This window comes from Littorina saxatilis, linkage group LG9, assembly GCF_037325665.1.
Source record: "Littorina saxatilis isolate snail1 linkage group LG9, US_GU_Lsax_2.0, whole genome shotgun sequence".
NCBI classification, from domain to species: Eukaryota; Metazoa; Mollusca; class Gastropoda; order Littorinimorpha; family Littorinidae; genus Littorina; species Littorina saxatilis.
The window spans coordinates 46,717,479-46,779,257 of record NC_090253.1 but is presented as its reverse complement, the minus strand read 5'-3'; the positions used below and the strand labels follow the sequence as shown (position 1 = coordinate 46,779,257).

Sequence of the window (61,779 nt, the reverse complement as noted above, 5' to 3'; positions counted from 1 at the left end):
GACTTAAGAACGAGCGGATACGATACAAAATTAGCAAATTGAATTAAATCAAAATCAACAAATTGAAAATAGAAACATGTAAGAAGCAAGTCCAATCTACAAAGAATGTTACGTTTCTCTGTGTTGATCTCTTGGGTACAGAGATGTAACAGCTAGAGTACAGCTAGAGTACAGCTAGAGTACAGTTAGAGTACAGCTAGAGTACAGCTAGAGTACAGCTAGAGTACAGCTAGAGTACAGCTAGGAGCACTCCTATATATCACAATTAAAATGTATCAAACCACAATCAGCGAGTCCACTCTGCAGTGCACGTTTCATGTCACTTTGTTGATCCCTTAAGTACAAGAGCACTACGGCCGCCACACCAGTGAACTATATCAATATCAGGAAGTTGAAATAATTCAAAATAAGCAAGTCCCGTCCACAAACAATGTTGTATACTATATTTGTGTGGGTCCTTTGATAGTCACAGTGATGTAATAGAGTACATGAATTTCTCCCGTCACACCAGCAAAATAAATCAAGATCAGCAAGTTCACTCTGCATAACACGTTACATATCACTATGTTCATACCTTGACCACAATGAATTAACAGCGTGTAGGAGCTCTCCAAGTGAAATTGATCAAAATCAGCATGTCGAATTACATTCAAATCAGCATGTTTGAATTAAGCAAAATCAACCATAGACACTGAAATTGAGCACGGTGACGTAGCAGAGTGCAGGAGCACTCCGATGACGTGACTGTTATCACAATCAGCGAGTCCAGACTACAGGGCACGTTACATACAACTGTGTTGATTCCATGGGCACCTTTCTGTAACAGAGTTCTGTAGCCGTCCCGTCACACCTGTAAAATTGATAAAAAATATATTAGAAAAGCCCATAATGCTGTCGTTAATGTGATGTACACGTCTAATGCATAGACGGTAATCATTGGCACATCTGTGCACACGTATACACTGTTGGCCCCAGACATTTTGTCAATGCCTTGGAGTATTACTTTCTGGTCGCCCGTACTGGCGCATAACAAACACACACAGATAGAGAAAGAGAGAGAGAGAGAGAGAGAGAGAGAGAGAGAGAGAGAGAGAGAGACAGAGAGACAGACAGACAGACAGACAGACAGACAGAGACAGACAGACAGACAGACAGACAGACAGACAGACAGACAGACAGACAGACAGACAGACAGACAGACAGACAGACAGAGAGACTGAGAGACAGACATCGAAACAGACAGACAGAGAGGGGGCAGAAACAGAGAGAATGAGAGAGGGGGGGGGGGGGGGGAGAGGGAGGGAAAGAAAGAAAAAAATATATAAGAAAAACCAAGAGAGAGAGAAAGGGAGGGAGCGAGAGAGAGTGAGAACGAGAGAGACAGACAGATACAAAGACAGAGGGGGAAGGCAGACAGACGGGCTGACATATAGGGAGACAGGCAGACAAGCAGAAAAACAGACGAGCAGGGGGATAGAGAAATAGTGCCACGCTTACCTGTGTATCACTTGTCAAGGGGCTCCATACAGATGATGGTACCACCCCTGCAGGCCAGCCACAGGCGAGCGGAGACATCCACAGTGATGGCGGTGGGTTGGATCAGCCAGGGACAGCCCGGGGCCAGGTAGCGCACAAACCTCAGACACCCACCGCTCACATCCACCACGTGAATGGCGTCGTTCTCTTCATCTGTCACCAGCAGCACGTGCTGACCGCCCAGCCTGTAGAAACACACGTCGGACGGCTGGCAGCAAGGGAGATGTGCAGGAGGGCGGTAGGTGCTGATGGCGTCCGCTCCCGGTCGTCGGTACAGTTTCACTTTACGCCACACGTCGGGGAGCTGGGGCTCTTCCACCACCACGAAGAACTGCTCCGTGTCGTCTACGTCGAATGCACGATGGGCTCCCAAGTTGATGCTGAAGTCGGTTTTAGATTCTACTTTCAACGGGTCTGTAGATATTACGGTGAAAATGTCGATAACTGCCTCTCCAGATAAATCGTTGCTCAGTCTGAAGTGTGCTGTTGTCAGTGATTTGCAGAATGTGTCATTGCAGCCTGCCCGAGGCTTACTGCACATAGACTTTCCTTTGGCAGATCTGTTGAATGTAAATTTACCGAGTCGTACATTACTTTGCTTGTATTTCCCGTCCTCACTGTAAAGCCTCCCGGGAGCGTCTGCCTTAATAATAATAATAACGATTACTTATATAGCGCGTAAACCTCGTGGTGACGAGCCCAGAGCGCTTTACACTTACACAATCATAATACAAACAAGGAAAGAGAACTAAATCCGAATAAATTCAAACATGGTCACACACACCCACACACGCATGCACACACACACGCACACACACACACACACACACACACGCGCGCGCACACACTCACACACAATCTTTCTTTCGTCATTGTCAATGTTCAGGTAACCCGCAATGTCATTCCATGTACGCATACGTTATTCTAGTACAACACACACAGGCACATACACATCCTCATGAACGCCACACTTTAGTATATAATACACGTGGCAGCGCCGATGACTCACCGATCATGGGATCTCCTTCAGAGGTCTAACTTAAACATGTGTGTTTTGAGGGCTGTTCTAAAGGCAGATGGTGACTGGGAATCCCTAATGCTCCGGGGGATTTTCTCCCAGACAAGAGGTCCCTGGTACTTGAAGGATCTCTCAAATCCATAGTTAGTTGATTTTCTGTTTCTTTTTGGTTTACTAAGTACATTGGTATCTGTTGCAGAGCGAAGAGAGGAGAGGTTTGAATATTTTGATAACATCTCAGAGAGATAAGCAGGTCCTGTACCATGAAAGAAAGAGAAACAAATGCATGCAATTTTGTATTGAATACGACTTCTTACAGGCAGCCAGTGAAGGGATCTCAAAACAGGTGTGATGTGGTGTCTTTTAGGGGTCTTTGTGATTAATCTAGCGGAGTTGTTCTGTACTTTCTGCAGTTTTTCAATGAGATAGTCAAATGAACCAGAAAGAAGGGCATTTCCGTAATCTAGCCTTGAAAGAACGAGAGAGCAAATGAGGGTTTTTGTAGCATCGGAAGAAAGGCAGTGGCGGATGGAGCTAATTTTTCTCAGTTCATAGTAGGCATTTCTACAGACAGTGGAGACTTGTTGTTTGAAGCAGAGAGTTTCGTCGAAGATGACACCGAGGTTTCGTACTTGAGAAGCCAACTGAATATCAGTTCCAGCTATAGAGATTTGGGCAGGAAGGGATGGTTCTTTTTTAAGAGAAGGGGGTACAACTAGCATGATCTCGGTCTTGTCGTCATTAAGTTTCAATTTATTTTCGGTCATCCACAATTTCAAGTCAGAGATGCAGTTCTTAGTTGTCTCGATTGTGTTGGGGAGGTCAGTAATAGGGCCAGATTTTTGTAACTGAGTGTCATCAGCAAAGCTTTCATAGGAAACAGAGTGGCGAGAGATGACATTAGATATTGGTTTCGTGTACATGATGAATAGCACCGGGCCAAGTACAGATCCTTGGGGGACACCGAAAGTCAACGGGGATGGAGCAGATTGGAAGCCGTCAATGGAGACTATCTGAGAGCGGTCTGTGAGGTAGGACTTAAACCAAGCTAAGGCAGTGTGGCAAATACCAAAAGAATTGTGAAGTCTTCAACTGGCGCCGTTCATAGGACACCCTCACACCAGGCGGGTCACTGTCAACATGTCCAAGACAAAAGACCTCAATGTCAGACTCCTGCCCACACGGGAACCGCTTCAACATCCTCACCTCAGACGCTTCAACCTCCATCTCCATCTTGGTCACCGTGCCCATAAAGCCACGTGCCTTCTGCAGTATGACGTCACTTGTGACCTTGAAGCGGAGGACGGGACGACAGATGGTTCTGAGCTTCTGTGACGTCAGCTTTTTGACAGCCTGCTCACTACCGCGTCCTGTCCTCATCTCTTGGACAACAGAGATGACATCTCTCGCTTTTCCGCTGGTACAGGCACGTTCTACTTGTCGCTGAATGTCCAAGAGTTCCTCCAGGTCGCATTCTTGCAGTTTCAGTTTCCAGCCAATGTCGCTGTCAATGTGTGTGCTGACAGATTGAAGCGAGTCCAGGGCCTCGTCTCTGAACTTGTCGGCAGCGGCCACCATGACGGCGTGTCGGTCACGTATGTTTTTCTCCACTGCCGTCTTCTTGACCAGCACGGCCTGCTGCTCTGCTCTCGTTGTCTCCACTCTTGTTATGATATCGCTAACGGCTTTCTGCAGGCGAGACTTGTCAGTGAGTAGTTCTTTGTGTTTCTGCTGGATGGCTGTGTGAAGGTCTTCTGTCTGGTGCTGCTCGTGTTTGGTCATCTTACAGTTGATACAGATGGCCTCTTGGCACCTGACACAGTAAAACTCCAGCTCTCTCTGTGTGTGGATTTTACACATCTCCTTGCTGTTCTCTGACTGTTTCTTGAGGTAAAAGTTGGCCTGCAGGGCGGCCACTCCCCCTTTGGGCAAAGAGGTGGACTCGCGGCACGAGGGGCAGGGGAAGGTACCCCCCGTGTGACGGTTAGCGACGTCAGTGATACACTGGGCACAGAACGTGTGATGACACGGCAGGAACTTAGGGTCACGGTAGATTTCCAAACACACAGCACACGTTACAGACTCCGCGTCGTTGCCACCAGTAGCCATTGTGTAGTTACAATTTAAATTGATGCGAGTAAGGCTCTCGTTGTTGTTCACGCCGAACGATGTTGCGTATTTTGGCTTTAGCACAGAACACCTGCAATCTGAAAAAGAAAATACAAAGGAAACGTTAAAATAACGTTTGCATTTCTATTGACATTTGGCACGGCTTGTTAATGTTCATATGGGGATAAGACGAGAGAAGCTTGTCATGCTTGTATCGAGCGCTTTAGATTTTACCAAATTTTGGTCGATTTTACAACTGTCTGGGTAAATGCGATCCACTGTATCCTTGCTGGCTATACCTTTGGGGTCAGCTGCAGTTATGTTGACGCAAACTGAAAAGCATTCACCTAGCTGCTTTTGCGGATTTTCATTCAACAAATGTTTTGGTAAGTAACAAGACTTTTTCTATCATTTACCAATGTACTGTTCATGGTTAAATCCGAGAGAGAGAGAGAGAGAGAGAGAGAGAGAGAGAGAGAGAGAGAGAGAGAGAGAGAGAGAGAGAGAGAGAGAGAGAGAATGACAATGACAAGGACAATTATGTTACGAAGGTAACAGAATAAGGATAGGCGTATTTTGTTGCATCTGGCCGTCTCCATAAAAAGGGACTAATTAATCTACTGGTATAACTACTACTAAAAACTCATTGTTCATTACATGAATACATAATTAATGAAAAAATATAAGTTTCTGTACAAGAAGCGCATTATATAGAAACATTGTAGCTCAGTAGTCTCAGTTAAGACTGGGTGCAAAGCAGGAATTTGCAAATCAAACGTAAAGTCAGCATACAATGGATTTTGCGCAAGAGCATCATAATCTCGTCAAAAATAAACGAAAAATCAGAAAATGAGTAACTGTGTCCAAACGGAACAAACTAAACAGGATTATTTTCATATTACAGTGTAATTTCATTAAATGGGATGTATTTTTCTGTTTGTAAAAAAATCCGTGCTGGTAGCTTCCCGCAGGACATTCGAAAGAGCGTTCCAGAGGCGGCTACCTGAATAAACTAGAGAGAGAGAGAGAGAGAGAGAGAGAGAGAGAGAGAGAGACAGACAGAGAGAGACAGAGAGAGAGAGAGACAGAGAAAGAGACAGACAGAGAAAGAGACAGAGACAGAGACAGAGACATATTTCATCCTTTCCATCGAAAAAATAAAAAAGATTGACAGCTTGAAAGTCATCATATTTTTAATAGAAAGGGATCATTCGTTTTGTATTCATAAATGCGTTCCCATTTACACACAAGAGGGGGGGGGGGGTGGGGGCATTTTCCGCCGCTCAGATTGAAGCAAAGAACTACATCCACTAACCTGCGAAGGTGTGAGGTGTAACAAAATGTTTTCATTAAATAGAATTTAAAAATCAACACGAACCTTGCATCCTCTCACAAAGACCTTCCGCTTGACAATATGTATGCACGAAGCTATAGTTAACTTCCCCGCATTAAATATGGGATTTGAACCAAAACAAATGAACAAAACAGAAAGCCTGCAGTTTAGTTTTAGTTTTTTCTTGTCGAAAAAGCTTAGTTAAATCACGATTTTGCTGCTGAAACTGATATTATTTTGATCGAGTGTAACTCACCTAATACTCTACTGGGTGACCTTTGACCCAATGCGACATCTCGCAGTTGCTTTCAGATTAACCACCACGTGTATTTGCAGTGCTTCAACGGCTCATTTTGGATAGTGAATAGATACCGAAACTTGTACACAAACCAACGAAATTGTATTTGGTTGACTTGAAATTAGCTGAACACGTGTCTGTACAATTACGAAAGGTCCATTAACAACCAGAGTTTTCTCCCTTGATTTTGTTTCTGTTTTTCTCAAATATACTCTGTATTTGAGCTCTATTTTGTAAATTCTTCATGACCAATAATTTGACATTATTGTCTTTGTTGAGCGAGTGCACATATATTGTTTGAATGGCTTTCGTCAATGATATTTGGAAAATAATAAAGGTATCTCCAAACAAGAAGTATTAAACAGGCGACGAATTGCGTTTTTGGATAAATTCACATTATTTTTGCAGCCAATTTTGAATAAAGTGGTTTATCAAATGGTTCTAAGAAACGGTACATATCAATTAGAATAAAATGGAAACGAGAGGTAACCATGAAATACGCTCCGCGATAACCAGAAAATACGCAGGGTGCACACCTACTTAAAGAGACAATGAAGCAGGTCACGGGATAAAAACATATCTTATACTTAATTGATATAGCAATGTACATGTCTGCTCTGTTTTAGTGTTTTAGATCGTGTGTGTTTTTTCGAAACGCATTTGTGTGTGTGTTGCAAATTCGGTCGTACTTTTCTTTGTAACTTTATATATGACTATAGAATGTCTCCGTTCCGCCCTTTTGCTTCGTCATCATGTGACTAGAAGGGGTGGGTTAAATTACTTCTCATACAGAAAATGGCGTGTGAAAACACCTTCACAAGACCTTAACTTGCTTGGCTTTATGTCATCGTGAAATTTACAGACAAACAGGTAAACCCGCCGTAAGACAGAATCACATACACACGCAGGCGAAAAAGAGAGAAAGAGAGAGAGAGAGAGAGAGAGAGAGAGAGAGAGAGAGAGAGAGAGAGAGACAGAGACAGAGAGAGAGAGAGAGAGAGAGAGAGAGAGAGAGAGAGAGAGAGAGAGAGAGAGAGAGAGAGAGAGAGAGAGAGAGAGAGAGAGAGAGAGAGAGAGAGAGACAGAGACAGAGAGAGAGAGAGAGTTAGAGAGAGAGAGAGAGACAGAGAGAGACAGAGAGAGAGACAGAGAGACAGAGAGAGAGAGAGAGAGACAGAGACAGAGAGAGAGAGAGAGAGAGACAGAGAGAGAGAGAGAGAGAGAGAGAGAGAGAGAGAGAGAGAGAGAGAGAGATAGAGAGAAAGAGAGAGAGAGAGAGAGAGAGAGAGAGAGAGAGAGAGAGAGAGAGAGACAGAGAGAGACATAGACAGAGAGAGAGAGAGAAAGAGAGAGTGAGAGAAAGAGAGAGTGAGAGAGAGACAGAGACAGAGAGAGAGAGAGAGAGAGAGAGAGAGAGAGAGAGAGAGAGAGAGAGAGAGAGAGAGAGAGAGAGAGAGAGACAGAGACAGAGTGAGACAGAGTGAGAGAGAGAGAGAGTGAGACAGAGTGAGAGAGAGTGAGACAGAGTGAGAGAGAGAGTGAGAGAGAGATAGATAGAGAGAGAGAGAGAGAGAGTGCACGTACGCACAAATCGTTGCTTCAGCACTACAGTGACCCCTGTGACCCCTGCACTGTCCCTTTAATGAGTAATTGAAATGTACCGCATTTTATTATATTTTCCACTGCAACGGCTTAAAAAACCGTACCGCCTTTAATGTCTTTTGAGAAGTTTGACACCAACACAATTCAAACAGAAAGTGAGCGAAAGAAATGAAAAAGAGAGAGGGAGGGAGAGAGAGAGAGAGGGAAAGAGAGAGGGAGGGAGAGAGAGAGAGAGTTTTAAAAGGAGAGAGAGAGTGGGACACAACAGTACTCACAGACACGTTTCAAAGCCCACGGTGACTAGCAGCCTCGCACAAAACAGCAACTGTGTAGACTTAGAAAATGCACACAACTTATAATGTACCTGTAACTAAAGCAATCCTTCCACTCTAGTCCTTGGCGGTGTCATCGTATGACCAGAACGGGTGTAACGTTACATCACTTGTTGCACACACAGGCGACTGAAACTGGATGATAAAACTAATTAGTATCTAGCCCCTCTCATACAAATGACTTAACTCACAAATTAATCCATGGATGGTTTTACATGGGATGAGACAATCCCTCCACTTTGTACACTAACCAAACATCGACATCTTGACTCATTCTTGTTCCACACGTTACTACAGTAGTGGACTTTTCAAAAATGAATGTATCAGAACATTCACACTTTGCATATGCATGGACACACCGCTCCCATGTTTGTGATTTAAGTGAAGGGATAATCTTATTCCAGATTAAAGTATGGTCAGATCTGATATGGTGAGCCAAACTGCGTGCAGGGGACACACACACACACACACACACACACACACACGCGCGCGCGCGCGCACGCAAACACACACACACACATACACACACACACACACACATACACACACACACACACACACACACACACACATACACACACGCACGCACTCACACACACGCACTCACAAAAACACACACACACACACACAAACACACACTAGCACGCACGCACACACACAAACACACACACACACACACAAATTAACACACGCACGCACACACACACACACACACACACACACACATACACACACACACACACGCACTCACACACACACACACACACACACACACACACACACACACACACACACTCAAATCTGGACTGTCGCGGTAGATTCAGTTTTAACATACTTTTGTGCGTTCATATGTCCGATTCAGTTTTGTTAAGTCCGCCTTCTGCATTCCTCCTTCGCATACACAGGCAATGGAACGACTTCGTGTGACTTGGGTGTGGATGTCAGTCGGGTTCTAGTTACCACTGCATATCTTGGAGGAATATAATATTGCTAGAACATTTAAAAACACGTGATTAAGGTTGGTCGGTTGGGTAAGAAAGAGAAAGCCATCACAGTCTTGCAAATTATGTAACTGTGAAACCGTTACTAACAAGAAGAGCAAACGCTCGATCGAGTCACTTTCGCAGTTCTGAATATTATATGAGGCATCAGATGGACAGGAAGAAATTGCTATTCACAACACAATACAGATGTAAATAATTTGATGTAAAGAATAATCCTATAAAGTTTGAATCAAATCCGATGAATAGTTTCAGAGATATGATATTTCAATTTTTTTCCTTCAAGACATACCTGTGACCTTGAAAAAGGTCAAAGGTCACCAAAGCAGACGTCAAAGTGTAGAGGTCACTGGGAGTCACGTTCACATAAAATTTGAGCCCGGTCACTTTTATAGTTTCCGAGAAAAGCCCAACGTTAAGTTGTGTGTTGCCGAACAGAAAAGGCTAGTTATCTCCCTTGTTTTTCTGATAACGTTCGTAAAAGGCTACAGATGTAAATACTTTGATGTAAAGAATAATCCTACAAAGTTTCAATCACATCCGATGAACTTTGTCAAAGATATAAAATGTCTAATTTTTCCTTTGACGCTGACCTGTGACCTTGAAAAAGGTCAAAGGTCAACGAAACCATCGTTAAAGTGTAGAGGTCATTGGAGGTCACGACTAAACAAAATATGAGCCGGATCGCTTTGATAGTTTCCGAGAAAAGTCCAACGTTAAGGTGGTGTCTACGGACGGCCGGCCGGACGGCCGGCCGGACAGACTAACACTGACCGATTACATAGAGTCACTTTTTCTCAAGTGACTCAATAAAAGCGCTCAACTGAAAGGCGCGGGCGCGTGCGTGCTTACATGCGTATGTCTGTGTGTGCATGCATGCGTTGATCGTGCGTGTGTGTGCGCGCGTGTGTGTGTATGTGTGCGTGTTTGTGTGTGTGTATGTGTGCGTGTTTGTGTGTCTGTGCGTGTGTGTGTGTGTGTGTATGTGTGCGTGTTTGTGTGTGTGTATGTGTGCGTGTTTGTGTGTCTGTGCGTCCGTGCGTGTGTGTGTGCGCGTGTGTGTGTATGTATGTGTATGTGTGCGCGTTTGTTTGTGTGTGTATGTGTGTGTGTGTGTGTGTGTGTGTGTGTGTGTGTGTGGGTGGGTGTGTACCCATGTTTCCACAGGTTTGGTTGCCTAAATCACCATAAGGCAACCATCCACACGTGGATGGCAACCTAAACTCTGGATGGCAACCTAATTGTGTGGATGGTCGCTTCATTTAACACCGTTAAATTGACTTTTTTGACGGAAAGAATGTCATAACAATGTTCAAAATGACATTCTTTCCGTCCTCTATAGGCGACGAAATAGGTCAAATTTTGTGCATTTTCTAGTGCAAAATTCTTCGATGCCGGAGCGAGTACTGCACCCAGTGCTGTTGTAGTGCAAGTGCACTAGAAAGGCACTACACCCAGTGCCGCCTCTTAGGTAACCATCCACACTTTAGGTATGTGTGTGTGTTGTGTGTTGTGTGTGTGTGTATGTGTGGGTGTTGTGTGTGTGTGTATGTGGGGGTGTTTTTGTATATGGGTGTTTCTGTGTGTGTCTGTGTGTGAGGGGGGGGGGGGGGGAGGTATAACGCGTACTGCGCTTTGGTGTTAGATATGTAACTCGATAATTTTCAGAGTGTGTGTGTGAGCGTGTTTTTATATGTGTACAAATGATCAGTATGTCTTCGTCGGTCTCTCTTGCAAACACACACACCTAAAGTGTGGATGGTTACCTAAGAGGCGGCACTGGGTGCAGTGCCTTTCTAGTGCACTTGCACTACAACAGCACTGGGTGCAGTACTCGGTCCGGCATCGAAGAATTTTGCTCTAGAAAATGCACAAAAATTAGACCTATTTCGTCGCCTATAGAGGACGGAAAGAATGTCATTTTGAACATTGTTATGACATTCTTTCCGTCAAAAAAGTCAATTTAACGGTGTTAAATGAAGCGACCATCCACAGAGGACGGAAAGAATGTCATTTTGAACATTGTTATGACATTCTTTCCGTCAAAAAAGTCAATTTAACGGTGTTAAATGAAGCGACCATCCACACAATTAGGTTGCCATCCAGAGTTTAGGTTGCCATCCACGTGTGGATGGTTGCCTTATGGTGATTTAGGCAACCAAACCTGTGGAAACATGGGTACACACACACACACACACACACACACACACACACACACACACACACACACACACACACACACACACACGTTCTCAGGCTCTTTCCACATGAGCAGAAGAACGCAACAGTCCAACAGCACCGTTTATCATAGTTTATTCCACAAGATTTATTCCGAATCTACTGATTCAAATTCAAGAAAAGCAAATCAGACCCCTCATCGAAAAGAATGACATGGTTACAACACCTCATACAAAACCAATTAGACACTTTTGTTAATGGTTGAAGGATACTGGTTTCAATGTAGCTGCAGTTGTGTGCATGATATTGTGGGAAATATTTGACTTGAAATAGAATTGAAACCCTTTATGTTGGATAATGTACGAGGTATTTGAAGCTTTAGGCATACCAAGGACAGGTTACAACAGTCCTGTATCAATAGACATTTGGATAGACAATAATGTTGTTATTGATGTTGATGTTAGAAACAACAAAAGTATCGTTATAATTACACCAACCAATGAACCAACCAATCAACCGACCAAACAATCAAATATACAAACAACAAAACAAATAAAAACAAAACAACAACAACAACAAAACAAGAGGCGAAGCCTTCAAGGCTCACGTAAGAAATCGACAAGGAACTTAGTCGATAAATATCGACAGGGGGCGGACAAATGGTTTACATGTGAAATGTGTGTATATGGGTGTGGTTCTGAAACAAACAAACAAACCATGTGAACCCCCCCCTCCCTCCCACCGCTCGCGGGCTGAACGACTGACGTCACATGTCGCTTCGGTCTTTTCCAGAAGAACACCGCGTGTACATAATACACAATTCGATCGCGTAGCACTGCCAATGCACATTTTCGCAACGAAAACCGTGCTACTGTTTCTTGTGTGTTAAATCTGAAAGCAATATAAGTGAACGAACAATTGAAAACTGATATCACGTTACTTAACTCCCAAAAGTAATAAATTACTTCTGACTGCGGTACACAATACATTTTCAAAGCAATTTTTATTATTTTCAAGACATAAAAAATACAACGGAAGAAAAATGCAAGCAATAACAATTTTTTTTAAAGTACAGACTAAATACTGAAGCTCTCTATTTCTCTTTAGTATGTTGGATTCAGGTGTACTTACTCACAGTTGCAGACAGATACAGATTCAAACACGTGTCGAGCGTAAAACAAAAAGTGAAACTAGAGAATAACATGAACCTGAAAACTTTTAAAATATTTGTACCCAGCACCAAGAGAGATTATTGTAAAAAAAAAATGTAATACAAAGTGTGTGTGTTCTACATAAGACAGGAGAATTTACATAGCAACAGAAAACATGCTTGTAAATCACTGAGCACCAACAGTTAAAAATCACTATCGCTCACCTCATGCAGACTGAAATGCAAACCTGCACCCCTTCACACATACACACAAACAAGGGGGAACATCCGTGGACTGGCACTAATGATATGATCAACTGCATATGTAGCTAACTTTGCCCGTCTCACACCTTGTTAATGTTAGTGTCACTGGTACGCAACCTGTTCTTCATGCTCTACTCTTTCCACCCGCGCTGCACTTTGTCCATCATTGACATTGTCCTCAGCTTGTGGTGGACTCGGATTTTTAAAAAAAGCAGGACAGCATTTTCGAAAACATCTTCTTGCACTTTCAAAGAAATGTCAAATGCATAAACTGTGTCATAAAAAAAGCACAGGCACTGTATCATTGATTTGGCACTGTTGCAGAAAGTCCTTGTCATCAGCTTTCATTTTGGCAGAGCAAGCGACACCCACAGTCCGACGAAAAATGTCCTGCATGTCAAGGAACATTTGCACAATGTTGTCTTTGACAAATGTCAGTCCTCCTCGGTTAAGCACCGTTGTCATGTCAGTTGAAGAATCACAATCACTTTCTGACAGCTCACTGAACCTCAGTGCTTCTAAACAGCGCAGTTTCTCGTATCTGTATGCACCTTTCTTGAGGCCCCAAACTTTCTTTTTTAGTTTCTTCACCACACTCCCAGCAACATACCTGATCACATCCTTCCTCACACACTGGCACCGGTCGGTCATTCGCGTTGTCTTCCTGTTTGCACCCATAGGTTGCTTCGACCAGCCTTTAAAACATCCTGAGGCAAATGGAAGCTGATGCATGAGTCGACTTGGTGACCTCTGTAATGCTTGCATGGCTTGCGTAGTACAATGAGTGAGCCTTTTCCTTGGCCGCGTTCCGGAACTTCCCTCGTAGACCAAGGCATGACTCAAACACCTGAAGTTTGTCCCGAAGAACAGCACCTGTCAAACAGACCACAAAGTCTTACACTTGAACACATACAATAGAACCACCTTTGTATTACCTCAAACAATCTGAGAAAGCGGGTCTTTAAAAGGAGGCAGTCTTAAAATGAAGGAAAATTTACAGAAGTTATGCACAGACAAACTGACAAAATAAGGTCTTAAAAGGGAGGGATTATCAAATTGGGGGGGGGGGGGGGGGTGGTCCACTGTATATATATATATATATATATATATATATACAAAAATTTATTTTTATTAGTCCATATCTTGGGATAATTCCCTGCCTCATATAACTTTAAAAGAAAGGCAAACACACACACCATTGTATCCAAAAAGAACACTTGCACATTGACAAGTCTGGAATGTGTACGCGAATGATCAACAATAATTACACGTATGCCATACAGGGAGCACTGCTTACTTGTCATGTATATATGACAGCTTATTCTCAGCGTAACTGAATAACTTGAAATTTAAACTTGAAATTGTTTTACATTATAAGCAAAAGTGAAAACACTACTCCGACAAAATTGTATTCATTCATACAGTGTTTCCCTAAACACTTACAGTCCAAGGTTTTAACATGGCTTCACAGATCAGCTGACAGGCATTCATTTTCTGCAATCTCACTGCACACCTCTTCCAAAAGTGGAACTGTCACCTGTTGACATTTAAAAACACATGTAAATGTACACACAGTGACACAATAAAAAATCATGCGTAATGAGAATTATCCAAAAATATTATATGATGCACTGGTGTCAAATGTGTTATGGTATTTTATGTTATCACAGAATCTAAGTCTTGAAAAATACACATGTTCACACAAAAATATGGCAAATACCACATGAGACTGAAATATACACAAATCTGCAGTAACTTGACTGAGAAATCACAAGAGGGTGTAGTTGTAGGCATCACAATCACAAGACAAACAAATTCTGCCTTTATGTTTAATATTTTTCAACAATAAATGTTGCAAATGTAACGAATAACTTCTCACCTTTTGTGAAATAATACTTTGAGCTTGACACACTTCTGACTGTACAGGGGTTTTCATCAACAACAAAAGTGGTGCTTGCTTCCTGAAACAAAATTATTCAATGATGAAAAGAACTGAATGTGGCAGTGTTCAAAGTGATATTCAAACTTATATCCCATGACCTCCCTTCTTTGTCTCTGTTACTTCAGTATGGGTATATATGTTGTATTTTTATAGCTCAATAAATACATCATGGACTCAAAAAAATATATGATAGTGCAGATTCCGATTTGGGCGAAGAACTACTTTGCTCCCGACCTTTGACCTCGCGCCGAACAATGTGACACATTTGTATGAAGTTCCAAAATCGTATTGCACGGCTCAGAAAACCATATCAGTTGCACGCAAAAATGAATCTCAGAACTGATCTGATGTATGAGATGCAATAAGCAAACGTTTCTTTCATTATGAAAGCAATGCAGGTGGGAAAAAACGAACATTCAACTTACAAGATAACCAGATGCTAGCGAACCAAAACAAAAACACGAGTACCCTCCCCTTGCTTCGTTAGCAGACGACTTTTGAGAATCTGTCAGACCGTCCTAACCTGGCACGGTTGAGCTTCGCTATCATCAGCTGTTTCACGTGTTTTGCGAGCAAGTCTACTCTTTTGCCTGGCTCTGCAGTAAGTCCACATTGGCGATGAAGGTATCTAAGAACTTAACATGTGTGTATTTTTCCGTAATCCAGTCATATTCTTTCAAAATGCAATCAAGCGGCGGTGACAGACTTGGGTCCTGTTTTCCTCGCACCCATACCAGTTTAGGTTCATGCAAACACACTCGCAAAACATGTAGATACATTTCAAATAGGGAGCAAATGGTTAAATCTACATATGTGTTCCCTAAAATTTGCTTCTCTGTCAATAAGACTAATTGTATAATAATGCGTTCGAAAAAAACAACGTGGAATCGATTCTGAATCGAGTCGAGTAAGCCAAATGGGGGCCAAACCGGTTTCCCCGTTCCGCCGACCTGAAACGCAAAAGAATTGTGCGCTTCAACTAAATGGATTTCTATACGACTTCATTACTTTCTTGCAACTTATGAACCTTTACTTAAAGCTTTTAAACGGTCTGAAAGTAGTGTTACCGCGTACTTATAGATGCACTCATTCGTTTTATTTTTTCAGCGACGGTCACTTAGTTTAAGGTTGCAAAAAGGCCAAGTCTCGCTGAAAACACTGTTTCACACTCCACAGATCGCAACAGTGCCGCTAGTAGTCTACACTTTGTGTTTGATGGTAGAATGGGATATACAGATTACAACACTCGTGGTTTTTTATATGGCTTGTATTTCAGTCAAGACCCAGCGGGAATATCAATCGAGAGCCACTCGCCAAAGGCTCGTGTCTCCCGATGATATTCATCCGCTGGGTCTTGACTGAAATACAAGCCATATAAAAAACCACTCGTGTTGTAACCTATACGTATACAACTATCAGTACCTATACTGTAAAACGAGAAGGCTATTGGCATGCTCGTCAATCAGTATGTGTCATTCAGTGTTTTGTGCTGTAACAATGAAATGCAATCAATGCAAGTTCTTGTAGTCTAGAAATAAATACAACAATAATTTCAATTGAAACCACAAACTAGTCAAATAAATTGTGTAAATAGTTGGACAAAGATATGCTTAATAACCCAGGGAAATAACAGGATTTCTTAGCAAAACTTTCCCAACCCAATTACCTGATTCAGTCCGGCTTTTCTGCTTTTAACACTTACTTTCAGTTTCACTAGAATATATCACAACTACAAGAATAACAATGGAACAGGAATGAGATTTTGTTTTGTTTTTGTAAACTACATCAGGATTTAACTAGTTTGGAAGCTCTGCTTACATACAAAATACAGACAGTGACGTTCAATCGTGGTGGCTGATCAGTGCAACAGGACTTCCATAAAGCCATATGCAACACCTTTTTCCCACGGACTATCTCCAACTGGAACCATCTTCCCACGACGACGACATCAGCCCCAAGCCTCGAGTCGTTCCGCTCACGTCTCCGCGGTAGCAGTCCCCTGCAGCCGCCAGTGGGCAACCCCTAATCCCTCAACCCCTGTACATAGTTTTAAACGCCTCCCAACCTATCCAGTTCCTGCCCTTTCTCAGTGCTGGTTTTTTTAAATTGTCATCCCGATTCCAAGAGGCACACACCGCATCCGGAATCGACAAGTGACATCAACGCGGGACCACTTACGTTTATCAAATAAACCCGGTCCCAACGGAGAGAAGAAGAAGAAGACTAGCTGAGACGGACGATTCGATTTGATCGCTTCACCACGCCTTTCCAACTATGTGCTCCCATACAGTTTTGGTAGATACATGCTTGTGCAAGTATGTTATTAGTATTACCAATATGAATCTTATTTTCCTTTCGATGGTCAGTTTTACTCACCTCTGTAACGGCAGTCACCTCTGCGAATGCTGTCGAAGAATCTAACCGAAAGTAAACATTCTGGGAATCTACGCGCATCGGCCTTGACGCAAGTTCAATACTGAGCCAATGAGCGCGGGGCGAAGTTGGCGATCCAGTCTATCTCTGTTGAGGCCTTGCAAGGTTTTGAAAGCAACAATAATTATTGTAGTTCTCTAAGACTTTATTTCTGTTTGATTTGTAATATGTTGGGAAGACATATTTATCAATTGATCAACAAAATAAAACATAATAAAAAACGACACAACGTACGTACATTGTTAAAATTATTATTGGCCAACGTTGAACATTTAACGAAGGCCTCAATCTTCCCGCACGTAGACCGGATTAGTAGGTGCTTGATTTTGGTATTTTGATTTTACATAACATTAAACCTTTCTTGGGGTTCATGGTCATGGCAACAGCCATAATAATATTATATCATGTATAATATTACATTTCAGCATATTTGAATTACATGTCATCATACCAAACTGTCATACATTTTTATTCCTACATCATTCTGATTGATCACAACCAAACCTACTATCAGTGGACACATCCAAATGTAAGCGCCTGTTCTTGACAACTTTTAATCGATCTAAAAATAGCAACTTGCTGGGTCCTTTGCCGCCAACAGACACTGTTTGGCCTGTAGGTAAAATGTACAATGTATTTTCTGATTTGTGCACAAAAGCTTTTTTTCTTTTTTCTTTTTTTTAACATAACAATGTTTAATGTCACTGTATGTTTAAAAGACCATGGTCATATTTGTAAAAAAAAATGTTAAATTAGAAAATAAATAACATTTTGGTTCATGATTTTTCCTACACCTGTGCTGAAAATAAGAAATAAAAATGTCGGTATATAAGTCACTCAAATACAGCTAGGTATGAATGGCTCGGTTTGAGTTTGTTGCAGTTGACCCTGCACAATGCGACATATCATGTTTTTGTTGAACAATTTTGACTGAACAACTTCCTGTGTTACACAAACTCTGTGATGACCAATTTTGACGTCACCCCTCCCATAGGGTGATGGATTTCACAACTTTCTACAGATGAACAATGTTGCCTTCACCCCTCCCATAGGGTGACGGATGTCACAACTTCCTGTGTACACAAACTGATGACGTATTTCACAACAAAATGGCGCTGCCCATGGTCAACCTCGAAACTATCCGTAACAAACAGTAACACAAACTCAATCACTCCGTCACACACACACACACACACACAGAAAGAGCATAGGTGAAACTGTGCAAGAAAGCGAGACACTAGATCTAGATCTGTCTGTCTGCATGTAGCCTACTTACAGGGACACGACTGCCAACTAGTCTCGGCCCGCTCAAAATAATAATGACCGAGACTTTCAGTACTTCCTTCGCGTGACGTCTAACCCTCTTACGTCATAATGTGACGTCAATGTAATGTGACGTCTTCAAATGTTAGAGTTTCTACCACAGACACACGCGCGCACATACGATCGCATAGGCTACACTTACGTGAGCCAATGAGGATGAAAGGTGCTTGTTAAGTGCAATGCTTGTTATTCTCTCAAATGCCAGGAGTTCCGAAAAACTTGTAATTATTCTATTACACACGTCGTATGCATTTAGAGCGCTAGCTTCCCTTTGTTTATAAGAACAACAACAACAACACCAACAACAACGACAACAACAACAACACAATTGAGAGTCTACTCTAGCAATTTTAATATTGACATTTTCAAACATATGTAAAAAAAAAAATTAAAAAAATTTAAACAACAAAAACAACACTGTATACATTAAATGAACATATACACATACATATATTCATAATTGACAGTAAAGTCAGACCAAAACTCACCAGCAGGTAAGAGTCTGGTTTGTATTTAACACGTTATAATCTATGTTTATGTATCCCACAGTGTAAGTTGCCTCCGCATGAATCAAATTGAATGGATAACGGACCTAAAATACATATATTGTATAAAGCGATACAATAGGCAGTTCAAGGTCGTTATTTATCAAGGAAATACAACATCACTTTATACAGAACAGTGTTTGAGAGTACAGTGTTCACTGCTGAACGTACTCGTCCCATAAAAGACTGGAACTGAAAAATGTGTAAGTAAGGTTTGTACACACCTCGCCAGCGCTCATCTCGTGTTAAATACATTGTGCCTTCCAACACTCGTTGTCGACAATATTTACAACTAACTGGAAACGTTGGTTTATAGGTCTCAAGACTACAAAAGGAATGTTTCAAATAATTCAAGCAATATCAAGCAGGAATATCTTTTACTTACAGCAAAGTAAACTCATTGTCATTTCACGTCCATTCATTCATTCTTTAAAGGGTTTATCGATATACATGAATGCGTGTTGAAAACATAAACAGCCAACCAGGAACATGCTGGACAAGATAAGTGTAACGATGCCTTCCGTACTGTGTGAACCATCAGGCATATCAGCACACTTCACATTTCTCTTGGACAAACATTACTACATAGCCTACCTGTCTGCACTTTCGCATGGAGTAAGAGCACCTTTTCTCACTGACCGAATTGTTTCTAAAACATCGCCAGCATTATAAGCATCAGTGCCACACATGTACATATTTCTCTTGGACTAACATGACCTCAGACCTGTCTGAACTTTTGCATGGAATAAGAGCATCTTACAGGGCTTGCCAAATCCCATTTCCCGTAACCCGGGGAAAGGTAAAAATTGGCCGGGAAGTACACATTCCCCAGGTTGCTTTCCCGCGGGAAAGACAACAATCGTATCTCTCAAAATGCACATTGGATGATTTTTGTTTACCTTAAACACGTTCCGCAAAGCCTGTCCATTCACAGATAAAAGAAAACAGTATTTGCGATGTCTGCTTCGTTGCTGAGTCTTTGGTTTTGTCGTCTGCGTTGAAACAAGAGAGTTGCTTCCCTTCTTTTTCGAAATGTACGGGAAACCTAAATATTTGGGGGGAAATGTAGAAATTGGATTTACATTTCCCTGGGAAATACAGAAATTTTAAAATTTGGCAAGCTCTGATCTTAGCTCTAAGACGAAAATATTTCTAAAAACATTCGACAGCGTAATTAGCATCAGTGCCGCAATAACTGGGGTGTGGTTGTCTTCAATTCATTCTAAACACAGCTATAAGTGCGCTTAATCAACAACAACAAAACACAATACGTTACATTTACACATTTTCGACCTGGCGGTCTTTTAGGAACACAGACAAACACATACTAATTAAACACAAACAGACTTATCTGGCAAAAAATGCAGCCGCTTGCGAAGAAGACACAAGCGAAGCAGTTATAAGTGCGCAGTTGTTAAAGTCCAGGTGAACATCCAAGTATCACAAGGTCTCAGATGAGTTAACATTACGTATTGGGTCATGTCAGATAAACCGCATGTCAAATGTCTCAACGAAAGGCCAAACTCCGCGATGATATGTAGGTTGGGGCCGGGTGGTAAGATTCCGGTGAGGTTAAGACAACAACTGTGATGGCGACAGCACCTTGTCTACTGCGTTGTATCACAACAGGCTGTAACCACGTCGATCCTAAAAACAGACAAAAAGTAAGGTGCAGTGAGATTGATGATTGTTTTTGTTGCTGCTGCTACCAACCAGTGTTCGCCTTATTCGAGTAACCAAAAAAGAATTTCATATTTCCCGTAGTGCAGTGTAAGGGTACAAAAATATGCACACACAAACTTTAAAAACAAAACACCAAAAACATTCACATAACCAACAGAACAAAGCACCAACCAAACGAACAACCAAACGAACAACCAAACGAACAACCAAACAAACAACCAAACGAACAACCACCAAACGAACAACCAAACGAACAACAAAACAAACAACCAAACGAACAACCAAACGAACAACCAAACGAACAACCAAACGAACAGCCCCTAAAATACACAAGACATGACCCAAAAAAAGGGGAAAATAAAGCACAGAAAGACATAAATCACGGGGATCATAATCAGAAAATACGCAACTGTAGTGTTGGTACTTCCACCAGTCAGCACCCCCCCCCCCCCCCCCCCCCCCTCTCACGCAGATTCCGACATAACACGGCATCTTCATTACCTTCCCACTTCCATAATTAATACTCTGGAGGATTGGTTTTGTATTCTTCGTTTCTTTGTGGCAAATAACCTATAGAGTTCACATTGACTCCTGCAATTACTACTCACAAAAACACAGGACACAGATAGATAGGTAGAGAAATAGATAGTCATATACTGGCAGACAGTCAAATATCAACAGATGGGCACTGACAAAAAGACTAAGAGATTTGCACAAAGACACACTTTTCCAGCTTCCTAAATCAAGGGGCACCATCCAACGACCACCACCACCACCACCACCACCAAAAAGAAGAAGAAGAAGAAGAAGAAGAAGAAGAAGAAGTAGAACAACAACAACAACAACAACAACAACAGCAACAACGACAACAATAACAACAACAATTACAACAACAACTGTAAGAACACCAACAACAAAAACAGCAACAACAACAAGAACAATGACAATAACAACAAACACACACATATATAGAGATTACACAACGTCATCGAGTGAGGGACCGAAAAATATTGAAACTCGAGGATGATTTTTTTGTGGTATCAACCGAGACCGTAGGTCGAGGTTGATACCACACAAAAAAATCATCCGAGAGTTTCAATATTTTTTGGTCCCTCACAAGATGACGTTTGTGTAATTTGTGTATACAATGATAAATTGATTGTATACAATGATCAATCTCTATACCTTCCTGTCACTGGAAGCAGCAACACTTGAAAGCATAAGTTCCCTTGACAAACGTCATTTATGATTGGCGTCATCTATGAATGACGTCACTGTCTAGACAAGACAAGTGCCGGTATCGGCAAACCTTGTCGCGGCAAAGGGCTATGACCCGTGCCTTGATACCATTGAGATCATAGGAGATGCACAGCAGTGCCGATACCAGGTTTCTTTAGCTTCACTTTAAAATGATATCAGAACGATAGTTATTCACTTGAAAGTGAACACAGGAGAGTTGTATACATATATATATCCACACTCACCAAGCATCACTTATTCACGGGCTCCATACAGATGATGATACCACCCCTGCAGGCCAGCCACAGGCGAGCGGAGACATCCACAGTGATTGCGGTGGGTTGGATCAGCCAGGGACAGCCCGGGGCCAGGTAGCGCACAAACCTCAGACACCCACCGCTCACATCCACCACGTGAATGGCGTCGTTCTCTTCATCTGTCACCAGCAGCACGTGCTGACCGCCCAGCCTGTAGAAACACACGTCGGACGGCTGGCAGCAAGGGAGATGTGCAGGAGGACTGTAAGTGCTGATGGCGTCCGCTCCCGGTCGTCGGTACAGTTTCACTTTGCGCCACACGTCGGGGAGCTGGGGCTCTTCCACCACCACGAAGAACTGCTGCGTGTCGTCCACGTCGAATGCACGATGGGCTCCCACCTTGATGCTGAAGTCGGTTTTACGTTCTGCCTTGAATGGATCTGTAGATATTACTGTGACAATGTCGACCTCTGCCTCTCCTGACAAGTCGTTGTCCAGTCTGAAGTTTGCTGTGTTCAGTGATTTGCAGTATGTGTCTATGCAGCCTGCCCGAGGGACTGGTCTCATACTCTTTCCTTTGGCATATCTTTTTTTTGACATTTTACCGACTTTTACACTAGTTTGCTTGTATTGCCCGTCCTCACTGTAAAGCTTCACGGGAGCGTCTTTTTTCAACTGGCACCGTTCATACGACACCCACACACCAGGCGGATCTTTATCAACATGACAGAGAGAAAAGACCTCAATGCCAGCCTCCTGCCCACACGGGAACCGCTTCACCACCCTCATTTCAGGGGCTTCAACCTCCATCTCCATCTTGGTCACCGTGCCCATGAAGTCCCGTGTCTTCTGAATTATGACGTCACCAGTGACCTTGAAATGGAAGACGGGACGACAGCCGGTTTTCAGCCCCTGTGACGTCAGCTTGTTAACAGCTTGCTCACTGCCGCGTCCTGTCTTCATCTCCTGGACAACAGAGATGACATCACTCAATCTTCCGCTGTTACAGGCCCGTTCAACTTGTCGCTGAATATCCCAGAGTTTCTCCAGGCCGCCTTCTTGCTGTTTCAGGATCTGATCAATGCCGTTGTCAATGTCTGTGCTGACAGAACGAAGCGAGTCCAGGGCCTCAGCTCTAAACTTGTCGGCAGCGGCCACCATGACGGCGTGGCGGTCACGTATGTTTTTCTTCACTGCCGCCTTCTTGTCCAGCACGGCCTGCCGCTCTGCTCTCGTTGTCTTCAGTCTTTCCCTGAGATCTTCCTCTGCTTTCTGCAGGCGAGACTTGTCAGTGAGTAGATTTTTGTGTTTCTGTTGGATGGCTGTGTGAAGGTCATCTGTCTGGTGCTGCTCGTGTTTGGTCATCTTACAGTTGATACAGATGGCCTCTTGGCACCTGACACAGTAAAACTCCAGCTCTTTCTTTGAGTGTATTTTACACATCTCCTCGCTGTTCTCTGGCTGTTTCTTGAGGTAAAAGTTGGCCTGCAGGGCGGTCACTCCCCCCTGTGGGCAGAGAGGTTGGCTCGCGACAGGTGGGACAGGGGAAGGTACCCCCCGCGTGACGGTTAGCGACGTCAGTGATACACTGGGCACAGAACGAGTGATGGCACGGCAGGAACTTAGGGTCACGGTAGATTTCAAAACACTCCGCACACGTATCAGCCTCAGATTTGATAAAACCAGTAGCCATTTTATGATTTTTAAATATGTTGAGAACAAGACTGTTGATGTCTTAAACTCCACAGGTGCAGAATACTGGATAATGATCGAAGGTGGAGTGAACTGGTCAGTACAAGATGGCTTGCGTCTGAAAAGAACAGCATGAAATAGATAAGTTGGTTGTTGTTGTTTTTAAATGTTGTCAAGTTTTTAATAAAGAATTTGAGATGAACAGGGAATGGAGACGAGGGTGGTTGCCAGTGTGTGTGTGTGTGTGTGTGTGTGTGTGTGTGTGTGTGTGTGTGTGTGTGTGTATGTGTGTGTGTATCTCTGTGTGTGTGTGTGTGTGTGTGTATGTGTGTGTGTATCTGTGTGCGTGTGTGTGTGTGTGTGTATGTGTGTGTGTGTGTGTGTGTGCGGGTGTTTGTGTGTGTGTGTGTGCAAGGGCCGTGTGTGTAGGTGTGTGCGTGTGTCAGTGGTTCTCGTGTGTGTGCAGAGTGGTTCCCAAACATATTGTCGGCAATTCTTCCTCAGTTCCTGAAACTTGAAATGTTGTTATTCCAGATAATATCCTTATACGGTTTTTTGGTTTCTATTATTTTCGATAAATGAGGCGGTACTGTGACAACCTCATTTGTCAATCAAATTGATTGAAGTGATGGTCAAGTCATCTTTAACCCAGTCCAGGCTGTGGGATTGCAGTTTAGCTTGAAGGCAAATAAATCAGTTTGTTCATATACGTATTTCTGAAAAATAAAACTGCCGACATTTTGTAAGAGTTGTGTCCCTTTCTTATGAATGACTCAGAAAGCCGTTAATCCCTTCAAGCCACCCTTTCGTTTCTACAGGCGTGTTGGTGGCATCAAACTATTTCCTTGAAGAGCCCCATGAGTGAGCGTGCGAACGGAAACAATTTGATGAAAGTGGTACGAACGGACACATTTTCCCGTCAAAATCAGTACGAACGGACACAAAACTCAGTGATTTATGCAAATTCAATTCATCTTATGGTTCACATAGGTCCAATGTCACACGCATTCGTACTTTGTGCTATTTGAAGACGATTGGAATACACAGAACTTGCAGTGGGGGCCTGTTTCACTCTGATCTAACGAATGTGTATGAACGCTTTTCGTACGAAAGGAAACATGCACTTTTGTACGAACGGAAACATGGGGTACTGATGAACCGTGTTTTCAAAAGACAAGTGATTGTACAAAAGCCATGGGTTTCTATAAACTTCTGTTCAAGCGAAATGTCGTAAAAGGCAATGGTTTTGGTGATCATGTGCAAATCAGGTGTCAGATTCGATAACAGAGCGAGAAAAACAAGAAAATGTTAAAAAATCAGGCAATGTTGCCACGTTCGGCCCGCGTGTGTTATTATTAGGATTCACTAGCAACTTGGTACCGTTATCGTACACATAGCCCAACCATTTCGCTACCTTATTCTTTCAATATTACACAAGCGCGCTGCCCACACGAATTACCACAACGTTTTTCCCGAAGCAAGTGACGAAAATGAGGCTGTATGAACGGACACATCCTGCGGATGAACGGAAACATCCGGTGGATGAACGGAATCAGTTGAAACACCGTGTAAATACTGACAACAAGCAGTATGTGTTCCACTTACCGCCCGCCCTCGAAAGCTGTGTGACGTCATCTTGCATAACCAACTTTCGTTTGTGGAGTACAGGTGCTTGCAAGCAGGGGCGGATCAGTTGCTTTGTAAGGGGGGGGGGCACTTTGAATCGAAAGTGAATGTGATGGGCGCGAAGCGCCGGAATTTGCTAGGGGGGTCCGGGGGCATGCCCCCCCGGAAAAAAATTTGCCCAAAGAAGCAAAATGGTGCCATCTGGTGCCATTTGAACTTAGAAATGGTCATAGAATCAGCATAGAAAAATCTTTTTTTTTTTCTTTTTTTTCGAGGGGGGGGGGGGGGCACGTGCCCCCTGTGCCCCCCCCCCCCCCCTCGTCCGCCCCTGGCAAGTGTCGTATTTTTTATGTAAAGGACAGGAAAATTAACACTTAGTGCTGTTGTGTTTTCTTCCGCTTTCTTGCTTTAATACGTTTTAACTCTGTTAAAGCTACTCTTTCTCTGTTATCTCTCTCGCGGTTCGATCTCTCATTCTCCCTGTCTCTGTCTGTCTGTCTGTCTGTCTGTATCTCTCTCTCCCCGGTCTCTCAAGCTCACAGGCACACCACACACACACACACACACACACACACACACACACACACACACACACACACACACACACACTGCATAGTCGCGGAATATGACGATATATATATTTTGCTTTCTCCTTTGCACACACGCACGCACGCACGCACATACGCACGCACACACACACACACGCACGCACACACATACACAGACACACACATACACACACACACACACACACACACACACATTGCATGAGCCTGTAGGACAAATTCCCTGTCAAGCGTCTTTGTGGTAACTGCACAGTCGACCAGGACGGAAGTGTGTCTGGCTTGGCTGTATAGTTACTGATTATGCAGTGGACTTTCAGTCGAGGACAACAGCATTGCTATAAAATGTAAAAACACTTCAGTTAAAAGGCAGCTGTTGGGTTGTGGCTCTCAAAATCTGTTAAGTCAAAAGAATGAGTTCGCATCTAACTGAAACTATATTTAACAGTTAGTTGTTGATTTTATAAGCTTGATAACACAAGTCACAAGAATTTAGACATGCTGCAATGACTTTAATCAGAAAGTTTAATAAAGAAAGTTTGTATTCTCGACCAAGCATCTGCAGCCCCCTCGAAAATTACTTCCCTTGGACGCGTGACGTGGACAGAGGAATCGGCCGGGTGGAACTCTCTCATCATGTAGTCGACTGATGTACGGTTGGCGCAATCAGCCGGGTGTCTAATCTTGTACTCAAGTACACTTCACGGGTTCGTGAAAAGAAACTAAGGACGGGGTGCGAGGGAGACTTCTCCCTTGATAGAAAATGTCAAAGATTAGACAATTAACACTTTGTTTTATGTATTCTGCCCACACTCCACAGTCCACACTCACACACCCCTCCTCCTCCACCTTTTGTTCGGGTGCTCGCCCCCTGTTTTCTTTGTGTGTGTGTGTGTGCATACTTCTTCAACTATTCGCAAATAATTATTGTCACTCACGCGCCGACACACACACACACACACACACACACACACACACACACACACACACACACACACACACACACACACACACACACACCGTCATAAAGTCTGTCCAATTGATTTATCTGTTTCTTTTCACACTTGCATGGGCCCTGCAACTGCTGGAAAATGAAAAAAACTGAAAAGGTCGTGGTCCAGGGGCAGGGGCCGTCAAGGCCCCGGCGCGGGGGTGCAGGCGGGGGCAGCGCCCCCCACCCAAAAACGACTCGAATTTTTGCATTTCAGGGAGGATTTGAATGACCTCTTTTGACTCTAAATCTATCTCAGAACAAACAGGCTTTGCGGATATGCATAATATGAACAATCTTGTAAACCTGAAGGTATTTGTAACCACCCAGCCGAAACTTGTTGAATTTTAGCATTTTAAGAAGGGCTATTTGAGCCTCTCCTGGTTTTAAAACTGAAAACAGCAACAACAACAAAACTGAGTGGTTCCTCTATGTGGTGATGAATCTTTCAAAGCAATCCAAGTTTCTACGTGTTTTATCACGTGTTTTCTAACCGGAAGTTCGGGTTCCCCCCCAAACCGTATGGGCTTCACCTTGGGTCTGTTTATTATGCTGGGTCACGGGGTCCTGCAAGTCGTGGATCGGGCTGCCGAATGAAGTTTTTTCAACATTTTTGCTTTGGTCTCACTCACTACACCACACTTAACCCTTTTCAACGTTATCGGAGAACGTGGAATTGAGATGATCCACCGAAGTCTTTAATAGAGTGACGTCCCTTGTGGAGTTGGAAGCGAAAGTTTGGAGAGTTTTTGAAGAAAGCTGTAACTTGTGTAAGTAGGGGAAACAAAAAGCAACACTAAACGAAGTGCATGTGATTTTGAAGATGTGAAATATTGTCTTGCAACACAACAGGGAACTTACACAAAGGAATGCATACTTTTGGCGAAGTACACTTGCATTTGATGCCATGGATTCTTGAACGTGAAGTGAACGTGAAGACAGGCACGGTAGAAGTACGCGTAGTCGTACAGTTTTTTACTTATGAGATTTTGATGTAGACATTCAAATGCGCACTGTATTTGGAGTGTGAGAATCGGGTAATCTTGAAGTTTAGTGTGTTAAATTCATAGCTCTGAATTCAGTGGCATTCTTTACTTATTTTTGATACAAGTCCCTGTTGTAGTGACGGCCGAGTTGTAAACATATAACAAGACGAGACATTTCACGCATGCACTCTATCGCTCTGACGTACATGTAAACACACGTGTTAAAAGGCAGAACCCAAGCCCAGCTCGGAAAGTGCTGCTAATTAAAAGACGTAAACGCCGCCCGGGGCTTGTAAGGCCCAGCCTGACAATGAGCCCGGGCAGCATAACGCCACGACTACATAGTTGAGTCACATAAAGGTAGCGAGCTCTTGCAGGTAGACTTACCTTAGTTTTCTGTTACGGCTTTCTGAGAGCAGCAAGTCAACCTCATCAGGCTGCGTACTGGCCACAACAGGCTCAATGCTCACATGAACCGAAAGTTCAAGCTGGCGCCATCACCAACCTGTGCCTGCGGTCAAGAGGACCAAACAGCGGAACACATCTTACAGCGATGTCCCTTACTAGATGAGGAACGAAAAGAAGTGTGGCCGTCACCAACTCCCTTGCAGACCAAACTATACGGCAGTCGACAGGAGTTGGAGAAAACGACAACATTTATCACCAGTGCTGGACTGATTGTGTAACCTCTGCGAACGCCAAGAAGAAGAAGAAGAAGTTACGGCTTTCTGTTACGGCGCGCTCGGTGCGATACGTCTGTCTCGGTTCAATTCTCAGTCAACTCTGACCCATAAACCCCCAGGTGGCGCTGGCGTCAGGGACAGGGGCAAGTAGCGTTACTTCCCCTGATCCCGGTAGCAGACGACAAACACTACACTGTAAACAAGCCAAAGAACATTTGTCGTGAAATTAATTGACGGATTGAGCTCCAAACTTAAGCATAATTAATTAATTTGGTTGTTTGATCGACGAAAATGAAACCAAAAAGCTTACGTTTTCAACCAAGGGACATCATTTACATGACACTACAGAGCTACATATCCCCTGTCGCAATTCACGGATAATTCCGTCTTTGAGTTTGACGCATGTAAACTGACGAAAAGATGCAATCGTACACAAAGGTACAGTTCATTCCGTGACTTCAAAGGGATCTAAAATGACTTGTTTTGCTTACAAGTGCAGGTTCTGCAAATTTGGAGGCTTAGAGTGCCTCTGAATTCTGAGCTATGAATTTAACACACTAAAGTTCAAGATTACCGAGAATCGTTTATATTGTAAATTCATAGCTCACAATCCAGTGGCACGTCATAAGCCTCCAATTTTGCAGAACCTGTCATTCTAACCTCAATTTTCTTTGACACAGGTGGTGAAGAGAAAGATGGAGGAGGTGTGTCACATGGGGGGATGCCACTGTGGCGCTGTTCGCTTCAGGGTCTACGCTCCTCGCATCATCAAAGCCATTGACTGCAAGTAAGTTTGTAGACACAGTCCTTCCCATCTACATGATATTCAGCTCGCCCTACAAAATCTGGCCATGCTTTTAACATGGGATAAGGCTATCCTAAGGCCAACAAAAAAAAGTTGTCTGTTTCTGGTCACCCGACCCCACCTAGTTTTTTCCCGATGACCCTAGACTCTTTTTTTTATATTGCATTTGTAAAAAAAAAAGCAAAAAACGAAAGTAACAGACGGCAGACGACACAAGGGGGATAACCTCGCATCCCTTTTGTCTCATATGTTTTGTAATGTGTTGTCTTTCTCTTTGCATAGTAAGTCGAGTCTCTTTGCGTCACTGTAGTTATTTTCTACCCTGACCAACAACAAAATAAAATCCCTACCTACCTACCCTATTTTTTGTAGCCATGTTACCAGAAACATACAACTTCTTTTTTTTTTGCCTTCGCGTATTATGACTTTATTCAGTTATTCTGCAGAAAAACAGAAATGCTGCAGAAAAAAACGTTTTTTTCTGCAGCATTTCTGAATAATGTCATCATCTGCAGAAGCATGTTTTTTCTGCAGCATTTCTGTTTTTCTGCAGAATAACTGAATAAAGTCATAATCCGCTAAGGATAATCCGTAGCATAATGTTTAACAATAATAATAATGCACAATATTTATATATATAGGGTATCCAGGGTTTAACCCTGCTCAAAATGCTGTACAATCAACATACTACGACAAATACCAAAACATTATTTAACGTGCAATCACACACATACCAACACATTGCTCTAAAAAAACATCACAAACACACGCATGAACACACACACACAGTACATAAAGCATATTGCACAATAATACATTATTTATTTATTAAGGAGATTTCTATAGCGCATAACTAAAAGCACTATGCACTATGCGCTTAATACATGTTTTTCTGCGGCATTATTGCGATTAGCTTTTTCTTCAGAATAAATTGTGACAGATTTTCTGCAGAAAACCCAATGTTCTTGCAAAGTAGCGTTTGTATCCGTCTCCCCTGGAAATCTGAAAAAATCAGGTCTTAAAAAGGGCAAGTCTTAAAATGGAGGTTAATTTACAGAGCTTTTGAACAGACATCTAAAAAAAAAACAAGTTCTCAAAAAAAAAGGAGTCTTAAAATGTTAAATTGGGGGGGGGGGGGGGGGTGTTGGTCTTAAAAGAGAGGTTGATTACACTGTAAAAGGAATTATTAATTGTTAATTTAAAAAAAAACTACAACTTAGATCCACTGTTTTATTTAAATCTGTAGAGAAAAGATACTTTATAGTTACCATTACTGAAACCTTTTACAGTTTTAGTCTACAGTGTTCATGCATTGCTGTTTATAAATAGAAGACTCGACCATTGTCAAAGTTATTAATACATGTACACATTTTCACTTTCAGTTGCAGCATTTGCAAGAAAAAGCAAAATATACACTTCATTGTTCCAGAATCCAAGTTTGAACTCATCAAGGTTGGTTAAAATAAACATGAAGAAAAATAGATATTCATTGTGTGCAAGATTATAATTAAGTCATTCTGATCCAGAAACTTGTGCAACTTAATTTAGGCTGTGTTATATCTCATTAACTAGGATGAGCGTGAGTATGTGTGTCTGTTGGATCACTTGATGTGTGTGTTTGTTTGAGTATGTGTCTCTGGTTGTGTCTGTATTTGTTTTTTCTAAGAGTGAGAGAAGAAGAAGGATCTAGGAGGGAGAGAGGAAAGAAAGGAAGGATGGATACAGAGAAATGAAAGAAAAGTCACAATTATTTGTTGTTAACACTGTTTGTAGTTTCGAACACTGATGGAATGCAGTGTAAACTTCTTGGTTTGTATAATTCTGTATGCTTTTGTCTGATGTGTAAGATTTATAATAAACATCTTTATAACTTTAGATTGCCTTAGAGGGCGGGGAAATAGCTCAGTAGGTAGCGGCGCTGGCTTCAAAACCAGTTGTCGCTATCGGCGTGGGTTCGATCCTCACGTTCGGCGAGGGATTTATTTCCCAGAGTCAACTTAGTGCAGACTCTCCTCGGTGGCCAAACACTGACCCCGGTGTGCACGCATGCGCACGATAAAGAACCTGCAAGTTCACAACGAAAGTCTCAGGGCTTGGAAACATGAATACATGCATGCAGGGAAAAAAAAATAAATATGGGTAGCGCCGAATACTGTATGGCAGCTCAAGGAGAAAGCAGCCCAAATTTCCCATGAGGGTCACCTCACAGGACTATATAAAATCTTATCCTTATCCTTTCAGGGACAGGAGAATTTAACAACGTACACCTTTAACACTGGTGTAGCCAAGCACACGTTCTGCAAGATTTGTGGTGTACAGAGCTTTTACCGACCAAGGTCCAACCCTGATGGATATGGTAAGTGCTGGATGAGTTTTGACATTGTTTCTTTTGGGTTAAATTAGCCACAGGAACTGAAGGATAAAGCCGCAGTACATGTATTTCCCTCATCTCACCATCTCAGATCTGGCCTGAAGGCTTTTACATGGAGTATACGTACGCGCGCATAGCTGCCAACCCTTCCGGATTTTCCGGGAATCTCCTGAATTGTACAACTTCTCCTTGCTCATATTCAAGACTAAACGGTCCCCCTGGCTCCTGGATTTTGACTTCAGAAGGTTGGCAGCTATGCGTGAGACTGTTTCCCCATTTGGACACATACCAAAACTCAAAAGCCTGAATGCTTTCTGTGCAAAGTATAGACATGTTTTGTATGAATTGATTTCTTAACTGAAACTAATTTTCAATTAAATGGGAAAAAAATCTTTCTTTCTTTTTTCTCCAAGATTCAAAACATTTTGGCTGACAGAAGTTCATCATTTAACGCCTCGGAAACATTTCACCTGTGTCGACATCATTTGAATATGATACAATGAATACGGAAGTAAGAAACAGCCAGTCAGGTAATCCTAAACGACATTATTGTCTGACATTGATGTTTCTCCAGCTGATAAATGTCATTTTTACCCTGGCTTCGTGTTTTTATGTTTACTGCAAATAATGGAAAGGATATAGGACTTTGATAAGAACTTCTTCAAGGTAAGTTTAGATATGGTTATTTAATAGTCCTGCACAGTTTCCATCATGGAAATTTGGGTTTCTTTCTCACTGGGGGCAGCGACCTACAGTACAACTGAATGCCCATTTCTTCTGGGTTTTTGTTGTTTTTGTTTTTTAGCATAATGCATGCATTTGTTTGCATTTTTCAAGCTCTGAGACTTTTGCTGGGATCTTATCATGCGCCCAGGGGTGTTCGGAGGCAGAGGAGAGTGGATGATGAGAGGAATGAAGTTGACTCCGGGAATTAAATCCTCACCGAACCCAGCGTTATAACCAATGCTGATACACAGTTAAAACAAAAACTGGTTGCAAAGCAAATGAGCTGTCTACTGAACTAATTATATCTCCCCACCCAGGTAACACCGACTGCTGAGCTGCATTTCTTGTTTTTTGGTGGAGTTTAAACAAAAATAAAAGTTATAAATCATTTTACCTGGTAATATACAAGACATACCTGGTTAATACACTCATGCAGTCATTATTTAGCAGAGCGATTGTTAATGTTGGACATTTACCTTTCTTTTTTTTTCAGGAGTGATGCCTCATTGTCTAGATCAAGGCACAGTGGAGCGTGTGGACATCGAGAAGTTTGAAGGAGAACAGTGGGAGCAGAACATCGTCAGCTCAGACATTGCTTCTCGCTCCAAAGTCAACTGAGCACGTACCTGGCAGCACTGTGTCACAGACAGGTCCTGGAGCCGGTTTCGTGGACTGGTTTGCTGTGGTCACACTAACAGTCTGACCACTGCTTCGTCACCCGACGGTGCTTGTCTGAACATAGTGCATGCAATGGGAAGCCAGGGCAGCACTGTAATCCGGCAACTCCCCGTTGTATGTATCTGATTAACAAAGGGAAGTAAGCGCTCTAAATGCATTCAACATGTGTAATTGAGTAAGTGAGAGTTACTCGGAACCATTCTCCTGGCACCTGAGAGAATAACAAGCATTGAAATGAACAAGCTATAGCTACTTTCATCCTCATAGTCGGCTGACTGAAATCTTTTTCAGGACACCCAATTTCGTCTGATGATTGCATTTCCCTTGTTTAATTGCAGTTGACCGACTGTGTTGACGGCCCATTAAACCGGCCCCTTGACCTTACATTATTTGGGGACAACAGGGTGCCACTTTTTGCCTCAACTGTGACTTTTCCACAGCATATCGATTTACTAAGTTCTACTGTAGGTTCTGAATAGTGGGTATAAAGTCTTGGAGACTGTTAAAGCGGTCATCATTTTTTACCGAGATGACTGCAGCATGCTTCAAGTAGGCGACTTGGCAAATACTTTTAGATTTCTTTCCAAATGGCCGTCAAGATGATTAAGTTTTATTATTCTATGTGATAACGAGCACACCTGGTACAGGTAACAGCATTTAGTTAGCGTGTTACAAAATTAACTAATGCGTGAAGCAGAATATGTTATGGGTTTATTTGCTAGCTTAATTACTGTGATAGATAGATGTGTTGTGGTATTTTGGGTTAGTTTATTCCTTGTTTGTTGGTGATTTTTGTTTACCAAGGAAATAGTTTCACTAAGGTTTTCATTTAATCAGTCTTTTGCTATGTGTGTATTTTATCTACTGTGATAAACAGATATTTCTCTCTTTGTCTTTCTTTTGCCATGCTGATAGGTTCATTAATACTCTTGCTAAGTTGTATCAGATCTGAGGTAGAAATATTGCAATACAATGTAGCCTCGATATTTACTAAATAATTTAGACCCCCTAATTTAAGACTCCCGACCCTTTAAGGCCTTGTTTTCTCAGACTTTCTGTTCATAACCTCTGTAAATTTACCCCCATTTTAAGACTACCTCCTTTTTAAGAACTGAGTTTCTCAGATTTGTGGAGGCTTTAAAAGAGGGGTTCCACTGTACTTGAGTGGCAAGTCATCTGATTTTCACCAGACAGTGTCAGCCAGGGGAAGGTCTTTGCTGTCAGCTGCAGTTTTGGCAGCTACTTTTCTATCCATGAAAGGGATCATGTATTTAAGACGAATCCTCCCTTTTAAGACCCTGTTTTTTTAGTCGTTTTGTTCATAACCTCTGTACATTAACGCTAATTTTAAGACTCCTTTTTTTTAAGACCTGATTTTTTCACATTTGTGGAGGTCTTAAAAGGGGGGTTCCACTGTACTCATATTTTTATTATTATTACTTACTTACTTACTGCCTTTCACGCCTGGTGGCGTGTAGGGCAGCGTTTTATTATTATGGTGAGCTTATATAGCGCGAACCACAATTAACTCGCGCTTTATATATTAATTTCTGCCGTGTGAAATGGAATTTTTTTACAGACAGACACTGAGACAGACAAACAAACATTTTTTACACGCAATATATAACGCATTCACATCGACCAGCAAACCTCAAGCCTGTTAGGCAAGCATTCACCTTTCGCGGCCTTTATTCCAAGTCACACGGGTATTTGATGGACATTTTTATCTATGCCTATACAATTTTGCCAGGAAAGACCCTTTTGTCAATCGTGGGATCTTTAACGTGCACACCCCAATATAGTGTACACGAAGGGACCTCGGTTTTTCGTCTCATCCGAAAGACTAGCACTTGAACCCACCATCTAGGTTAGGAAAGGGGGGGAGAAAATAGCGGCCTGACCCAGGGTCGAACACGCAACCTCTCGATTCCGAGCGCAAGTGCGTTACCACTCGGCCACCCAGTCCCAGTCATACAGGCGGTGGGTGGCCTGAAGAGTAATTGTCTGCTGCCACAGTTACAGTGGAATCCCCTTTGTAAGACCTCCAAACATCTGAGAAAATCAGGTCTTAAAAAGGAGGGAGTCTTAAAATGGGGTTAATTTTACAGAGGTTATGAACAGGAAGTCAGAAAACAAGGTCTTGAAAAGGAGGGAGTCTTAAATTGGGGAGTCTTAAAAGGGGGGTTCCACTGTATGAAAAAGCTGCAGTGACAAACTCTGTTCTCCAAACTTCTTTGTCAGTTACAAAACATGCACAAAAAGTGACAAAATCTTTACCATGACAACTTCTCAAATTTTTTTTCGCTGATGACATCACAGAATGCACTAAGAGAGAGAGACAGTAAAGACGATTGTTTCCATGGTTTGTTAGTGTCATTTCTCAACCTGGCAAATTGACACAGGTGTCCGGTAGCTGTGACAGTTATACAGTGGAGCCCCCTTGTTAAGACCTCCACAAATCTGAGAAAATCGGGTCTTAAAAAGGAGGGAGTTTTAAAATGGGGGTAATTTTACAGAGGTTACGAACAGAAAGTCTGAGATAATAAGGTCTTAAAGAGGAGAGAGTCTTAAATTGGGGGTCTTTAATAAGGGGGTTCCACTGTATTCAGGAAGAATGTGTTGTTTTACTCAGAAAGTAGAAAGGCTGTAGATTTTTGGTTTAGATTTTTTAATTTTGTTGTTGTCGATACTTTTTAGTTTCTTGTTTGTTTGTTTGTTTGCTTAACGCCCAGCCGACCACGAAGGGCCATATCAGGGCGGTGCTGCTTTGACATTTAACGTGCGCCACACACAAGACAGAAGTCGCAGCACAGGCTTCATGTCTCACCCAGTCACATTATTCTGACACCGGACCAACCAGTCCTAGCACTAACCCCATAATGCCAGAAGCCAGGTGGAGCAGCCACTAGATTGCCAATTTTAAAGTCTTTGGTATGACCCGGCCGGGGTTCGAACCCCCGACCTCCCGATCACGGGGCGGACGCCTTACCACTAGGCCAACCGTGCCGGTTTTTTAGTTTCTGCATTGCTTAATTTTTTATTGACGTAATGAAGAGTGATTTGCTATGTGGTTATAACTGGAGCATGTCGATCTGTATCTGAAGAAATAATCATATTCCTTGGACATGGGGGGCCCGGTAGCTCAGTTGGTAGAGCACTGGACTTGTGATCGGAAGGTCGCAGGTTCGAATTCGGGCCGGGACGGACACGGGTCAACTTTATGTGCAGACCCAGAGACGGAAGCCATGTCCCACCCCCGTGTCATCACAATGGCACGTAAAAGACCTTGGTCATTCTGTCATAAGTGCAGGTGGCTGAATACACCTAAACACGCAGACACCTGGGTAGCGCGACTCCGTTGCTGCTAGCTTTCCACTGGGAGGAAGCGACCCGAATTTCCCAGCGATGGGACAATAAAGTAATGAAAATGAAAAAAAATGAAAAATGAAAATGTTGTGTAAAAGAATGTATTCATCAACTGTTATGTGTTCATTGTTTGCAGATTATTCTAGTGATAAATCATGAAATAGCGAATGACTTTCTTTTCGCATTGCTATCGGAAATTTACCACATGTCGATCATGCTATATTTGTTACAGTGACAATTTGATAATGTGCCTTGAAGCGATTGATTTACTTTCTTCCCCTAACAATACATATCATGAGTCTGTATAATTCACTGAGATTATTCTTTCAAGAATTTTGCTTGATGATTGTGCTTAACATGTTTTTTGAAAAAAATAACATTTCATGGCAGCTGAAGAGAATATATACATATATATGCGTGACTTGATATTTGACTTTCGTCTTTTAATTCGGTTTCAAAGGAATGAGCTAACAGTAGCACGCACTCAAACAAGTACACACACACACACCGAGAAATCAGTGTAATATTGCATCCTGTTGGACAAACGTTTGTTGTTTGATTTTACATGCCTTTGCACACATCGCATGCATGCTGTTGAGAGTAGAGTGTTCTTTACATACGGGATTCGCCCAACAAAACCATCAAATATCCAACTTGATTTATTTTCGCTTCCAAACAAAATACTTTTGCACAAGTGGGAACTGTCAAGAAAACATTTGCCCTGAACCTCTTCAACAACCAAATAGCCAAACACCTTGCTCACTCAATTAAAACCATTCATTTCAAATTAACACCCGCACTTATACACACGCACACAAAATCAGACACTTTTTTTTTAAATCCAAGCACACTCCTTTCTCACACATGCACACAAAATCAGGTACATACTTTCAATGCATGCACACTTCTTTCTCACACATGCACATGAAATCATACATGTATTATCTATGCACCTCTATTTTACACATGCACACACAATCAAATACAACTGCAGTCATCCTTGCACACTTCGTGTAGTTTCATCAACAGATCAGAGCTCATGCAAAAAGAAAACTGGTCAAGGGAAACATCCAATCTTCATGTGCAGTTATAAATAGATCCTCTCTCCCTCTCACTGTCTCTCCATCCACCAGAGGACTAAACTACACACAGCCTCAAAATCTACGAACCTCACATTCATGACAATACATTCTCTCTCTCCGACACACACAAACTTCCCGATTTCTTCTCAGTCTCTTAAAACAAGAAGACATGCAGTGGAACCCCCCTTTTAAGACTACTCCCCCCCCCCCCCCCCGCCCCCTCTCTCTCTCTCTCTCTTGGAAAATCTCTCTTTTTTCTTCAGATTTTCTCTAGCTCTTCATAATAACGCATCTAACATCCTAGGCCCCTCATTCTCTGAACATTGCAGCTTTTCCTGGCACAGGAAGAAGGCAAACTTTGACAAATCACCCAGCCTGAGCTCACTTTCATGCTTGTAAAATTCGCTCCCACTTTCTCTTTCGCACAGACACACACACCCTTTCCCCATTTCTTCCTATCTTAAAACAAGAATACAGTGGAACCCCCTTTTAACACCTCCCCCCCCCCCCCCCCCCCCCCCCAAGTAAGACTTCCTTTCTTTGAAGACCTAGTTTTTTCCAGATTTTCTCTTTATAGTCTGTAAATTTACCTCCATTTAAAGACAAAGTCCTTCATTTGTAAGACCTTTCTTTCTTTCTTTATTTGGTGTTTAACGTCGTTTTAAACCACGAAGGTTATATCGCGACGGGGAAAGGGGGGGAGATGGGATAGAGCCACTTGTCAATTGTTTCTTGTTCACAAAAGCACTAATCAAAAATTTGCTCCAGGGGCTTGCAACGTAGTACAATATATGACCTTACTGGGAGAATGCAAGTTTCCAGTACAAAGGACTTAACATTTCTTACATACTGCTTGACTAAAATCTTTACAAACATTGACTATATTCTATACAAGAAACACATAACAAGGGTAAAAGGAGAAACAGAATCCGTTAGTCGCCTCTTACGACATGCTGGGGAGCATCGGGTAAATTCTTCCCCCTAACCCGCGGGGGGGCCTTCCAAGACTTGACTTTCTCCAATTCTTGGAGGTCTTAAAAGGGGGGTTCCACTGTACAATAATCAAGAATGCATCTAACCTCTAGCATCTTTGCACAGTTTCTCTCTTCAAAGCGTTTTCAATCAATTTGATCAGTTCATCACCACAAGTGAACTTCACCATGTAACATGGAGAAAGACGAGGAAAATGCGATCACAGACATTAGTATTGTGTAAGACAACCCTACTGGAAGGTAATGCACCCCCCAGTGAAGCATCAATCCTCTCCAACACAAATACGCGAGAAAAACAAACATTTCAATGATCACATCGCGTATTATGTACCACCAAGGAGTACTTGTGTACCACACATTATAAAACCCACAGAGCCACAATCGACGATGTTCGGAAATAACTCTTGTCAGGTTTGTATGAGTTGTGAAAGATTGAATACTCTTGCGTTTATTGAGTCCATCTTAACCATGTGACATAAACGCCGCGTCGGTCACTGGCCAGATGTGTGTCTGAAGCAGGTTGGCAAGGAGCATGTGTGGAGAGCTTGCCTCACTACTTACTCTTTCACAACCCATACAAACCTGACAAGAGTTATTTCCGGAGTTCGTCTATTCTCAAATTAAAAGTACATTCCTTCTCATGCAAGCAATTATATGCATGTAGACAGATCTGTTTGGCTTTAACATGTGATAAATGCACCCTTCCACTGGAACACATACCAACAAGTCGCGTAAGGCGAAAATACAATATTTAGTCAAGTAGCTGTCGAACTCACAGAATGAAACTGAACGCAACGCAACGCAGCAAGATCGTATACTCGTAGCATCGTCACTCCACCGCCCGTGGCAAAGGCAGTGCACGTGGAATTGACAAGAAGAGCGGGGTATTCGTTGCGCTGAGAAGGATAGCACGCTTTTCTGTACCTCTCTTCGTTTTAACTTTCTGAGCGTGTTTTTAATCCAAACATATCATATCTATATATTTTTGGAATCAGGAACCGACAAGGAATAAGATGAAAGTGTTTTTAAATTGATTTCGAAAAAAAAAAATTGATAATAATTTTTATATATTTAATTTTTAGAGCTTGTTTTTAATCCGAATATAACATATTGATATGTTTTTGGAATCAGCAAATGATGGCGAATAAGATAAACGTAAATTTGGATCGTTTTATAAATTTTTATTTTTTTTTACAATTTTCAGATTTTTAATGACCAAAGTCATAAATTAATTTTTAAGCCACCAAGCTGAAATGCAATACCGAACCCCGGGCTTCGTCGAAGAGTACTTGACCAAAATTTCAACCAATTTGGTTGAAAAATGAGGGCGTGACAGTGCCGCCTCAACTTTCACGAAAAGCCGGATATGACGTCATCAAAGACATTTATCAAAAAAATGAAAAAAACGTTCGGGGATTTCATACCCAGGAACTCTCATGTCAAATTTCATAAAGATCGGTCCAGTAGTTTAGTCTGAATCGCTCTACACACACACACACACGCACACACGCACACACACACACACATACACCACGACCCTCGTTTCGATTCCCCCTCGATGTTAAAATATTTAGTCAAAACTTGACTAAATATAAAAATACACAGCTTGACCTTGACATGTGTAGAGTCCGATTTTTTGCTGAATCAATTTTGCAAATCAACACGGGTTTCAGTCCCAAATCCCTGCGTGTGATGGTGTGATTGTGACTGCTGTAGTGTGGGCGTGTGTGTGTTGGTGTGTATGTCAGTGAATGTGTGGGCGTGTGTGTGTGTGTGTCAGTGTGTGTGTGGGTGTGTGTGTGTGCGCGATTTTACCAACACTACGCTAAATTCCTTGTGCTTAAAATGTTTTTTTAATGTCACTTGGCTCAATAAATACTGTATTCTGTATTCTGTATTATTTTTTTTAAAGCTTTTTACAAAATCCGACTCCGCACAGAAAGCAGCCGGGCTGTATGTTGGTGGTATGTCCGAGAGTAAGGTTGGTCTTGTAACATGTAAAAACCTTGGCAGATCTGTAACACGAGAAGAAAATAAGTACATTAACAATGCATATACAGCAGCTATTTACATGAACATCATCTGTGCAGGAGTGCATGAGCCGGTGAAAACTTTTTACATTCATCATACGATGAAAACTGTGTACATTTCCCACAGCAAGGAGTACAGAGCTCTTGCTGTCAACAACATATTATGTACAATACAATGTAGCAGTGGCTTAAGAACGAGAGCTTTCAACATGTGAAAGATGGTTATACAGTGGTACCTACAATGAAAGGACACCCTTGGGACCTTTCTTTCTTTCTTTATTTGGTGTTTAACGTCGTTTTCAACCACGAAGGTTATATCGCGACGGGGAAAGGGGGGGAGATGGGATAGAGCCACTGTTAATTGTTACTTGTTCACAAAAGCACTAATCAAAAAATTGCTCCAGGGGCTTGCAACGTAGTACAATATATGACCTTACTGGGAGAATGCAAGTTTCCAGTGCAAAGGACTTAACATTTCTTACATACTGCTTGACTAAAATCTTTACAAACATTGACTATATTCTATACAAGAAACACTTAAGGGTAAAAGGAGAAACAGAATCCGTTAGTCGCCTCTTAAAAGCTGGGGAGCATCGGGTAAATTCTTCCCCCTAACCCCTTGGGACCTACATTGCAGGCCTGGCCTGTCATGACAGGTATCTTTTGGTCAAAATAACAAACAAGGGGACAACAGAAGGCGTCCTTTAGTAGCAGGGAGGTGTCCTCCCATCAGGGGGGCTTCACATATGACACGCACCACTGTCATCAGTATAACACTAGGTCCCCACTGGTTTTTAGAAACAAAATTCCATGACTTTTCCATGACTTTCCATGAGCCTCAATAACATTTTCCATGACTAGATCCACAGGTCGCCATTTCCGAACACGCAAACTTTTTACGTCTTGTCACTGCCAGTTTTGACACTGGCTTGCTTTGCACTGAATTTGAGTCAGTTTCTACGCAGTGTCTCTTCGACAAGCAAGTCAAGCATTTGCTACGCAGTCAGATTATCGGTAATGTTTGCTGGTCCTGTCATTTCACTAAACTGGACCAGCCACTGTTTGTATCCATCTGCACTTTCGTAAATTCCGTTTCGTAACCGTCACTGTGACTTGACGAACTGTCATTTTTTTCTTTCTTATTTTTGTTAAATTCCATGACTTTCCATGACTTGAATTGAAATTCCATGACTTTCCAGGCCTGGAAAATTAAAAATCAAATTCCATGACTTTCCAGGTTTTCCATGACCTGTACGAACCCTGAGTATAACACTAGGCCTCAACAGAATGTGCAAAACACCTTCCTAAATGATAACTTTCCTTCATGTGTGCACGATCTCGTTCACAGTCGCAGATCTTTCCACACACACACATACACTAAAAATCAACAGCATGGCTGTATTCTGAGAAGAGTGGGAATCTTTTACTGAATAATACCACAACCGATTCTGATAAATCCAGCAAAAAAACGGCCTTCTCTTTACGGGAAGCAGCCATCCTTTTGATTTTGGACATACGTCTATGTTGAAGGATATTCTCTTCTCCGTTGTCAAATCCTGTACAGGTCTGTGGTGGGGAACATGATGTTTTACATGAGTAGGACAGTGCCTTTAAGTCAATCCCAAGTCAAGATAAGGACCAAATCTGTCGTGTTCAATATTCACAATCGTCCAAGCAAAAATGTATGCGCTAATAGTAATAGGCAGATATGAATTTCAAGTAAATTCTGAGTGAACTGTTCCTTTTCATTTTGCACGGGAACTAACCGGCTCACAAGCATGCACATTTTGAATATAATAAGCTGTTCCCCCCAAATGATTACTCCTCTACCATTAAAAATCTCTATTCATGTTCCTTTTTAACAGAAAACATTTTAGAAAGAAAAAAATGATAAAAAAACCAAGAGACTGAGAGGCTCCTTCAAGGTTCATTTGCAGTAAAAAAAAAAGATTTTTTTTTCTCCAAGAAAGAGAACAGAAGCTACAACCAAATGACCATTTTCTTTTAAAGTGACAAGAAATCTGATAGGAGATGGAACAGAACTTCACAGCCAGCAGATATACACAGAAAGCAAAACACAACCTTGTTTTAAAATTGTACCCAGCAAAACTCAGTTCTTGTTCATTAACATTAGACCCTCTCTCTCCAGTTCAAACACACAATAGCTCTCTTTGAAATATCAGACTCTATAAACAACCAGATCCCTTACCAAAAAAAAACACACACGCACAAACGTTGGCGGTCAATGGAATGAATAAAGAATGAGAAGGATGACGCAGGTGGCTATGACGCCGCCCAGAATGATGGAGTCTCGTCGTTTGCGCAGGTTAATCCGCTGCACCAAGCTGTTGATCAAGGGAAAGCGATCTGGTGGCCGGTCAAGGAAAGATGCTTTTCAATTTGTTGGGAGTAGAGTCCAACACATTCAAGAATCAAATCTTTTCTAGACTGAAAACTCTGGGGTAAGTGGAAGCCCCTATCCTGACTTAGTATCCTACACATTTACCCCCCCCCCCCCCAAAAAAAAATAAAAAAAACAAGAAGGGCAAAGCCCATACGACTCACATGCTTGACCTTTACATGACCTTGACCTTCAGGGTCAAATAACTAAACCTAGCAATGACATCATACACTAAGAACTGCTTTACACATTTTTCCTACCAAAATACATGTGACCTTGACCCAAGGTCAAGGTCATCCAAGGTCATGCAACACAAAGCTGTTAATTCAAGACATAGGAAGTACAATGGTGCTTATTGGCTCTTTCTACCATGAGATATGGTCACTTTTAGTGGTTCACTACCTTATTTTGGTCACATTTCATAAGGGTCAAAGTGACCTTGACCTTGATCATATGTGACCAAATGTGTCTCATGATGAAAGCATAACATGTGCCCCACATAATTTTTAAGTTTGAAACAGTTATCTTCCATAGTTCAGGGTCAAGGTCACTTCAAAATATGTATACAATCCAACTTTGAAGAGCTCCTGTGACCTTGACCTTGAAGCAAGGTAAACCAAACGGGTATCAAAAGATGGGGCTTACTTTGCCCTATATATCATATATAGGTGAGGTATTGAATCTCAAAAACTTCAGAGAAAATGTGAAAAATAGCTGTTTTTTAGGCAACATTTATGGCCCCGCAACCTTGACCTTGAAGCAAGGTCAAGATGCTATGTATGTTTTTGGGGGCCTTATCATACACCATCTTGCCAAATTTGGTACTGATAGACTGAATAGTGTCCAAGAAATATCCAACGTTAAAGTTTTCCGGACGGACGGACGTCCGGACGGACGGACGGACGACTCGGGTGAGTACATAGACTCACTTTTGCTTCGCATGTGAGTCAAAAAGACCAAGAAAGAAAAAAAAAACGGTGCTACCTTCTGTTAAAATATGAGAAGAAACACAAGACATATAAGGTTCTTCACAGAAACCTACGACTGAAGTGTGTGTCTGTGTGTGCAATGTGTGTGTATCTGAAGTCTTACTGTTCCTTATGACACGACTGTTTGGAGGGGGAGGGGGGGAGGACTTTAGCTCAGTTGCTAGTGTGCTGGCTTTGTAACCAGTTCTTCGCTATCAGCGTGAGTTCGAATCCCCGGTTCGACGAGAGATTTATTTCTCGGAGTCAACTTTGTGCAGACTCTCTTCGGTGTCCGAACACCCCCGTGTGCACACATGCCCATGAAAAAGATCCCAAGATCGCAGCGAAAGTCGCAGGGCTTGGAAAACATAAAGACACGCATGCATCATCTCTCGTCTCTGATTATCATGATCGTATCTTGATACTTTGACGAGACAAACCCAATGCTGGCGTGTCCAAGAAGACAGCCACAGTCAAAGTTTCACGCCATATTCTCAGCGTATTACCAATACCTGTCCCAATATAGGCCAACAGGTCTAAGAGGACTTCAAGCCCCAATAGTCAGGCAGTCAGTCAGCTGCTGCTGCATAGATATCTCGCACTTTATCAATCCTGGCAATCTGCACCATCTAAATGATCAGAGCCACTGAGGCTTGAGCCATACATGTGTTAATCTGCACCATCTAAATGATCAGAGCCACTGAGGCTTGAACCATACATGTGTTAATCTGCACCATCTAAATGATCAGAGCCACTGAGACTCGAGCCATACATGTGTTAATCTGCACCATCTAAATGATCAGAGCCACTGAGGCTTGAGCCATACATGTGTTAATCTGCACCATCTAAATGATCAGAGCCACTGAGGCTTGAACCATACATGTGTTAATCTGCACCATCTGAATGATCAGAGCCACTGAGACTTGAACCATACATGTGTTAATCTGCACCATCTGAATGATCAGAGCCACTGAGGCTTGAGCCATACATGTGTTAATCTGCACCATCTAAATGATCAGAGCCACTGAGGCTTGAACCATACATGTGTTAATCACGCACAGTGTGCGACAAAGGATACTGGCCAAGCTGTTGAGTCTCTGTGTGATACTGGTGAGCACTTTGTTCTGGCCGGCCATGTTCTCCTTGGTGGCAATGGCAATGCTGCAGTCAAAGAATAGAAATTACAAATGTATTAACAAGGCAAGGCAAGGCATAGGATTTATTCAAGAAACCGCATGGGGGTACGTGAAACAACCACAAAAAAAAAGTAAAAAAAAGAAAAAAATGCAAACTGTTTCAACATATACATAAGCTCATTCAGATGGACAAAAAAAGGACACACAAAAATAATCAAAAATAGAAATTCACGGGTTGACTACATGCATGTGTACATATCATTGCGGAAACAAAACTGACATATCATTTGACAACATCACTTGATAAAATCAATAGTAAACAATTTGAGTTTTCAAATGCAGGGTACAGACTTATTATGGCAAAAACATTTTACTATTTCGTGGGCAAAGGACAAAACTATTTACACACACACTAAACCTTTACCAATGCATCCCCCCCCCCCCTCTCCACCTCTAAGTAAGTGTAAAACAAACTCTTACCTTATCTGTTCATCCACCAGTCTTTCTGAACTGAAAATACAGAGAAAACACAGATTGTGTCAAATCAATACAGTGGAACCCCGCTTCTAAGACCCCCTAATTCAAGACTTTAAGACCTTGTTTTCTCAGACTTTCTGTTCAGAACCTGTGTAAATGTACTCCCATTTGACGAAGACCACCTCCTTTTTAAGACCTTGTTTTCTCAGATTTGTGGAGGTCTTAAAAGGGGGGTTCCACTGTACCTGAAAAGCACACACACTTTTTTCTTCGTTCTACATTTAGTCAAGTTTTGACTAAATGTTTTAACATAGAAGGGGAATCGAGACGAGGGTCGTGGTGTATGTGTGTGTGTGTGTCTGTCTGTGCGTGTGTAGAGCGATTCAGACTAAACCACTGGGCCGATCTTTATGAAATTTGACATGAGAGTTCCTGGGAATGATATCCCCGGATGTTTTTTTCATTTTTTCGATAAATACCTTTGATGACGTCATATCCGGCTTTTTGTAAAAGTTGAGGCGGCACTGTCACACCCTCATTTTTCAATCAAATTGATTGAAATTTTGGCAAAGCAATCTTCGACGAAGGCCGGACTTTGGTATTGCATTTCAGTTTTGTGGCTTAAGAACTAATGAATCAGTTTGGTCATTAAAAATTGGAAACTTGTAATTAATTTTTTTTTATATTAAAGTAAAACGATTCAAAAAAAATTTCAACTTATTCTTCGTCCTTTTCTGATTCCAAAAACATATACATGTGTTATATTTGGATTACAAACAAGCTCTGAAAATTAAAAGTATGAAAATTATTATTAAAATTAATTTTCCGAAATCGATTTAAAAACACTTTCATCGTATTTCTTGTCGGTTCCTGATTCTAAAAACATATAGATATGATATGTTTGAATTAAAAACACGCTCAGAAAGTTAAAACGAAGAGGGCTACAGAAAAGCATGCTATGCAGCACAGCGCAACCACCCCCGCGCTAAACAGGCTCGTTAATTTCACTGCCTTTTCCACTTTACTTTACTTTATTTGGTGTTTAACGTCGTTTTCAACCACGCAGGTTATATCGCGACGGGGAAAGATGGGATAGAGCCACTTGTTAATTGTTTCTTGTTCACAAAAGCACTAATCAAAAATTTGCTCCAGGGGCTTGCAACGTAGTACAATATATGACCTTACTGGGAGAATGCAAGTTTCTAGTACAAAGGACTTAACATTTCTTACATACTGCTTGACTAAAATCTTTACAAAAATTGACTATATTCTATACAAGAAACACTTAACAAGGGTAAAAGGAGAAACAGAATCCGTTAGTGGTCTCTTACGACATGCTGGGGAGCATCGGGTAAATTCTTCCCCCTAACCCGGGGGGGGGGGGGGGGGGGGGGGGGGGGGGGGGGGGGGGAACTGCCTTTTCCACGAGCGGCGGACTACGGTCATTGTGAAAAAATGCAGTGCGTTCAGTTTCATTCTGTGAGTTCGACAGCTTGACTAAATGTTGTTATTTCGCCTTACGCGACTTGTTTTTTTGTTACTGCTGACTAGTCGAAAATGTATAAAAAAAAGAAAAAAAACCAGATGCTCCTGTCTGATAAATATGGTACTTATCTTCAAAAGAGATTCAACATGTGTTTTTGTGTACATCCTTTCTGTGTGTATATTTTGAAAAAAAATCACTGCTTTAATTGTTAAGACCTTTCATTTTTTTGGGTTTTTATAAAAGAGTTTACACGAAAGTGTAAAGGGGGCTTGTGTGGTTGGATGGGCCCCGCTCAGTAGCAGACAAAGTTTTGTTGCGGAATAGAAACATCGCTTTCAGTGGTGAATATACATGTAGGCACCAATAATGATTACACTTTCACTTTACGTGGAATAATGGCATGCTGGTGTGGAAGAATTATCATTTGTGTGTATAAGAATGTCTTTTGATGTATTTCTTTACCTGTTCATTCAACCACACACATTATTTTCTTTTTTTGTAATGCAACAAACAGTCTGATTTTCATCCGATGGTCTTTATACAGTGTGACAGAGATTGTGCACTTTGCCATTCAAAGTTTCAACATATTACCTTGACTTCAAACCAAGCTTTCGATCAGCAGACTTACTTTCTTATGTGGTCATTTTCTTTCAGGTATAGGTCTGACCGCCTGTTCAACCCTGTAGAGTTTTTGTATGTGCTGCAAAAAAATAAAAAATAAAAATAAACAATTGCAACGTAACAGTTTGAATGCTATACAAAGTATGAGAAGAACCACAAGACAAATAAAATTCTTCACAGAAACTTATGACTGAAGTGTGTGTCTGTGTGTATGTGTAAGTACGAATTTATGTGCGTAAGGTGGAGATACAAAATATTTGAGAGATTCATATACTTAAACAAAGATAGCCGATGATGACGCTGCCAAACAATATATATGGCTGGGAATTCTCAATAAAAATGTCAAGCTGGCAGTCCTAAATACCCTTTAAATCAAAAAAACTTCAATTTTCAAATTTGTCTCTCATTCATATCTTCTTCTTTTGCAATCATGGGATGCAACTCACACTACAACTTATGTTTTGCATGGGTGGACTTTTACATCACGAATGGCCAAATCCAAAAATTGTAACTCGCCAGTTTTGCGTTTGACACGAATTTTCACTGGCCCGCCGCATTTAATACTCGCCCCTGGCGACCAGACAGACGATTTGGTCATCCCTGTACATGTATGGACATTTGTTCCCCCCATTTAGGCAGTCACATATCTAACTCACTTGATTTCCCTTCGAACAGAGCCCAGCAGATCTTCTCGCTCTCTGAGCGCCGTGATGTTGGCCCGTGTCTTCTGGAACTCATGCGTGTAGTCCTGCAGGATGTCGCGGTGTCGCTGAAGCGTGTGAAGTAGGGCCGCACTGGGCGAGCTGTGTGAAATATTCTGTGTGTACTCAACCATGCGGTCATTCACCTGTGTCAGCTGAAAGCAGAAAGGGTTCATTTGAGAAGGTGAAAGGTACACCTGAAAGTGTTCTGAGGCCACCAGTACTGTAAGATATATCGGTGTTGCTCTCTTTTGATTCATTTCATTTTTCATTTCTTTTACTCTTATTATTCCAACGCTGGGACATTTGGGTCGCTTCCTCCCGGTGGAAAGCTAGCAGCAACAAGAGTTACGCTACCCCAGGTGTGTACGTGTTTAGGTGTAATCAGCCACCTGCATTTATGGCAGAATGACAAGAGGTCTTTTGCGTGCTGGCTCCCGACCTTGATTCAGACCTTCATCCTCAGTGGAACCACAATTCAAAACCTCTAAAAATCTCGTCTTAAAAAAGGTACCGGTAGTCTAAAAAAAGAGGTATTAAATGAGGTATGAACAGAAAATCTGAGAAAGCAAGGTCTTTAATTTTAAAAGGGAGCACATTTTAAAACCAGGTGTTCCACTATTAGTTGCTTATTTCTCTCGACAAAAGGTAGCCCAAATTTCTAAGAGGACCATAACATTAAAAAAAAATATAAGACTCTGGAGAAAAAAATCCCTTGCTGAACTTGGGCATCACATTCATGAACTAAAAACAAAACAGTGTTCGCAGCCTCACAGACTAATTGCAGAGCCATCAATTTGTCTCCGACCCTAGATGTCTGAAGAAGAAGAAATGAAAAAGTTGAGATGTGATGAACAAAGGGAAGTAAGTGCTCCAACAAGCACTTTGGGATACCTACTTAAAGCCGCAGTTTTGAAAGAATGTCTGCTATGTGCTACAGCCACTCTTCCTCCAAGTCTGTTATCATTCGTTATCAACACCCAGCTTCCCTATGCCCACAGGCTAATTTACAGGCCGTCTCCAATTTCACAGGAAGACACGAAAGAGAACAAAACATTGACTTCCCCTTTTTTCGGTCCCGAGTAATCAGAGATACCACCATACTACTGTTTATCTAAACAGTTCCAGACACTTGCTGGATGGAGGCCATTAATCAAATCTTCCTACTGGCAGAAAAATTCCTCCCGATCTTCGCCTTTAAAGGGAAGTACTTACTACTGGAAGTATTCCAAAGTGCTCTCGGCGGGTGGCATAAAGTGCCGCTGAGTGTGACTTTTCACTGGTTTTCAACTTGTTCAAACTCACCGAAATGAAGAGTAATAAATACAAATAAATAGTACACCAAGGTGATAATTGATTCTTCCTAGTTACTTTAAAACAAAAATCAAGTTACACTTTAAGTCAGGAGATTGAGTCAGGAGATTAAGGCAAGTTCTTACCTTGCTCAACAGCTGTTCAATCTCCATGGCCATCGTGTCAAACATGTGTTCACTGCTCGTCCTGTTGAGCAGTGGAGAGGTGTCACTGTAACACAAACAAATACATCAGTAAGTTAACAAATAAATAAAAGAAACAGCCCCATGGAAGTGATGTCACACACCAAAGAACAGTGAGATTCATTCAGTGTGACAGTCAACTTCACACCGGGCAATGCAATAATTAAGATAATGCCATAAATAAATTGAAAAGTAAATTAACAGGAAAAGAAAAAGAATTCTGCATAAAATATTCTTCTCAAAATCAACAGATATGAGAATAACAATTAACATCATTTAGAGGTTTCCGCCACTCCTTATGGTAAATGTACATACATTGTTTATATGTACAAATAAACCAAATAATATATATTAATCCATGCACAATCGATTAGCTTTTAATTTTTCATACCCAGTTACTGTCACTGATTCAACTTGGTTTCCCTATATGTTCAAATAACATTTTTAAACATTCATATAGAACATTAACAATAAAAAATTGCTGGGACAAAAGGCGTAACTTTTTTCCTCAACTGTTACCCCTGTGCCCTATTGACCAGCATCACCTTGTGTATGGCTAAAGAAGAGTACAGATGTACCCACATCGCTATACAAAGAAAGGGAACAGTCTCTCTCTAGTGACTTCGATGTTTCTGCTTCTATGAGTATGACCTGGACAAATTTTCCTCTCATATTTACATCAAAGGTGTTCTGTCATAGTTAAAACTCGATCATTGACCTGAGTTCAGAAGATCGATCAGTGTCTGTAAACTAGGGCAGACAGCTGGTCTGAGCTAAAAATATGGTCTTTGACCAGAGGTCACACAGCTCTGAGAATGCAGACTCTTTGATCTCAGGGAGAAATTGTATTTCCACCCTGTATACTTCCTTTAACTTGCGGCTAATACACAGGAAGCGCTTTTTTAATGTGGAATTTTCTCATTTTAAACGTAAAAATGGGGATTGTGCCTTTTAGTACAATGAAGCGCCTCATAGTCATGAAAAAACCCGGTATTTGCCTCTCTCTTACATACACATCTTTCCCTCTCTATCGTAATATTGTCTTGTTTTAATAACAGACTATGTGTAACTTTACTTGTACCAATATGCATGTTAACACGCCATCAAGTATCTCCTCTGGGATGGCAGGAATATAAGGGACCCAAGGACCTCATTACACAGGTGAGCCAAAAATCATAAAGAAAACAAAACGCAAATTGACCAAACGAAAAAAAGGAACATACATGCATACGTATGCACCCACAAATTTAAGCACACACAGACAAAATCAATTTCTTCAAAAGCGTTGTCAGCTTTGAAACTCAATTTTTAACTCAAGAATGGACATTTTCTCTCACTTGTGAATATAATCTAATGTATGTGTAATATGAGACTATGAGTATGACCAGACCTGAAAGTCCAAAAAATGGTGTACTCGCCTTTGGCTAGTGATTCTGAAAATGTACCACCCAGAGAACAAACTTTACTAATACTAGCCAATTTACCAGCAATTTGTTTTAGCAACTTTACTCGCATTTGGCGAGTAGATGAACATTTCTACTCGCCAGTTACATGTTTCTACTCGCCATGGCAAGTAAAATACACGCCACTTTCAGGCCTGATGACTGTGTTGACACTGAGAGCTTAACATCAAGTGTCTTTTGACATGTGTTACTGGTTTATGCATGATATTGATAATGGGACTTCCTGGCTGAGGTTGCTTCAAGACCAAAAGATAGTATTATAGGTTGATGTCCGCTTAAATTAAATCTACTTAAAACTCTTAAGTTGATATTAAGTTATAAACTTAAAGGTAGCATTGTAAATAAATAAATACATAAAACTGCAAAAGGCATGACTACAGGAGAAAAATAAATGAAAATCCGTACAACCATGCAAATATAAACATTATCATAATGCATATTGTACATTGTTAACACTTAATGAATAAATATTTGAATGTCCAAATACACTTCTAGTTTTACTAAAACAGGATACATTTGCAATCACACTTAATGATTTATGACGTTCATTTACCCTGCAACACTTTTATAAAGCTTATCATTTGCTCCCACAAAAGTGCAACCATACTCAAAGCCACAAGGTATGGAGATAATCTTACTGCACATGGACTTAACCACAACAATTCCCACGCGAGCCCGTAAGAGCTCATTCAAAGAAAGAAAGAAAAAAAATATCAGAAAAGGACAATACCTAGGCTGCTCCGTTGGTGGACTGCTAAGAAAATACCACAGTACTCACAATATTACTACTTTATCATTTCTAAATGGAAATTGCTTTGGAAGAAAGATTCATTCATTGTCACACTAAAAGTAAAATGATCATGATAACTTGGAATAAACCTTTGATAAGTTCTGAAGTGTACAGTTCACTGTGTCATATGGTTACTGAACACTGAAGTAGTTTTTGCATTTGGACTAAGTCAAAATCACTGACCCTCTTTGATAAAAGAAAGCACAATAACTTGAGTAAGCTGCTGAAGCTGATGGAACAGACTTTTGTCAAAGATTCACAAAATACATGCATACATGTATTTATATGACATTATAGCTGTGCTATACACTTTAAGTTCAAGCATATCTATCAGCTTTAAGTTATAATAACTAATAACTATGTTCTTTCATAATTGTATTGCTCTTTGTAAATAATTGGTGACAATAAGTATTATGCCATAGTGTGGGTGTTATGCATTACATTTAAACACTGAGATTACCAAGAGCAAGGTCAACAGGACCCTAAACACTCAGGTAATATACATACAGATATTGATAACAAATCTGGTTAAACTTAAAACTATTTCTAGTCATCTATAACATGCCTGTATACAAAATCTACAAGCAGTCTTTTAGTCAGAATCAAACAGTGCATACAGAGACACTAAAATACATACATCATTACATGTGTTATCATAGAACTTTATGTTCACACAATGGTACATTTCTGTTAATACACTGAACTTGATTTTTAAAAGCAGCTGTCACAAAGGTTATAAAATATGATACACATTTTTTTCTTAAATACCTGTCAACATCTCTGTGTGTTGAATAATTGGTTCCAAGCTTACTGAAGGAGACAAGCTTCAGATCAATTTCATTTTCAAGCTGCCTGGCCTGCTTCCGCAAATCTGCAAGAAAAAATATCTCATTTTTATTTCTAATTCTATAGCGTTAGCATATTCTCTGATTTATATTATAACTTTCTCTATCACTCTTTCTCCTGCTACCTATTTCAGTATCGGCCCATCTGTCTCTCTCAAACCTTGTCTCTCTGTAAGTGTAACACACACACACACACACACACACACACTAAGTTGACTAACTGACAGTGACACACAGTGATCGACACACAGAAAAAACCTTCTGAATGAACTGACAGGAGTTTATGACATCTAACTTACAAATACAAATAGGCTTAATTCAGGGTACTCAGACACCATATCACTTTGTCTTATGCCCACAAGTTTCAATGTAGCAACAACCACAGACTCAACTGACACAGCTGAGAGTGAGACATGAAATTGAAAAAATGGCGTAAAACTGAAACTCATACTTAGTCTTTCCAAACGCAAACTTATAAGCTCTTGAAATTTAAGGAAATTATAATGAGGCAATCTAATCCTCTCAACTGGTGTGACTTTCTTTGAGAGAATTTAAACAAAGGAAAGAAAATGTTGAGTAAACACGACCAGCGGCTGATGCTATTGTCAGTAGCAGACGGATAAATCTCGGTTTTGTGCCTGTCGAAAGACTTTGGTCCTTAATAAATAATCAAATACTACGTGACTAGTTAAATAATCAAATAAGAACTGATCAAAATGTATTCAATCATATACGCTTATCCCGCGGTTGTTACTCCCTTTATTCTGTCTCTACGCAGAGTTGAAAACAAACACAACTATACCTTCCCATAGGTTCCCCATGTCGGCCATATTAGTTTCAACATGTTGGCATCATCTCGCGAGAGCCGAGACAATGTTTTGATCAGATTTTGTTTTTCTTTTCTTTTTTGGTTGCTGTAGGAGCTGCTTGCTGAATCTATTTTACTGCCTTTTTGCAATGTGTCCCCTCTCTCTCAATATCTCAGAGCTGGGAAACAGAAAAAAAAGACATGGACATAAACACAGAAATATAGACAAAACAAGGGAAGTAAAAATAAAAGACCACCACTCTCTCCTAAGTGATTTCTTACAACCACCAATAGCAAAACAAATACATTTTTTATTTAAAAAAATCAACAGAACTTTTGTTGACTTTGTGATATTTTTGGTAGCACGATGAAGTTCGTGATCTTCATTATTATTTTTGAAAGCTCTCAAATAAATTACGCCATATTCCGGTATGAAGTCAAATTAGACAGCTTGAGGATTTCTCCAACTTGGGAAAAACCTCCATCGAGATCAAGTGAGGAAGACAGACGATGCAAACGTCTCCACGTTCGAGCCCCAGGGATAGGGGTTCACGGTCTCCAGCATACCCAAGACAAGATTCAACGGGCACACTGAAAGCTACCATCAGTTTTGCCCCAGGAAAGAATCCATCTGTAACACAAACCGGCACCTTTTACCTCATGAAAGATACTCCGGGTAGGTCACTGTTTTCCTTGGGTTTTTTTGGTACACACCTCAATTTGTTGACGACATGATGATGACTTTAAGACGGTCCTTCATGGAGCCCGACAACTCAGTGCTAAAGCTCCGGGAGACCAGATTCGCGAACCATACTTCACATAGTTGACTTCGCCCAATTATAATGACAGGTTTCACTTTTGCAGAACCAACAGAGATTTCTGCAAGTATCAACCTGCTGGCACACTATGGGTTGGAACACTCCTACAACAAGTACTTTGGGAAGAAAGTCAAGGAGGAGCTCAGCTCCTTTCTGCCCCATCTCCCTGGAAACATTGACTCTCCTGGTATACAGGACAACAGGTTTGCGTTTCACAATATCACATTTTGTTACCTTAATTTTGAATCAAAAAACAAGAAAGGTATGTTGTTGGAATGTTTCATTGTTGACAAAACAAAACACTTTGGGAAAAAAACATTGACTCTCCAAAATTTGTTGTGAACGTAACATGTGATTAAACGTTCCAACAACATACCTTTTCATACCCTCCAATCAACCACTTTCCAAAGGATTATCTTTGTAAACAAACAAATAAACAATGATGTATTTGAACTGCAAGTCCGGATAATGTGGGTGACGTGAAACCCATATGGACTTAAAGAAGGATTTTACAATGTTTATCCCTTTCGGATGGCATGGGACGTGTATGACGCATACTTTTAAAGTTGAATCCTTCTTTTAAACTTAAAGTTTGTGTCGTACATGACGCACATCATCCGGACTGTGTAGTCCAAAGCGTTATCCGGTGAAGGTTAAGGCCTGACTAACTCAGATTTTCTTAAATCTTGAACGGGGATTTCGCTGTAGAAGATTTTATTTTTAGTAAAATTATGAAATGTTAATGATGGATAATTAACTGTGCATACTTCATGTCCTTTGCATTGCCTGACTCTCTATCTTTTTGTTTTGTTTTGTTTGTGCAGTTCATTGAGATCTTTGATAGAGAAGGCGCCCATCACAGGGAAGGAGTTGCACCCCTTGTCTGGCTCTTCTCTGACGGGCTTTAGACTCCATCCTGGACCTGTAAGTTGGATGTTATCTGTGTGTCACTGTGTGTGCATGCAAATAAGAACTTGTGTTAAAGGTACTGAACTTGTCAAATCCAGGTGCACGGAGCCCCTGGGGCATTTAGTTTTAGTCATACCTCAGGCAGCTATCCGTTAGAAGAACTACCAAGTTTCATTGACTTGCACCCAAAGAGTCAAGAACTACGATTTATTTACGAATTAATTTCGTACTCGGACCCGGCTGGTCTTGACCTATTTTTGGGTCTAAATTTAGATCAGGTAGATCACCACATCATGCACAAAAAGACACGTCACTAGCAAACTATGTCAGACGTCATCATGAGTTTGTGTAAAACAAAATGGAGGCCGGAATCACTCAAGTTGAATCGAACTCCGACCAAACACCACGTAATAACTAGGTTAATTTATGCACTCGCTAGAACAAGAAACTGTCGTGCTTCACAGATGTCGTCGTTGGGTAGTTTTGGGTTTGTTTTACTACCATAGGAGGATTTTTGAACTGTAAATGCACTCAGCTGCAACAAAAACACAAAACGAAGGCTGTGAGCTGCACTGTGCCTTTAAGCTAATACTAGTAATCGACAAATTCCGCAAATAACTATCGGGTTTGTATGGGTTGTGAAAGAGTGAATTCCCTTACTCTTAGGGGGACAAACATTGCACAAGCCAATCACAAGTGATGGGCGTGTCTGAAACTCGCGGAAAAGGAGCACGTGTGCATTTATTTGTCCCCGTAAAGGCAAGGGTATTCACTCTTGTACAAACCCGACAAGAGTTTCGTGTAAAATTCCGAACATTGTCTATTGGTATGACTTTTAGTTGGTGGGTGACATCAGACATAGAGGACACACAGGCAACAGTCACGGTAAAAATAGGTGAGTATTTAACGTTTGCCATGTTGTACAGTGCGTGCATGGCTGAGACAAAGAACAGCACTGCACTGCTCCTGTGGCTGATCTGTTATTCCTGACACAACCTTGAAAAATGACCTGGAGGTTGCAATTTCAGCATTGCATTGTAAGCATGACATTGACAGGGACACTGATGACATCTTAGCTTATATTCTACATACATGTATGCAGTAGTACTCTGTGTGTACTTTTTTTCTTGGTAGTTTGTTGGCATCAGTACTACCCCTACACCCATCCTGTTGCTGTGGGAAGATTTCTTTCTTTCGATTGTTATTGAAATCTCTTGGTTTTCAAAATGATTGGGCAAATGGGTTTGTGTGTGCAGCTCCCGGAACAGTACCAGATGATGGCACAGATGCCCAACAAAAAGAAAAAGCACAAGAAGCGCTCTCGAGAAATGGACACAGCCAAAGGAAATGCCTTGCAAGTCGCACAAAGTAAGAAAGCTCTAAGTTTTGTCACCTTTTCCTGTGTGTTGATCTCATATACTATATTTAATCTATACTTACATAAACTGATTTATTTTTGTTTTTATATTTAATCTTGTATGGTAGATGATTTTTCTCTTATAAAAGGCACTTTTACAGTCACTCATGACAAGTTTAAACCTTGGTTGTCTATATATTGTTTTGAAAGTATGGTTTTAACAGCTGTTCAATTCTGAACATTTGCTGTAGAATAATGTAATATATTAATAACATCCTTGCTGTACGACTCTAAGAGGCCGGGGCTGAGGAATTTAGACGGGCTTATAATAAGTAGTTTCCCTTTGAACAGTGGGCTGATATAACTGTTGTCATCATGTGTGTCTGATTTGTATTCGACCGTGGATTTGATTTGTGTGACGGCGGGGGAAAAGCTCAGTCGGTAGCGGCGCTGGCTTCAAAACCACTTGTCTCTATCAGCGTAGATTCGATCCCCACGTTCGGCAAGGGATTTATTTGCCAGAGTCAACTTTGTGCAGACTCTTCTCGGTGGTCGAACACCCCCGTGTGCACGCATGCGAAGGATAAAGAACCCAGGTTCACAGCAAATTCTCAGGGCTTCGAAACATGAATATATATACGCATTGTCATAAGAAAAATGGGTAGCGCCGTATACTGTATGGCAGCTTGCTTTCCCCAGTGAGAAAGCAGCCCAAATGTCCATGAGGGCAACCTCACAGGACTGTATGAAATCTTATCCTTATCCTTATCACACAGCCCCAGACAACGCCGCAGACACAGAGGCCAGGAAGCCGAAGAAGGTGAAAAAAGAGGAAGACAACACCAAGGAGAAACGGAAAAAGAAGAAAGAGAAGAAGAAGAAAAAGGTATGGGATGATCCTGCATACTCCACTGGGCACTCCCATCCCCCTTGCTGTTACAGTGGAACCCCCCCATTTAAGACCCCCCAATTTAAGACTCCCTCCTTTTTAACCTTCGCCGGATCAGACGTTGTGGGTCCATATGGACCCAGAACGGTCTTTAAATGCCGATATCTCATTAACTATTTGGAATTTTTCTATGCAATTTAAAAAATGCTTTTTCTTAAAATTATATTAAACTAGGTCAACAACAAAAAAAAGAAAAAAAAAGCAACAGGTCAATTCTAGTACCTGTCACTGTAAAAAAGATGTGGGTCCAAGCGGGCCCACACCGTCTACGCAGGGGTAAACAAAAGTTTTGCTTCTTTGAGAGTCATGGGTCCAAGTGGACCCACACCGTCGGTGAAGGGGTATATGCACGTTTTTGCTTCTTTGAGAATCATGGGTCTACACGGACCCACGCCGTCTTCCGCGTGTAGTCAAAGGCGCAGTCTGGCGAAGGTTAAGACCTTGTTTTCTCAGACTTTCTGTTCATAACCTCTGTAAAATTACCCCCATTTTAAAGGCACAGTAAGCCTCCCGTAAACCATCACAGATACTGTCGGGCTTTTACACACAGTACAAACACCCTTCCATTTGAACGCTCACCAAACGGGAACATCCTTGGTGCCCTACGTAAAGAGCGAGCAATTTTTAAAGAATTAATTTTGCGCCAATTGCTCAGAGACAATCGGACCGTGGTGCGTTTTGGCGCTAGACCTAACTTTTAAAATCTAAATAATAAATTGACAGCTTGTTACACAAACATTCTTAAATCATAAAAGAATTCTTTTTTCATCAAGACAAGATCAGTACAATTCGAAGTTTTGAAAGTTTGAAAAAAGAAAAGCCCGGAAGCAGGGTCACGCGCAAGGTCGTGGTTCTCGTAGCAGACGACGGTTTATAGGCATCGCCAGTTCCTCTGAACAGTCAAAAGCCATCACTAGAGTTCTTGTGAACCACAGCCGTTTGTTTCGTGCATAGTCAGAGGTACATAATAACGTGCTATTGCAGATCAGCTCAAATCGAGTCGCATTCAAATTACTAACTGACGACTACATTGTGAAAAAGGGAAACTGGATCACACGGGTTCACGATGGCTAAACCACGCAAAAATAAATTCTTTGAAAATTGCTCGCTCTTTACGTAGGGCATCTAGGATGTTCCCGTTTGGCGAGCGTTCAAATGGAAGGGTGTTTGTACTGTGTGTAAAAGCCTGACAGTATCTGTGATGGTTTACGGGAGGCTTACTGTGCCTTGAAGACTACCTCCTTTTTAAGAACAAATTGTTGGAGGTCTTAAAAGGGGGGTTCCACTGTACCCGTTGTTATGGGCGTTCTGTTTGGGAAACGGCTAATGGTAGGAAGAATGAAAGCAGGATCTATGGAAAAGTGCTGGTAGCCTTTATGAATTTATCCATGAAAAACATCCAAATGTATTCAAGCTGAAGAGTAACGATTTGTACCTATCAATTAGTTTTTGAAAGAAGAAGGGTATACTGCACGGCCGTGTCTATCTTTGAACAACCTGGATTATGTCCCCTTATGTGCATGTGAATCTTCCACCTGGGGGGCAGTGTAATAGGTCTCAGACTTCATTTTTGTTGACTGATTTTACATAATCCAAAAACAAGAAAGTTATGTTGTTGTAACGTTTAATTATTGACAAAACAAAACATTACCTTCACAACTGTTTGTCAATATGTGAACGTTCGAACAACATACCTTTCTTGTTTTTGCATTCTGAATTTTGGAGCGTTGGCAGTCTAGTTGTTTTTGGATTACTCATTTTACACTTTTTCATCAAAACTAATCGCTGTCCATTAGTGACTGTTTGTCTTGTTGCAGCAAAAGCACAGTCCAGAACAACAATCACAGACGCACGGAGGGGCGGACTCGGCTTCCTGAAGGGGGACAGACCTGGTGTGGGAGGGACAGAGTGGACTGAAGAGAGCACCCAGACTGTGGAGTGGATTTCAGTGGATGTGTGTGCGCTCAGTATAATAATAATGAACACTTGTATAGCGCGAACCACCAAATATGTTTGTGCTCTCCGCGCTTCACAATATCAAACTATGAGTAACAATACACAAAATAAACAGATAATAACATCTTCTATGTAAATTATTGGGAATCGGTCAAATAACAACACAACATATAAGTTTAAGGCATACAATACACATTATAATAATTATAATTACTTGCTTAAATTACATGTAAACATGACTTTTATGCAAAAAAAGAAGCATTCCTAAGGACAATAGATAAATATATGTACAGTCCACATTAACAAATCTATTCACACACGCACACACACACACACACACACATCAGGCATGGGAATTGTCCGCGAAATCGCGGATTTCCACGAAAAGGAAATTACGTTTCAGCAAAAATAAAAAATTGTCCGCGGCAAAAAAAGTTGCATTAAATTATATGTATGCTACTGTCTCTCTATCCATTATTTGCTTACATGACAACTATCAAAATATTGGTCTAAAAAGCTCAAATTCGTTTTCCTTCCGGGCCACTCGTCCTCCCAACAGGGCTCTGCGGCCCCTGGACCTCGGCATATTTTCAGAGTTTTTTCTATTTTGGAATTCCCATGCCTGACACACATATCTTGGTGTTCTGTTTGACGCTGAGCAAGGAGATTCACATGGACGAAAGATTGTTGTAAGCTTCTTTTAACAGAGAGCTAATTGATTGTTTTATTGGTGCAGAGATCCTTCCCTGTTGAATTAGTATTGACAGTGGCTTTGATGTTGTTTGTGGATGACTGTTTGAGATGCGTTGGTGAGTGTGTGTGTGTGCATGATTGTGTACGATACAATTGTGTGTATGTGTGTTTGCGGCAATTTCATCGTTGGCATGATATCGTAAGAGGCAGCATTGTGTGTTTTTACACCCCCGGTATAGGGGTGTGTATAGGATTCGGTCGATGTGTTTGTTTGTTTGTGTGTTTGTGTTCGCATATAGATCTCAAGAATGAACGGACCGATCGTCACCAAACTTGGTGAACAGGTTCTATACATTCCTGAGACGGTCCTTACAAAAATTGGGAGCAGTCAAACACACGGTTAGGGAGTTATTGGTGGATTAAGATTCTACAAGGACTTATAGAGGGACATATTAATGGTCAAAGGGAAATAACCTTCTCAGTTGGTGGCAGTGAGAATGGTAAGGACGGGGGTGTTTTTCCTACCTCGGAGGAATTTCTTGTTTAACATAGTTTCTGGATGTGCGTACGAGTGTGTAAATGTTTTTTTGTGTCTGAGAAATGGGTGAAAACGTAAATCTGAATTGTCCATGAATGTTGTACCTAAAGATGGATACATGTATTACCTTGACAATGAATGATGTTTACTATTTTAGACATATAGCAGAGCGTGTGTGTATGTGCCAGTCAAAGGAAAATACATGTTAGAATAATCAACGGTTGTATCTGCTTGTAACATTTATGGAGAGAGTGTATGTGTGTGTGTCTCTCTACACCAAAGAATGACAGCAAGGCATTTTTGCTTCATGTTGACTTCATGAAAAGACAGAAAGTGTCGGGCTGGGTGCACGAGAAACTTATCAAACACACACACACTCGCACACACACATACATTCGCACGCACTCGCGCACACACACTCATACACACACACGCGCGCGCCCGCACCTAAATAAAAACAAAAGATTGAGGACAGCACTTGCACTTGAACAAAAACAAAATAGATCTGCTTTTGCAGAGGGTTTTAATAAGGC

General features: G+C 41.4%; 6 protein-coding genes and 1 long non-coding RNA gene across 9 annotated transcripts in view; 2 read left to right on the top strand and 5 right to left on the bottom strand.

Moving 5' to 3' along the window:
• LOC138976264 (uncharacterized) overlaps nt 1-2,092 on the bottom strand; it is a 2,223-nt gene extending 131 nt beyond the window's left edge. The window contains exons 1-2 of the mRNA XM_070349103.1: nt 1,498-2,092; nt 1-850 (exon numbers count right to left, since the gene is read on the bottom strand). The exon at nt 1-850 is cut by the window's left edge and continues 131 nt beyond it. Coding sequence (XP_070205204.1) covers nt 1,505-2,077 — 573 coding nt within the window. The 5' untranslated portion in view covers nt 2,078-2,092 and the 3' untranslated portion in view covers nt 1-850; nt 1,498-1,504. The remainder of the gene's footprint in view (nt 851-1,497) is intronic.
• A 1,149-nt stretch (nt 2,093-3,241) lies between these two features.
• Nucleotides 3,242-8,244, bottom strand: LOC138976263 (tripartite motif-containing protein 3-like). The gene is made up of 2 exons (XM_070349102.1): nt 8,172-8,244; nt 3,242-4,761 (listed from the first exon to the last, which is right to left on the bottom strand). The coding sequence occupies exon 2, from the start codon at nt 4,661-4,663 to the stop codon at nt 3,593-3,595; it is 1,071 nt and encodes a 356-aa protein (XP_070205203.1). The 5' UTR covers nt 4,664-4,761; nt 8,172-8,244; the 3' UTR covers nt 3,242-3,592.
• Nucleotides 8,245-12,161: 3,917 nt separating this feature from the next.
• Nucleotides 12,162-17,486, bottom strand: LOC138976262 (uncharacterized). Its single transcript, XR_011458929.1, has 4 exons — nt 17,140-17,486; nt 14,701-14,782; nt 14,265-14,358; nt 12,162-13,694 (listed from the first exon to the last, which is right to left on the bottom strand). It is a non-coding gene; the product is annotated as an uncharacterized lncRNA (long non-coding RNA).
• A 2,332-nt stretch (nt 17,487-19,818) lies between these two features.
• On the bottom strand, nt 19,819-23,004 carry LOC138976261 (uncharacterized). The gene is made up of 2 exons (XM_070349100.1): nt 22,232-23,004; nt 19,819-20,711 (listed from the first exon to the last, which is right to left on the bottom strand). Exon 1 carries the CDS (start codon nt 22,841-22,843, stop codon nt 22,238-22,240), a length of 606 nt encoding a protein of 201 aa, XP_070205201.1. The 5' UTR covers nt 22,844-23,004; the 3' UTR covers nt 19,819-20,711; nt 22,232-22,237.
• A 4,555-nt stretch (nt 23,005-27,559) lies between these two features.
• On the top strand, nt 27,560-37,550 carry LOC138976260 (centromere protein V-like). The gene is made up of 5 exons (XM_070349099.1): nt 27,560-27,885; nt 29,465-29,571; nt 30,972-31,041; nt 31,831-31,945; nt 33,180-37,550. Exons 2-5 carry the CDS (start codon nt 29,480-29,482, stop codon nt 33,302-33,304), a joined length of 402 nt encoding a protein of 133 aa, XP_070205200.1. The 5' UTR covers nt 27,560-27,885; nt 29,465-29,479; the 3' UTR covers nt 33,305-37,550.
• Nucleotides 37,551-40,717: 3,167 nt separating this feature from the next.
• LOC138976257 (Golgi SNAP receptor complex member 1-like) lies at nt 40,718-54,177 on the bottom strand. Of its 3 annotated transcripts, XM_070349095.1 has the most exons (10): nt 54,021-54,177; nt 53,142-53,244; nt 52,314-52,337; nt 50,064-50,148; nt 48,580-48,779; nt 47,931-48,002; nt 45,820-45,849; nt 45,282-45,364; nt 43,044-43,201; nt 40,718-40,819 (listed from the first exon to the last, which is right to left on the bottom strand). In XM_070349095.1, exons 1-9 carry the CDS (start codon nt 54,046-54,048, stop codon nt 43,077-43,079), a joined length of 750 nt encoding a protein of 249 aa, XP_070205196.1. In that variant the 5' UTR covers nt 54,049-54,177; the 3' UTR covers nt 40,718-40,819; nt 43,044-43,076. The 3 variants fall into 3 exon arrangements, with proteins under 3 accessions (XP_070205196.1, XP_070205198.1, XP_070205197.1); XM_070349096.1 differs by lacking the exon at nt 40,718-40,819 and having other exon boundaries at nt 42,253-43,201; nt 52,314-52,334; nt 54,021-54,175; XM_070349097.1 differs by lacking the exons at nt 40,718-40,819; nt 52,314-52,337 and having other exon boundaries at nt 42,113-43,201; nt 54,021-54,169.
• A 291-nt stretch (nt 54,178-54,468) lies between these two features.
• Nucleotides 54,469-61,464, top strand: LOC138976259 (mediator of RNA polymerase II transcription subunit 19-like). The gene is made up of 6 exons (XM_070349098.1): nt 54,469-54,702; nt 54,891-55,047; nt 55,669-55,768; nt 57,010-57,121; nt 57,887-57,996; nt 59,877-61,464. The coding sequence occupies exons 1-6, from the start codon at nt 54,537-54,539 to the stop codon at nt 59,934-59,936; spliced, it is 705 nt and encodes a 234-aa protein (XP_070205199.1). The 5' UTR covers nt 54,469-54,536; the 3' UTR covers nt 59,937-61,464.
• Nucleotides 61,465-61,779: the final 315 nt, after the last annotated feature.

Coding starts and splice junctions, on each gene's coding strand:
- LOC138976263 (XM_070349102.1), bottom strand. CDS start 4,663: ATGGCTACTGGTGGCAACGACGCGGAGTCTGTAACGTGTGCTGTGTGT.
- LOC138976261 (XM_070349100.1), bottom strand. CDS start 22,843: ATGTCAAAAAAAAGATATGCCAAAGGAAAGAGTATGAGACCAGTCCCT.
- LOC138976260 (XM_070349099.1), top strand. CDS start 29,480: ATGGAGGAGGTGTGTCACATGGGGGGATGCCACTGTGGCGCTGTTCGC. Junction 29,572..30,971: donor ATCAAAGCCATTGACTGCAA/GTAAGTTTGTAG, acceptor TTTCACTTTCAG/TTGCAGCATTTGCAAGAAAA. Junction 31,946..33,179: donor GTCCAACCCTGATGGATATG/GTAAGTGCTGGA, acceptor TTTTTTTTTCAG/GAGTGATGCCTCATTGTCTA.
- LOC138976257 (XM_070349095.1), bottom strand. CDS start 54,048: ATGGCCGACATGGGGAACCTATGGGAAG. Junction 52,338..53,141: donor ACACACAGAGATGTTGACAG/GTATTTAAGAAA, acceptor GTATTTTCTTAG/CAGTCCACCAACGGAGCAGC. Junction 45,365..45,819: donor CTGGTGGATGAACAGATAAG/GTAAGAGTTTGT, acceptor CTTTGACTGCAG/CATTGCCATTGCCACCAAGG.
- LOC138976259 (XM_070349098.1), top strand. CDS start 54,537: ATGCAAACGTCTCCACGTTCGAGCCCCAGGGATAGGGGTTCACGGTCT. Junction 57,122..57,886: donor TGCCTTGCAAGTCGCACAAA/GTAAGAAAGCTC, acceptor CTTATCACACAG/CCCCAGACAACGCCGCAGAC. Junction 57,997..59,876: donor AAGAGAAGAAGAAGAAAAAG/GTATGGGATGAT, acceptor GTCTTGTTGCAG/CAAAAGCACAGTCCAGAACA.